Raw genomic sequence first — 72,089 nt, 5'->3', positions numbered from 1 at the left:
ATTCATTTCCTAGCATTCCTCAGCGCGCTGATCATTTTCGCTGTTATGGTAATAAGCACTTGGTCCACTCTGATTGCACACTTTTATCGATTTTTATTGATCATCCAAAGTAAATTTATTACATATCTCTCGCAATTTACAGCATTCATCAAATCTGATCAAAGTGAAATGGAGGTAAGGTAATTTCGCATCTAATGAAAAAATAATCAAATTTTCCCAGATTTTGTACTTGGTCCCCTCTGACTTAACGCCGACCATATGGTCGGCGTTAAGTCAGAGGGGACCAAGTGCAAAACTTGAGAAAATTGGATTATTCTATTATTAGATCCGAACTTACCTTATTTCCGTTTCACTTTGATCAGATTTGATGAATGATGTATACTGCGAGAGATATGTATTAAATTTACTTTGGTCGATCAATAAAAATCGATAAAAGTATGCAGTCAGAGTGGACCAAGTGCTTATTACCATAACAGCGAAAATGATCAGCGCGCTGAGGAATGCGAGGAAATTAAAAACATTTTAAGAGGTTTGTCAGATTTTTCGACATCGGATGATTCTTCTACTTATGTATCAATAGAAATTTATAAACATCAATTAATTCGATGCTTTTGAATTTGATTTTTGACTATTTACCATATTTGGATGGGTGATCAGAAATTGCAACAATATCTGTGCAGACAGAGCGGACCAAGTGTTAAAAATCAATAAACTGATTGATTTTCGCAAATTTTTCTATTAAATTTCAGAGTCCGATAGAAGTTTATAATAGTTCTATGGTATATATATATGGAATCTCCTAGAACCCGCTTATTGGACCAGTGTATTTTGGTCGGTACTCAAGATTTTCACTTTGTCCACTCTGACTGAACACCTATTTGAATATTTCTGGTCTTCAATGCCCGACCCTGCAAAATCTTAATTTTCAAGCAATCATAATCCCACTGATTTCGGTGTTGAACATATGGATTATTGAAGAGTTTACGATACTGGTGTCGAAGGGTCTTGATAGTCTGTTTATCTTAGAGATTTGCACCCAATTTGACCATGCAAGCATCATATGATTGTTATTTTCCTAGAAATTGTTCAGTCAGAGTGAACCAACTCACTGAACGGTGGTATTTAGTTCAATCAGAGTAAACCAAGTACACATAGTCCATCAAAAAAATCGTTCTATCAGAGGTTTCTATTATGATTTTTCATGATTGTCACTTCACATTATATTGTTTAAAAGTAACACAAATATGTGTAGAAATATTGTACCAAAATTTAAACGAGTTTAAAAATTACAGAGCGTTAGACTTTAAACCCATTTTTCTCAAAATATGAAAAATGTCACTTGGTCCACTCTGACTTAACGCCGACCATATAATAGACAGAATGTGTGCGGATGCCGAGTGCTGGAATTGGTAACTACGGCTGTCACTCACATTGTGTTAGAATTGCAGCGCCTATGGTGCGCTAATTAAAAGTTGGCTGCAAAGGATTAATGGATTAGCCCTGCCGAAGCTTGACCCTTGGAACATTGTTTAAGTCGGCTAGGAGAAACAGTTTACCGTTTTGATTCATATTACGGACACTTAAGGCCTCCGGGAAGTATAACCCAGCTTGGACCATACAAAATAAATCATTCTGTATGATTGTTTAGCTTTATCGAGCGTCGGAAGCCCTTAACTTTCGGATGGTGGGTAAAGAATACGCGTCCGCAACTTGAATAATTTTAAATAAATCAAAACGTGTGGCCTTTTCATGATTCTTATTCCGGACGCTTCCTCACTTTTGCCTCATATTCCGGACGCTTTGATTCGAATTACGGGCAGCTCATGATAATCATTAATGGAACAGTCAAATCATCAATGGAAATCGTTCAACCACTTAAGAGACGTCTAAGGTAGTTGGGCATTATAAATTTGCAATGATATTTATGGAAAAAACCTAATAAAACGAGCCTCGAAAATGAGAACTTTTGGACGGCGAAAATTGAAACATTTCGTGTGAAATGTTTCCCATACAAACGAGAGTGTCCGGAATTTGAAGCTGTCCGTAATATGAATCAAAACGGTACCTAGGCTACTTCTGCTACATGTGTTGTGCTGTATGTACTGACCACCCCCCATTTTTTTTTGCCCTAATCGCTCATATTTTGACAAATTATCGGAGATTTCGACGTGAGAGGCATGTGTTCTTATCACTACACCTTGTCCATCCCAGTTTTAGTTCTACAAGGAAGTCAATAAAAGCATGTGAAGAATCTGAAGCCAGAGGAAAGTTCATGTTTTTTCGTTATGTGCTTATAATGTAAAGCGCTAAAAAATAAAATTGGGTCGTCGTCCAATATTCTTTGACGTGAAATTGGTCCACAATTCAATTGAATTTGGTTCATGGCTGTATGCCTTTTCAGACCACATATGCCGTAAAAAATGTAGGCTATTTCCGACTGATAGTATTAACAGGTGTAATTACTCTCGATCCTATCTTTATTAGCCATCTAATATCCCTTGTGGCATGTAACCCGCTTTGCGTGTATAATTGACCTAATATTTGCAGATTACGATAATTACAGATCTTGCGCGGCAGACATATCCGACACCATCCTACCGATTGGTTACAGCACAACCAGCCACTATGACATAATCTCGCGTGGCCCAATCAATCAAAACAGCGCCGCCATCGCAACGTCACGGCCCAGAGGGGCCAAGCATACCGCGCTGACAGATTAACAGGCGACGAACCTGTTCCTATCCAATCTGGTCCAGACTTGTGGAGCAGCCGTTGCGTTGGAGCGTTTATCTTGGCGGCGGGCGATGGCCGATTGCCGCTGGCGACGGCATCCGAATAAGATCCACTTTTACCACCGCTACATGTAATGAGGCTGCTACGAGATCAGAAATTACATAAAGCACTTCCTAATTCGATGTACCAAAACAACAACTCCGACCAGGAGTAATAACACGCGGGTAATAAAACATAACTTTGAGACCCCCTCTGGGCATCGAGGGGGCATTTAAACGATGACGGACGGGTGCCAGAGTCACCCAAATAGAAAGCATAGGCTCATGCTGCGATGGATTGCAGTGGTAATTTCCTCTTATCGGCGTGCAATTTCAATCGTGGTGGGAGGTTACCTTGGTTCAAAGCTTGTTAGGTCATATCGGTGCTTATAAGGGACCACATCGTTTAACCCATGGATCATCAATCAGCGGACACTTAAACAATCGATGATTGCATAAGGGCAGCTCGTTTTTTCAGGTGAAACCGGTTTCAGATTATTTCGGGTGAAGGGAGAGTAAAAGTTTTATTTTTGGGCTTTGTGCTCCATTTCACCTTCGTCAAGGCTTTTTGGACAGGTCGTTGCCTGTGAAGGCGATACTAGCCCAATTATAGGCGTCGGCAGGATGTCCATTAAGAAGGGGCAAGTCACCTTGAAAGCTGTTTCGCCAATTTCATGCAAAACCAAGCCTATGCACTATTTTTGGAAGAAAAGATAAACCATGAAGGATACTACCCATTTTTTCACATTGACATTCACAAAGCAAAACCCAGGACAGGGCTTGGCGTAACACACTTAAATTATTTCACCAACCTTAAAAAAAAACAATCCAATCCAACCAAATGGAGCAAAAATAGGGCAAATGGATTGATTTTACGGAAAATCACTGAAACTCTTTAATATGCAAAGATTGGTTCGATGGAGAGTGCCAGAGAGTGACAGATATTGGCAGAAGCCGTATGCTTGTGGCAGGAACCCGACAAAATAGAGAGCAGTACAGGGCAGCTAGAGCTAAAGAAAAGCGAACCCACCGCATAAATAATAGACCGCACGAAAGGGTTCATTCACAAATTTCATAACGCTAAAAATTACTATTTTTACACCCACCCATCCCCTCGTAACACACTTTGTATGGATATTTTTCAAATTGCATATGAACTGAAACATCTTAAGGACACCCACCCACCCCCTTCAGGGTTATGAAATTTGTGAATGGACTCAAAAAACTGTGGTGGCTGAAACTCAAGATAGCGTGAACCAGAACAATATGCGAAGATTTTATGCGGTCAACGCCACGTGGCACAATATCGTATCAATGTCCACCATGTGCAATGATCGAGAGGGAAATCCGCTGACCGATAAAACGGCGGTGGCAGCCAGGTGGAAGGAGCACTTTCAACAGTTGTTGAACAGCATTCAATTTTAACGGGAGTAGTGATGATTCTCTAGTTCGAGGTCAGTATGACTACCCGAGCAGAAGAAAATTGTTACTCAATACCAAATTAGAGTATTCCAAATCAGATACTTTCCAATACTTACAACTTGAATGAGGTATCAATGATCCCTAGATAAGAGGTAAAAAAACCTCACACCAAACTTGTAATTAGATCAGGTATTGTAATACCTAAATAATGATGGATTTTGATATAAAAGTGAAATTTTTCAATCGTCGTTCAATACCTCCAGCAGACCTTAATAGCTATCGAAAACCAAAAAGAAATATTATTAATTGTTTCAAACATTCTTTTCAATGCCATTATAATACCAAACTGAGGTATTAACTGCAAAATATGGTATGTATAGATTATTGCGAGTTATTTGTTCCTTCTCGGGTATTTCGGGAATTCATTTGCGATATTATTCATTTGAATACGATTAATTCGTGCCGTTCGGAATTTGAATAAAGGTATTCGGAATGTGAGACAGAATGAACACGGTGTTCGGCATTTGAATCAAAATTTTGTTCCATACTTTTACGTAAAAACAATGCTTCGTCGGTGAATATTATAATGATTCACGTGAGGGCCGATCGACAACGGACCTGATGCTTACCTTGTGAATGATCTCAGATAAAATCCGAGAGTATAACTTCTAGACCCACTAAGTATTTGTTAATTGATTTCAAGAAAGCTTATGTCTGAACATGGTTTTCCAGCAAAACTAATAAGACTGATACGTGTAACGCTGGATGGTTCGAAATCTAGTGTAAGTAAAATGGCGCAGACAAATTAATCACGAGTTGTATCAAGTGTACAAAGATGCGAATTTTACTAAGCGTGTGAAATACGGCAGACTTCTGTGGTCTGGTCACTTAGAGCAAATGTTGGAACAAAGAATTGCGAAAATAGTATTTAGAAAGGAACCAACGAACAAAAATAAGATTAATCAAAAACGCAGTGGAAGAGGACGTGGCGACCCTAAACGTTCGGGCAACTGGAGAAGTAGGGGAAGACGGGATTCAGTTTGGCATGAAAATGGCAATTTTCTTAAAAGTTCACCAATCACTCTCCATAAACACAAGATTTTTGACATTCCGGAGCATTTAGTGTGATATATACATCAAACTTTTCATAACAAATGTCGAAAAAAAAGTTTCTGTTCGTTGATATTGAATTTGATCTGAATTTAACATATGCACACTTAAGGATTTCGGAAGGGATTTTTTTTTGAAAAACATAACAAATTACCCGTCCATGCTTTAACAGAAATGTGAAATATGCTTCGGCGATGTGAAATATGAATTGTAAATATTAAGCTTTGAAATAAGGCCATAGTTGTGAAAATTGCGCAAGCAGGGTAAAACCGACCACTGTTGATGGGGTAAGACCGCCACCCCTAATTTATACCAAATAACTGTATATACCATTTTAAAAGTTTAAGACAGATAGTTACACGTAAATTCTTCCAGTGGACGATTGTGTCCTTTGAAGGAAGCACCACACTATACAACGGACTAGCATGCAACGCCCAGTGGCACAGTCGAAATACGTTCTTGACGAAAAGTTTTCCGGACTGAAGCGGGAATCGAACCCACACTCCTTGACTCGATGCGGCTAAAATGCTTGGTAACACTAACCGCACGGCCACGAAGCCCACAGTTGTAGCTACGTTGTGCATTACTGTTCAAGTAAAATGCAATCAATTTTGTGAAAAATACAAGTCAAATCCACATATTGTTTTCCAAAATGTGAGTGTTTCATGGTAATAATAAGTATATATTTAAGTGTTTTGAAATAATTAACCCTAAAAATTATTCAATATCCACGTTAATCAATGTACAATTCATAAAACATTATACTTTTTGAAATCACAGGGAACTAATATATTTTATCGCAAAATTGTGTACGAAAATCGTGGTGGTCGCTCTTACCCCGTGGGTGGGCGGTTTTACCCCGTCGCTAAAAATAATCGTGATAAGACATCACTTTTTAAAGCTCCAAAAAATAAATATTTTCTATAAATACAACACCTGTGATATTGTTCGTTCATGCTGCGTCGAAAAGGGATTTATTGATTCTTGATTTTGATGTATGAATTAAATTGCTGAGGTGGGCGGTCTTACCCCGTCTTCTCCTGTAGCCCAAGACCGACGTAGATAGAGCTCTACAATACGCCCAGCAATGTCGTAACTAATTATTTGCAATTTCTAACCGTAATATGCTGTTTTTCATCACGCCAATCTGTCATGGAACGGCATACTTTCCTGCACTGAAGTATGTTTTACGCGAATAGTCATTACGCAACTGAAACCAGTGCTGTAATGATTCATTACGTAACGCTTTCTCATCACGCAACTGTTTTGAGTTGTGTAATGAATCATTTTTCAGAAAATGTAAAATGATGGGGAATGCATTCCGATATAAATTTTTATACCCTCAAGTGGTCTTCTACGAAATTACAAAAAATGTTATACGCAACTCGTTGCAGAACTCTATTTTAACACTACTAACGACTATTTTTAAACTAATTTAAACCGAAAGTTAGCTAACAAATTGTCCGGTTGTTTAGTAACGAAGTACGATTTGCCGATACTCGGATTTTATTTACTGAGATCCCTGGAAATCTGTTTTCCGACTACTCGACTGTGCGAATCTTGGTTTGAATTAGCCGAGATTCGGCATTCTAAATTAAGTGTGTACTCTATGCCGAGGAATGTAGAGAAAATTCCCATTACGAAAAGATCTTCGACCAGTTGGACTCAAACCAATGACCCTACGAGTTTACAACTACTGCTATATGAGGGTCATGCGTATTTTTCTTGCAAATTTACTGGCAGAATTTCAAACAATGTTCCTAAAAACACTTATTGATAAATTTCTGGTGGATGTTTTGGTAATAAGAATTGAAAGTAGGATATATTTGAACTAAATGACTGACCTTTACTAACGTAATCCCAACGTCATTTCTGGCTTAATTAATTAAAGTATTTTTGTAAGAGGTGTGGAAACGAATGAATTATAATTATAATTATTGGTGTAAATAGTGGACAACTTGCTGCTAAAATTATTATTTAGTTATTTATTGAGTTTCTGAGAAAACCGTTAGATCTTTTTCACGAATTTTCGAAAAAAATGCATGCTAAATTTATAAGGCATATACTGCCCATATTCGCAATATTGGACCATCTTCTATGGGATTTCTTATATGCATGGGACAGTTATGCGTATAGGGGTAGTATATGTCTTAAATCTTTCACTGAGAATTTTTAGTTGTTTTCTAATATTAAATTGAAGTTTGCTAATTTTTCTCAGGAATGGCTTGCTTTTAGTAAAATTACCAGCGGCTAAAGTATAAACAAAACCTCTGGCCGTACTTCTGCGATTTTTTTTATAATATTTCTAAAAATATATTTCATCAATTGTTTTATAAAATCTTTTATGAGCTAGCCTATTGATTGGAAAACATTTTCAGACATCAAAAAGAAGTCCCACAATCCGACTGATATCTTTTAAAATTATTAGAGCACAACAATCTTAAAAACAATCGTAATCATTACACTATAGCGAATTATTATAATGATGCTCTTATTATATTTGCTTTTATTGCCCATCGCCATCCTAATCCATTTTAAAACTACGTACTTATAGCTGTGCTGTCTGAAATAATTCAATTACACTTCCACATTACTTCCTCACAAATACCATTGGATTTGATATCCAATATTCGTTTCTGTGTTCCATTGAACGCGATAAACAGCATAAGAAAAGTGTATTCACGTCGGCTGGTTGTGAAATTTACTGGATTATATGTCAAAATATTGTTTAAAATGGTTAAATATCTGCGTCCGGAATACGATGCACCATATTCTCAGCTGCTTCAAAAGCTGTACACCATTGGATATGGAATCAAATGTGCCCTTACATTCAATCAACAATTGATTGAAAATGAGTCAACGGGCTGGTGATCTCAGAAGTATTTATAAAATTCTCAGTTAAATACATGTGTGTTTTTTTTTGTACTGGGGAAATAATTCTCTAACAATGTGACAAGTTTTAATTCTGAATGCTGTATGTTGCTGAATCAGAGGTAGCAATAGGAGAGATTTGTTCAAATTTTTAGCAACGTTCATCTAATTTTTGAATACTTATTAAAAAGTGGAACTCCATAATTCTTTCAAGTTTTTTGTTGAATGTTTTTTTTTACCATTTCTATTATCTTACAAACTTTTAAAATGGCTTTCCATTGGTTAAACACTGACTCACTGAAGATTTTTTTCCTTTATTTCTGTAAATTTCAACTTGCTAGTCACTTCACTGCTAGAACTAGTCGCTTCACTAATTACTATGAAAGTGTCTTGAAAAAATATAACGTAGAGGGTTTGAGAAAAAAAAAACTCTTGTATGTTTGTTTGGTTTAAAATTATATTCGTAAAGAGTAAGGTAAGTAAGTCATTTGAAGTACTTTCTGACTTTATTATGCAAAAGTGTATCATTTTGTAAGCGAAAACCACCTAACACTCGTGTTTTTTGATAAATTAAATTACGCTTCAAACACGACGGTGCATCTTGCCTCAATGTTGTGGTGCATATTACTTTAAAAGCAGTGCATCGTGCCCTACATCAATAATTATTCACGTAAAATAGTGTTGGAAAAAAGTTAATTTTTCTAACAATCTATTATAATTAGGATAAAATCTCACTCAACTCCATGCAGAGTAGACAAAAACCCACTAGATACGTATATTAAAACATTGCATACATGTTGTTTGATCCTCATGTCAGCACATCTTTCTAATGTTATGCATTTTACCCTAGGTCCCTCAATTGAACGAAAAAATATTCAGGAGAAATTTGAGGTATTCAACAAACGTATTTTAAAAAGACTTGTAAGCAATCGAAGGGAAATTCCTAGGATGTCATATAAAAAAGAAACTTAAGATGAACTATTGGGAGAATCCTTGGAGTAATTTTTGATAGAATTCAAGCATGTAGAGTAAGGTGGGGCAAAAGTTCGACCTTAGTGGTATAATCAAAGTTTCCAGGAAAACAATAGCAGTTGAAACAAAACAAATACCATACAACAAACCTTCAACATATTGGCTACAATTTTGCTGAACAAACTTGTGTCAAAATATTTACCCATTTTTAGTTATAACAGTTTCAAAATTGATTGTCTTATTCGAACTTTTGCCCCACCGGTGGGGCAAGAGTTCGAATCTAGTGTGGGGCAAAAGTTCGCTGGCTAAAACACAAAATATCGATCCTTTTATGACAGGCATACTTTACACCAGCCGTAAACTTAAGTTTGACGAAAAATACACACTAAATTTCCATCAAAAAATTGCCCAAAACCGGGTTAATTGTAATATATTCAAAAATAGCAGTTTTTCGCAAAACTTAGTGGAAATGTAAAATTTTGGTGACAATTTTCACACGATCAGACAAATTTAACTAAATTTGAAGATAAAATGTGGATTTCAGGCAATTTGTAAATTTTTCCGTGATTTTACACATGGGTCGAACTTTTGTCCCGCTGATTCGAACTTTTGCCCCACTATGGGCCAAAAATTGTTTCCAAGCATTTATGCAAAAACTAATATACCTCAAAGCAACCTTATGATATGTCTAGAAACGCCCTTACATAAAATATTGAAAAAGTTTTTATCTTCAATTGGTTCAATGTAACGAAAGTTTGACCAAAAATTACAATATTCACGTCGAAAAACAATAAATAGTCATAACTTTTCCAAATTTCAATCGATTTTTATGATATTTGGATTGAAAGTCTCTTACTTGAATAGCATTCGAACCACCATGACATTTATAAGATTTGTTTTAAATTGAGCTAGAAATCTTAAAAAGAAACTCTTACCCCACTCGAACTTTTGCCCCACTTTACTCTATGGTTGTTGCTGCCTGTACTGCTCAGTTGTGTCACCTCAATCGGTTGACACTGAACTGTCACGGAATCTCTAGATAAATTTCAATGAAAATGTGGAAGCGAGATGAAAGTTGTTGTTTGTAGAAGGAGAACGTGTAATGTGTTTTGTTCATGCAAATATCAGGACTATATTATTAATTATCACTTATAATATTTACACTTGAAGTTGATATGGAACTTAATCTCAACCTAACTGTATCACAGTTAGTTGTTTTTTAAATCTGTTCAAACTAAATTTAACCTACCTGTAATTATAAAACAGATTGTAAAGCATAGAGGCTAAAAGTATATTATTAGTTTGAATTGTAATCTAGAAAAAATAATAAAAATAAATATTTACAGCTTTAAGCTGAGCCACACCTGAAACGATGAGTTGGCGAGCGGCTTACTAGAATTTGATCCGAGACAGCTCTTTGTTTGCGTAACAAAAATAATACTTCAATAGATTCTAAGCGAAATTTCTAGTCGCATTTTAGAAAACTCGTGAGATGATTCCTATAATTATATAATCTTAGCACTTTTGTAAGAATTCCTCAGGAAAATTACAAGAATTTTTGGAGGAATATCTTGAAGAGCATTTTTTGCCTCTGGCTACGCCCATAAGCCCAATGCAGTTTTTGTGACTAAGCGTAGCTCGTTAGCGTTTTTGCTAAGGTCCCCATCGTTTCGTACCAGCAAAAGCATAACATCTAGCAAACGAGCTCCACCATCCTTCATCGTATCGCGACCGGAGGTCTTTAATTATGCAAATTTCAGTTTTGTTCCCTAGAGTAGGTCATAAAATACCTTATCCCAAAACAGCCCGAACGACATTTATTAATGTTGACGTCTCTTTTGATGGCGTTGCTGTTGTGGTAGTTCTTGTTGTTGCTGTTGTGTTCCGTAATTGCCATCGTTGATTAAGGTGTGGGACAAACCAGCATCCATCCAAATAGGTCCATCGCCGCGCCGTCTTTTGATGGTCCATCTGTTTGTGGACAGGTGACAATGAGGAAGTGGAAGAAAGTTTTGTAAGATTGGGTAAAGGGTTCAGCAAAATACCGGTCACACTCTGTCAGTCCATATTTTTCCGAAAGACTTGCTCTGCTTCACTGGTTGTAGATTTGCTACGGTGTCGACTGGCGGTAGAAAAGTAGTTTTACCTTTCTCATTGCAGACATTAGTTTGATCGATCGCCATGTATGAATTTGGAATTGGAAAACAAAAAAGTTACTTAATCGGATTAATATTGCGTTAGGCAACGCACAACCGAGTTGATATTGAGGCAGATCAGGATCTGTCCACTGACGAATGTATGACAGGTGAAAACTGTTTCACGTTTATTCAAATGCAAGCACTGATTTTTTTGTCCTTGAAGTCTGCCAGGAGAAAGTATTGGCGGTTGATTTACTTTGTTACAAATTTGAAAGTCTTAAATGATTCGAAGGTAGGTCACTTCAGTAACATCGCATCGCATTTTTAATTCATTCATCCATGCATATTTTCTTTCGTTTTGAATCGAAGGTATTGTTTCATAACATATCTTCAGAAATTCTGACGCTAATGCTAGCATATATTTTATCCACTTATCTCTTTAAAATTCTCTAGAGAAATACAACCGAAACTACTATTGTAATTGCTCCAGAAATTAATGTATAGATTTTTTCAAGATGCTCAGGATGTTCCATGTATTATAATATATTTTCAGTGTGTTTATCTAATGACACTTTTAGAAACACTTCACGGATTTCTTTTGAATTTTCTTCATTTTGTAATGATTGAAATTAACGACTTCCAACTCAATCCAAATTGTTCGCTCACACCCCTACTTGGAATTCCAGCACACTTTTAATGAGTATCTTCAACTACGTTCATTACCACATCCCGGACGACCGGATTAGCGACCACCCTGAAATCTCGTGAACCTCATCCACCGATCGGCAATCCACCGAAGCGGCGGCAGTAAAAAGTCGAAACACCTCCGTTTAATATTTACCCAAGTTGTGGCGTACCACCACGGAAAAGTTTATTGATATTTCTGATGTAAAGTTTTAGCGCGAGGTAACTTTCAATTTCCAAAATCATTTAGCCGTGTGGCGGATGCTGCCTTCCGTGCCTGGCTTGGCGCGAGAGCACTGAAAGAAGAAAAACTGGTAATTACATACTGGCATCTGGGTACAAACAGTCCCAGTCCGGGGGACCAACAACTGAAACGGACTGTCTGTCTTATGGGAGTTGAATCGGCATGATCGGGTTTTCGGTGGGGCATGTGTGCGCACCCTCGTCATGTCAGCGCGCAGCGGCGAGCCTTCCGACGGGACTGCGTAATCGCGATCGTCGCTTCAGCTGCGCTTCTTATACTGTAGAAAACTATTAACATCTAAACAGATAACACTAATCCGAAACAGAAATCCGAAATCCGAAATCCGAAATCCGAAATCCGAAATCCGAAATCCGAAATCCGAAATCCGAAATCCGAAATCCGAAATCCGAAATCCGAAATCCGAAATCCGAAATCCGAAATCCGAAATCCGAAATCCGAAATCCGAAATCCGAAATCCGAAATCGAAATCCGAAATCCGAAATCCAAATTGCAAAATACGAAATAAGAAATCCAAAATCCAAAATCCAAAATCCAAAATCCAAAATCCAAAATCCAAAATCCAAAATCCAAAATCCAAAATCCAAAATCCAAAATCCAAAATCCAAAATCCAAAATCCAAAATCCAAAATCCAAAATCCAAAATCCAAAATCCAAAATCCAAAATCCAAAATCCAAAATCCAAAATCCAAAATCCAAAATCCAAAATCCAAAATCCAAAATCCAAAATCCAAAATCCAAAATCCAAAATCCAAAATCCAAAATCCAAAATCCAAAATCCAAAATCCAAAATCCAAAATCCAAAATCCAAAATCCAAAATCCAAAATCCAAAATCCAAAATCCAAAATCCAAAATCCAAAATCCAAAATCCAAAATCCAAAATCCAAAATCCAAAATCCAAAATCCAAAATCCAAAATCCAAAATCCAAAATCCAAAATCCAAAATCCAAAATCCAAAATCCAAAATCCAAAATCCAAAATCCAAAATCCAAAATCCAAAATCCAAAATCCAAAATCCAATCCAAAATCCAAAATCCAAAATCCAAAATCCAAAATCCAAAATCCAAAATCCAAAATCCAAAATCCAAAATCCAAAATCCAAAATCCAAAATCCAAAATCCAAAATCCAAAATCCAAAATCCAAAATCCAAAATCCAAAATCCAAAATCCAAAATCCAAAATCCAAAATCCAAAATCCAAATCCAAAATCCAAAATCCAAAATCCAAAATCCAAAATCCAAAATCCAAAATCCAAAATCCAAAATCCAAAATCCAAAATCCAAAATCCAAAATCCAAAATCCAAAATCCAAAATCCAAAATCCAAAATCCAAAATCCAAAATCCAAAATCCAAAATCCAAAATCCAAAATCCAAAATCCAAAATCCAAAATCCAAAATCCAAAATCCAAAATCCAAAATCCAAAATCCAAAATCCAAAATCCAAAATCCAAAATCCAAAATCCAAAATCCAAAATCCAAAATCCAAAATCCAAAATTCAAAATTCAAAATCCAAAATCCAAAATCCAAAATCTGGAATCCGAAACCCGAAATCCGAAATCCAAAATCAAAAATTCAAATTACAAAATTTGATATCCGAAATTCAAGATCCGATATTCGAAATCCAAAATCCGAAATCCGAAACTCGAAATCCGACATCCATTATCCGAAATTCAAAATCCGAAATCTGGAATCCTAAACTCGAAATCCGAAATCCGAAATCCGAAATCAAAATTGCAAAATTCAAAATCCGAAATCCGAAATCCGGAATCCAAAACGGCTTATCATGGATTGAAACGGCTTGGAATGGCTTGAAATGGCTCAAAATTACTTAAAATGGCTTTAGACGGCATAATATGGCTTAAAACGGCTCTAAATGGCTTCATATGGCTTAAAATGGCCTAAAATGGCTTAAAATGGCCTAAAATGGCCTAAAATGATTTAAAATGGCTTAAAATTGCTTAAACGGTTTAAATGGCTTTAATGACATAAAATGCCTCGAAATGGCTTAGAATGGCTTCAAATGGCTTTAAACGGCTCAAAATGGCAATAATGAAAAAATGTAAAAGAGTTCCGATTGATAACTGAAAATTTTGACTTTATGCTAAAAACGGAATCCCACTGTGTCTTGTTTCACAGAAGTCTTTCCTAAATCATGCATTAAACATCCATGCGACAATATTTGGTATAATATCCCAACGATACTGAGAGTGCCTCTGGAAATCTGCCCCTATCTGGGCTATCTAGGCCCAGTTTTGAAGTTGTAAGTGAAAAAAATGTGCTTCTTTTCTTCAAGATTGTTTAAGAAGTAATTCAGAACTGAACCAATGTTCAAGAAAACATATCTCTGCCCAAAACTTTCTGTATGAGACGCCTTGAAATAATGTTCATACCTAAAACGTTTGTTATCGTTTAAACGGTAAAAACTGATTATTATTTCTTGATGAAAGCTGATAACTGAATGATGGATCCCTGGGCCCTAATGGTTTCCAGCAAAACATGATAGTCTCCTTTCTTTGCAACTTGAATGGAAACCTTCATTCTCCTAATGGAGTTCAAGATCAAGGTGACACGGGATACCATGTTATTTCCCCTACCTTTTGCCTCACTCTAACAATTATCATCAAAACTTTGCAGAAGCAAATCTCGAGTTTTAGTTTTAGCTTCATCGGTTAGAAGCTGAAAATTTTATGGGTTGTACACTACATGTATAGAATATGATGATAAATTTTTCGATGTATGGAATATATGGAGTAGTACTTGAGATTTACTTTAAGCGATTTTTTTTTTCATCCTTGCAGAGGCTGCTTCTGCAAGAGAGTACGATGCAGACTGTAGCATTTCATTGATGCTCAAAAATTTTTGAGCTTATCTGGTTTTCATGAACTCAATGAAAAGAATAGCCCAACATTTCTTCGTAACTCACCACTATTTAAGCTTTTATGGCAGTCAAATTGTACACTCAGGTGGATTCATCCCGCTATTTTTTTATTTTAGGAAAAATAGTTCAAAACCTGATCTGCACCAATCCACAAACCTGCGCAGCAGCTCGCTCGCGCAGCTCACCCGACAAGACAAATTGAGATGGAACTCGATTCCGGTAACCGCTGTTGTCTGTCTCCGTTTGTAATTGCATTAATGAAAGACATGTGAATGTGGGTTTTGCCCATATCGGATAAGTACTAGGTTGGAGCTTCTGGATCCCGCCGAAAGTCGTAATCCTCTTTGCCCCTCCGATGAAAGTGACATTTGACGTTTGAATGGGAATCGGAATGGGATTTTTGGCAAGGATCAATGCACGCTGCTTTCGCTCGCTGATTGGGCATATATGTGAACAGCTTGATCTTGCGTCACGAGTTCTTATGCATAGCTTCGTTAGCTGCCCGAGACGCAGAAGCGAACAACAGAAAGGCCTTGATTGAGATTTGCAAAATACGGATCTCCTACCGTCATCGTTGTTCGGACCTCCGACTGCGCTGCGCAGTTTGAATGATGACTTTTCCTATTCAGCCCCGTACAGCTATGACTGACTAAAGCAGAGCGGTTCTCAACCTGAAGGAAATTGTCATAGAAAATTAAAACTTGTAGGTCCCTTGTCTACTATCATTATTTACCACAACATATTTTTTTATCACAAAATGTATATAAATCCCAATAACTTTCTTGATTTTCTTTTTGCACAATTGGTTTCACAAGTTCTACAAAATCTTCCGCAACTTGAATAATTTTAAATAAATCAAAATGTATGGCCTACTCATGATTCTTACTCCGGACGCTTAATCACTTTTGCCTCATATTCTGGACATTTTGATTCGAATTCCGGACAGCTCATGAAAATCAATAAATCATCAATGGAAATCGTTAAACCACTTAAAAGAAGTCTAAAGCAGTTGAACATTATAAATAGGCATAGATATTTTTGGAAAAAGCTCATTAAAACGAGTCTCGAAAGTGTAAACTTTTGAACTACAAAAATTGAAACATTTCTTGTGAAATGTTTCCCATACAAAGTAGAGTGTCTGGAATTTAAAGCTGTCCGTAATATGAATCAGAACGGTAATTGAACAAACCTAAAACACAAGTGTCAATTCGGACAAATTTAGATGCAAAATTAGTTATAATTATGGGCTTTCGATTCGGTCGCATGTCCCTCACTTAACGTCCCTTTCTAGCGTACTGGGAAGTTGTAGGATCAAAGCTTATCAGAAAGATTCCTTTATTTATTATAATTTTGCTTCCTAGTTTGTACAAATTGAATCTGTGAACTTCAGTTTTTCATCAAAATGACGTTTTCAAAAGTTTTAAGATCTTTGTGCAGCTAGAATAGTATCAGCAACATCATTGCTTATTACTCTAAAACAGTTGCACTAATTTGCTCATCTTTTTCGCAACAGACGTTTATCAAAGTATTGTTCTAAAATGAGCATGATGCAGTCGAAAGGAGGGTTGATGATCTATTACCTTCACTGTTATCCAGAATTGCCTACAGAGATCTAGGTCCATGTGCGTAGACAGGTTTTTCATCATGAGGTGCGGGGAGTTGTGGTTGTGGGAACCTCAAATAGTTATCCACGGATTTTGTGGAAAAACGATCATATAAATACATCCAAGATTTCTTCCGAAACTTGCCCAGGATTTTTTCTGGAATTTGTCCGGAAAGTTCTTCAGGAATTCCCTCAATTTTTCGATCAAAATTAACTTGCAGTGTGGAATCCGAGAGGAGATATCTTGACAAATTTGCATTGATCTACTTAGATGCATTTTTGTGGATTTTTCATTGACATATAACAGTAAATCTTGGAGAAGCATTGGATGAAAGTCTTTCAAAATAATTGCCAATGTTTGCTTGGTAGAAGTTCTGTTAGAATAAAGAAATAGAATAGAAATATAGAACTCACAGGATTAGCACTAGGAGAAATCTTTGCGACATATTTCAGATTAATATTGATATTATTATAGATAAAATCATAGTAACACTTGCAGGAATACCTGGAGTGGTAGTTTTTGTTGAATTTCTAGATTATTTTGCAAAGGAAACGAGTATTTCTAAATTACATTCTTGCAAAAACAATCTACAAATTTGAGTCATCATAACATTCCTAAAACAATCCGAAATAAACAAACAAAGCAAGTCCTGGAAACACAATTCAAACTATCTGAGAAATTCTGCTACCATCCAGGAAGCATATTTGAAAAATAAATCCTTGTAAAATAGCTAAAAACTACCATAGGCAAATTACTGGAACAAACTCTGAAATAACTTCTCGTGGAAATCAAGAAGGAATTTTTGGAATATAAAGCCATGCTTGGAAATATTTTTTTTTTTTTTGTGAAATTTCTGGTCAAATACTTAAAAAAATGTGATAATTCTTGTAGGTATCTTTCGATCCTATTGGCAATTTTTGATGAAATTTCTTAGAAGAATCTGAAAAAAAATCATTCTAGAGTTAAATTATGAGGAATTGCAGAAGGAAAATGCAAGGAATTTTTGAAAGATACCCTAAGAATTTTTGGAGGCTCTTCTTCTTCTTTCTGGCGTTTCGTCCCCACTGGGACAGAGCCTGCTTTTCAGCTTAGTGTTCTTATGAGCACTTCCACAGTTATTAACTGAGAGCTTTCTGTGCCGATTGACCATTTTTGCATGTGTATATTCCGTGTGGCAGGTACGAAGATACTCTATGCCCTGGGAAGTTGAGAAAAATTCCTTAACGAAAAGATCCTCGACCGGTGGGATTCGAACCCACGACCCTCAGCTTGATCTTGCTGAATAGCTGCGCGTTTACCGCTACGGCTATCTGGGCCCCAATTTTTGGAGGTATTTTATGTTTAAACAATTTGATAAGTTTAAGGCTATTTTTATTCAATAATTAAAAAAAACATTTGAAAAGAGATGATTTTTGTAAGCATTCTTGAAAAGAAGAGCTTTCGTAAAAATATACTAATGAATATTTTGAGGTATTACAAATATATCTGCAGAAAAAAAGCTGGGAAATCTTAATGTGATTTCTAATAAACATCACATTCTGAAGAAGAATTCCAAGTCTTATTGCTGATTGGCTCCTCGTTTTCGGAATGCATGAAGAATTTCTTTTATTCATGTTGAAAATCCTTATGACCTCAAAAAATACTGTTAGGGTGCCATAGATGAATTTCCTGCATTTTTATAAAATGTTTGTGGAAATTTCATTAAAATTATCGGAGAAATCATGGAAGAAATTTTGGAAGAATGTATTAGAAACATAACTTCAAATACAAAGCTAATACAAAATGTTGAGTATTTGATGAAGTGGTTATGACAAATTGTTTTAAATTGTCAACTGTGGTTTTTACCCACAGTTGACAGTATCCTGGAGATAAAATTGAAGGATTATAACGAAAAATGGCGAAAGTAAGCTTACGATTGCCTGAGGAAGTACTCATTTTTTCAGGATTATTAAATTTTGAATGATAGAGGAATAAATTTTCTATAATCGTGGAGGTATTCTGTCTATTCTGGCCCATGGGATTATTCAATTTGCCATGAGCTTAACCTCTCTACCATAAGCATCATATTTTTACCACACAAAAACATTTAAATCATCATCACGTTTTTTCAAGATACAGTCGACTCTCCACAACTCAATGTTTTATAACACGATATATTGTATAACTCGATGAACTTTGCCCTTCAAATTCCCATACATCATGCTCCCCATAAGCCGATATTTCTATAACTCGAAATCTTCACCAGTCGATGCCACGTGGGAGGAAAATTTCCCTCCATAACTCGATATCCATCTAAAATCCCTTTTTTATGAAAGGAGACATGAACCATTTTTAGTTTGGCAGTGAATAAAGGACTTTCAAGTTGTAATAAAACTTTAAACATTTTAAAAAAAGTCTCCAAAGGTATTTTTTTCAAAATTTTATTGATAAATGATATTGTTTGCTGCTTGCAGAAGTGATCATAAAAGTATTGTAAATATAGAAATTTGAATCTGTGATTTTAAAAATGTTGGTATCGGTATGTTCTATTACTCGATAATTCTATAAGTCGATGGTCCCTTGAATATCGAGTTATGGAGATTCGACTGTATTATTGATTGTTATTTGGACGCATTTGGAGAAATGTCCAATTTTTGCAAGTATGAAGAAAAAACATCCCAACTTTTTTTGCAATCTACTACAGATGATACGCAGGCTTCGTCCTTTGGCGGAGAGACCTGTGTCATCCACGAACAAAGATTTTTGACATCCCTGAGGTAACTCAAGTAAGTCAGTTGTGAAAATATTTTATGGTATTGGTCCCAAAATGCTGCCTAGAGGAACATCATCTCGTACATGAAGTCTTTCAGACTGAAAACATTTGTTAAATACATCTACTCAGAATAATAAGCTACTTTCTGGAAGTTTCTTGATGAGAATGTAAAAAAAATCATCATCACCACTGTCATTATTTCATTAGTAAGTAATAAATTGTTTTCCTCTTTCAATGTTGGAATTGGCTTCTGAGGTTTTTTTTTTCAAAAAGGCTTAGAGCCAGGGTCCAATTGAGAAATTTTATTTCCAAAATTTTTGTTCTCTAATTGAGAAAATCGGGTTTTAACCTTTCAGTCGTCGCGCGGTACGACACCGTCAGAACCACCGCGCTGATGTGAAGGAAAAGCGAGGGGTTTTCGACAGTGTTGTACAAAAAATAACAGCGCAACGACTGAAGTGTTAAGTTCTTTCTGCAGATCTTGCCATATCATTTTCATAGCAGGATTGCGAGTGCGTTGAAATTGCCTTCTTCTCACGTTTTTAAGACGGATGGATCAAGAGTTTAAGATCAATTCGGATACGAATTTTGCGTCAATTTTGGTATTGCATTGCCTTTTGCTTCAACAATGGGATTAGTTATAATTTCGAGTGTTTCACGCACACTAACCACATGGCTGAGTAAAGCCTCCAGTTTTGATATTTGCTCCAATTTTGCTAGAGGGCCTCAAGAGCATACTGAAATCTTATATATCTCTGAAATCGGTGTCCAATATTCGATAGCAATGCAACATGATTATCTTTGACTAGGTCTAATCGTAAATTGAGTAACACTGTTCCATTGTCGCAAATTTCGTTCCAATTGCATTTCCTCCGAGTAATGCCCCCATCAACTATTGGAAATCAAATACGAAAGACAAATCACACTGAGTGGGATGACGACTTGGAGTTCATTGTTTCTGACATGGTTCAAACGTGCCATGCTTATAGGCCCTACTACATTGATTGGCATATGTCCGATTCGATCGGCGTTATTAGCTTGTCCTATTCCGCGACTGAAAATGTAACAAACTAATGGGGTTGAAAGTTGATTTTGCGCAACTAATGATGGAGGCCGTTGACATGGTTGTCATTCTTGATAAATGGAATCATTACGATAACAAAGCCAGTGTACCCGCGGAGCTATGAATGACCAGTTATTCAGTAAATATTGTTGTACATTGCTCTGAAAATGTGAAGGATGCTTTCTACACTGCACTAGTTCGGTTCCGTATCAATTTAGTTATCGTAATGCAAAACATCCATTATTTATCATTAGACGGTTGGACGCATTTGCTACCGCTGTACAATCCGCAACAAGAGGGCGTCAACCAGCAAAAGGAATAACCCAGCCGGATCATGGACTGCAACAGCATCAGCAGCCAGTTTTTTCCTCTTTTGCTGCATCACTGCTTCATCCATTCATTCATATCTCCCATCGGTAGGTGGTACCACACTTTTGCAGCTTTGCGCAAGATACCCACTTTATGTTAATGGCAAAATTCCATTCGAAATGGAGTTATATTTCTGTCAACGTCAGAGACCTGCTCTGCCGATAGATAATTCAGAATTAGCCGTCGCGACCACGGTAGATGATATACTGGAATGTCTTTTCCTCGAGCAACATAGAAAAGTTGCAATGTACAACAGTGGCTGCTGAAAATGGGCATTCGAAACAATCTTTTTAACATTAGTCGAAACATGTTCCGTTTATATTCCTTTTTCATTTCCTGGTATAGTTTATCATCACTTAATAGTTCATCATTGCTAAGGATAACGTAGGAAACGTAACTCTTTGTTTACGACTAGACTTTGATTCATCTTAATTTCTTTGCGCATCGTACCTTTGTGCTGTGCGTCTCTGCTCTTGGAGGTTTTTCTTCAAAAACTACCTAAAGCAATAAAACAGTACTTTTCAGTGCTACAAAAACAGTACTTTTCAGTGCTAAAATTGAAAATAGTAGTTTTTGCAATTTCTGATCGTAATAGGCTAATTTTCATCACGCCAATCTATCATGAAACGGCCTACTTTCCTGCACTGAAGTAAGCAGTGCGGAAATAGTCATAACGCAACTTAAACCAGTGCTGTAATGATTCATTCCGCAACGCTTTCTCACTGCCGTTATACGCATAATTGTCCCATGTTGCTTTTTGTGCATTTAGACTTTTTGTCATCAAACAGTTTATTTTTACCTTTAGTTTTAGAAAACACTTACCAAAAATTAACTTTGTTCAGAAACTCAATGAAAAGCAAGCCAAGTCAAATTGTCCCATTGTTGAATTTCCACGCATAACTGTCCCACTACTGTATTTCTACGCATAACTGTCACACTATACAATTCGCTGCGCTGAACTCGAGCAAAATATTAAGTAGGGTAGGTGTACCAGTTATGGACATAGTGGTTCCCTATTTCGCCATACGTGATTACTTTAATGTCTCCAAATTTTGAAAATTTTTGTGTGTTGTAGCAGTTAGATTTAAGATATATCTTGATGTTAAAACATTCAAAAAGATTTAAAATGTGAAAGTTATCAAAATTTCACATATGGCCAAATAGGGAACCACTATGGTACACTTTCCCTAGGCAGTTTTTTATTAGCTGGTGTTTGGGAAAGTCGTTTTGAACATCTTCTTATGTTGGCTTTACATCCCATGTGGAACACAACCTGTTTTATGTGTGTGTGCCTAACGACAAATTTGATTGAAATTTTCAATATCAAAATTGTATTTCCTATCCGTTTCCAATGCATTTCAGTTGAATTTTCAGAGTCGATCACCAAATCTAATCGGTTAATTAGAACTTTACCGTAATTTTGGATTCATCACAGGGAGTACTGAAGTAATCCCACTTGAAGAATCAGTAACCGCTTTAATTTCGAGTCCATGGCTTGCGACAAATCAACTTCATGATTTAGCAAACCAAGTCTAAACAAAAATAGTTCGACCGTTTTTGGTCCAAAAATTTTGGATGACTTGGCGGTTCACTGGTGGAAGTGGCCATTATATTGGTGAATCTGAAACCTGACTTTCGATATATAAATTTTCATGAATTTTCAAATCAAGTCAAAAGGTGATTCATTTGTATTTGAATGATTTGACCACATGTCGGATTGTTCCGAATTCTCGGTTCCCTAGGGAAAATAGCCACTAAACTTTCGGTTCTAAGACCTAGCTGGCAAAATCAAGCTTCATAAATTCCCTAATCAAGGCTAAAGAAGGTAATTCAAACGTTCTTGGATGACTTGATAACATGCCAGATTGTTTTGGAGACCCTGTTCTCCAGATCAAGTGGCCATTATATTGACGGTGCTGAGGCCTATCTAGCGACACATCAAACGAATCAACTTGAATTTGCAAATCAAGTCAAAAGAAGAATTGTTCAAGAGGTTTTTGATGACCTGGTCACATACTGGGTTATTCCGGATAACTGGTTCTTTGGTGCAAATATTTAAATGTAAATATTTACTCCGCATAACAACCTTGAGTTCGCAGATGAGTTTCTGTCAAGCCTGCAGCTGGAAGAGTCGATATAGGAATTTATTACATCTTATAAACTCTCTAACTTACTCATCCACTCTTTTTTTTTCACTAAACTCATACATTTTCTCATTATCACACATACAGAAAACATTGCTTTCCATCCCAAGCTATAAAGTCGTATTTCTTCACTTCTTCATACGTGGCTCTCACTGGCTCCGTTTGGCACATGTCACTTGAGCCTCCATTAGGTGCCTTAACATAGTCTTGAGGATAAACATCCTCTACATTTGGTACAATCTATACGTAAGAACGGTCATCTACAGCAGTATGCTTAGCACATAATTGATCACTGATCAGTGGGACTGTTATGCGTAGAAATTCACCAAAAACCCCATATTTCTAGGCATAACAGTCCCACTTTGAATTTCGTAGCTAAATTTACTTTATTCCCATAATACAAACTCTTGACTCAAATGAACACGCTACTCTTTATACTATTGTAAAGATTTTAATTTAATTTACCACACACCTGGTCAATACGAGGCCTGATTGTGTTAAAATCTTTAAACGCGTTTTTCTCGATTAAATGTTTTGGAACATGGGACAATTATGCGTATAACGGCAGCTCACTACGCAAGTGTTTTGCGTTGCGTAATGAATTATTACACAACAATTTTTCAGAAATTGTAAAATGAGGGTGAATGCATACCGATATCAGTTCTGATACCCTTAAGTGGTCTTCTACGAAATTGCAAAAAATGTTGTACGTAACTCGTTGCAGAACCCAATTTTTACAGCACTCATCGTAATTATCCTACTCGGCAAGCCTCGTAGGATAAATTTCCGACTCGTGCTGTAAAAATCATCATTCTGCAACTTGTTCCGTAAACTACTATTACGGAACAAGTTGCAGAATGATGTTTTCACAGCACGAGTCGTAAATTTATCCTACGATGCTTGCCTTCTTGTACTGAATTATGTTTATTTATGTTGCATACACTGTCAACGGGTAGTTAAGGCGTGCGATACCAAATAGATTATGTTGAATTTTTATATGATATGATTTGAGATAAGCAGTGGTTTGGATGAGAGAACCTGTGCGAGAGAGAATTCAGGTTCTCTAAACTTGATCATTTTAATGAATCAAGTGGCTGAACATTGATAGAATGAGTAAGAGGTTAGGGAAGGAGCAAAATATAACTCTTTCTGTGTCGAACGAGAAAATGCTCAATGAGTATTTTGTTGCTCGAAAGCAAAAGAGCCCAGGTCGGTGAATAAGCGAATAAGTGAATGATGGTTTTTTAAACGATTCCGGATCATATCTCCGAATTGCAAGATCAAGTCCAATGGCTTTGAAATGTCATGAACTGATCAGGTTTATCTATTGATCATCAACTCTTATCCCATTTTTTAAACGGTAACTAAAAAAAAAAGAATTTTAATTTGCAAGCAGTGTCTCACGAGAAGGAGTTGTTTCAATTAAACTATGAACCTATGCACGGGTTCACCATTTGACGTTTAAGCGGTGCCGTGTTATTTATGTCACCATGAAAACTAGTGAATTCGTTACCGCTCAAACGTCAAATTATTGAACTCGTGCATTGGTCCATTGAATGCTGTCATTGAATATCTATGGACCAATGCACGAGTTCACTATTTGACGTTTGAGCGGTGCCGTGTTATTTACGTGACCATGGCAACGAGTGAATTCGGCACCGCTCAAACGTCAAATTAGTGAACTCGTGCATTGATCCATTCTCCTACTACTGAGTTGCAGTGCTTGCTGTGGTAAATTTGTTCTATGTGGGGATTGCTCGCTGCGCGTTATTTCTGCGAAGCAATCCAATTCCCCGCAATATCTACCCAAGGCAAATCTTTTGCCGATTTGGTAGCAGGTAATTTGAACTACTCCCCTATTCGTACTATGAGTACCGATTCTACTTGTTTCAAATCAAATGAAAAAAAAACCCTGCCGCCACAGGTACTCCGTCTCTTCGTCTGCCGAAAATTCTAACGGAAAATCATCAAATGTACCCACTTCAAGTGATATGTCTGCCTTCGATTTTAATATTCTAATTGAACAATTGAATCTAATGATTGATGCAATGTTCAAAGCCACCACTATGACTGAAGCAGTCCAAGTTGGTGTAAAATTTACGAATAAAATTGTTATTGGATTACGTTATTCTAATGAATCCAATAAATAATAATTTAAATATTTTCAATTGGAATGCTCGTTACTTGCTGTTTAATTTTCTTACAGCTAATAAAGTGCATATAGCAGTTATTACTGAAACATATTTAAAACCTGGATCCAAACATAAAATAGATCCTAACTTTTTTGTTTATCGTAATGATTGTTTTGATGGGGCATGTGGGGGAGTTGCAATCATCATTCATCGGCGTATAAAACATCAACTGTTTTCGTCATTTGAAACAAAATTTTTTGAAACTTTAGGTGTTTCTGTTGAAACACAGCTTGGTAAATATACTTTCATAGCTGCCTATTTACCTTTTCAATGCTCTGGACAGCAAGTTAATTTGCTCTAAACTGACTTGCGAAAATTGACTGGCAATAAGTCAAAATTTTTTGTCATTGGTGACTTTAATGCCAAACATCGGTCATGGAATAATTCTCATAGTAATTCCAACAACAGAATTTTAGCTCAAAAACTAGCTATGCAGTTAAAAAGCGCGCACAATTCTAATTTAGGACTTACTAGTCCAATTCAAAATCAAGTTACTCAGGACTTCCAAAATATTCTCAATCAAGAGAACGTTTTCGGAAATGCCTGTGAGACTGATTTGGAAGAAGTGAGAACTACTATTAAAAAATTTAAAAACATTGAAGTTTCTGGCGATGATGGAATTTTCTACATCCTCATCAAGAAACTTCCAGAAAATAGCTTATCATTTTTAGTTGATATATTCAATAAATGTTTTCAATAAGCATATTTTCCTGACAAATGTAAAAATGTTAAGTTTGTTTCAATTTTAAAACCAGACAAAAATCCTGCAGAAGCTTCTAGTTATCGTCCAATCAGTTTGCTTTCCTCCATCAGTAAACTTTTTGAAAAGGTTATTTTGAACAGAATGATGGCCCACATCAACGAAAATTCAATTTTTGCCAATGAACAGTTCGGATTTCGCCATGGACATTCGACCACTCATCAACTTTGACGGGTAACATCCATTCCAACAAATCTGAAGGCTATTCTACTGGTCTTGCTCTTCTAGACATAGAAAAAGCATTCGACAGTGTTTGGCATGAAGGTTTGGTCGTAAAATCAAAAAACTTTAATTTTCCAACATACATTGTTAGAATAATTCAAAGTTATCTGTCAAATCGTACACTTTAGGTAAATTATCAGAACTCCAGATCTAAAAGACTTCCTGTAACAGCCGGTGTTCCTCAAGGCAGCATTTTGGGACCAACAGTATACAATAATTTCACATCTGAGTTACCTGAGTTACCTCAGAGATGTCAAAAATCCTTGATTGCGGATTACACAGGCCTCTCCGCCAAGGGACAAAATCTGCGTGTCATCTGTACTGCCCATAACTGCATATTTGTAACATTCGACAAAAGTAGACATTGAGCAAATGGAATACCAAGTGTGCATTTTATGGCAGTATGGGAGGAAACTAAAGTTCTAAAAATTACCAGGAACTCAAAAGTGCTTATTTGATGCTGATATTTTGTACAACTCATATCGCATACTAGATGAATAGTCAGAAAATAATTCAGATAGAAATTTCATTGCTATTATATTACGAGGCTCATTTATAATCTCAATGTGACTGTTATGCGGTTATAATTACCAATGTGACAAAACAACTTGGTATTTTTTTCGAATTTTGTAGAACAATCTCACAGATTTCAGTAAGTTGATCGAAAGTATTTACCATTTGATGACTCTCCATGGTATTAACTCCAATTTGTCAAAAATGTCGAATGTGACTGTTATGCAGTTATGGTCAGTGTAGTCGATTGCAAAAAAGTTTAGATTTTTTTTTCTTCATACTTGCAAAAATTGAAGATTTCTCCTAATGCTTCCAAAACTCGACTAACAATATTCCCACATAAACCAAAAGCTCTTTATTTGAACCCTTCAAGTAGACATGTTGTCACGATGAGAGGGGTTCCAATAAATTGGTCAGATGAAGTTAAGTATCTAGGGCTTATGCTAGATAAGAATTAAACTTTCAAAAATCACATTAGGGGCATTCAAGCCATATATAACAAATATGTAAAATGTCGCTATCACCTTATGAACAGAAAATCAAAACTTTTGATATTCAAACAAATTTTCAGGCCAGCCATGTTGTATGCTGTACCAGTATGGTCAGCTGTTGTAATACCAGAAAGTAATCTCTGCAGAGAATTCAAAATGAAATTTTGAAAATGATTCTGAAGCTTCCTCTCTGGTATAGTACCAATGAATTACATAAAATATCCAATATTGAAACATTGGAACGGATGTCAATTAAAATAATTAATAATTTCAGGCAAAAATCGTTACAATCTTCCATTGTCACGATCAATGCGTTATATAGGTTAAGTTAGGTTAAGTAAATTGAAAACGTGTTTTTTTTTCTCTTATAAGCAGGTGAAATTAACTCACTTGTGAAAAATCTGAACTGCTGCGGCAAATGAAATGTAATATGTTGTTAACAAAATGTTTAAATAATCTTAAATTTGTTTTACCAAATAACGATGATAGTGTTGTCTAATAACACAGAACAAAAAAAACTTCCAAAATTCATCAAATGCAATATTCACATTCCGTTTTTTTTCCTATTTTCCATTCCATTTGTTTTCTCAATTTATGAACAAAAACTACGTCATGGGTCAGTAGCAGATCGAAAAAAGACATCGACGGTCCTCGACTCCATACCCAAAATCATAACTCAAATGTTTCTTTCCGGTGCATAATTTAATCAGTGTTTAAGTTGGACTTCAGCTTTCGTTAGGCTCAGCCCAAAATACTCCTAGCGTGACATAACCAGCGTTCCAGTGCCGCCGACCAGCAAAGTCGCAGTCAATGCCATTTTGCGAGACCACTTCTTGCCACCTAGCAGCCCATTTCATTCACCCATCTACGTTAAATATCTCGAATTACTTCTGACAAAGCCGCTTTCAGTCCTAAACTCGCGCCGTGATGTAACCGGATCACTTTCCTGGCACAGAAGGTCCGTAGCCCTCTGCTCTGGACGGGGTCGGGACACAAATCGATTCAAGACCTTGTAGCACACCGACCGATCCAAGACGAAAGGATTAACTTTCTCAATTCTCGCACATTCGATTCGGAGATTTTGACCAGAAGCCTGATCGTGTAAGGGAAGACGGGGTAATATGTGCCCCCTAAGGAAAAACTCAATGTGAAGTCGTATAAATAAGCTCGAAATTAAAAAAAAAGTCATTAGATTCATATGATCTCATGAATCTAATGATCATATTTCAAATAAACCTATAGCGGTGGCGTTGTTTTCCTCGACGGCGCGTTTTACACCTTATCCCCCTATATTATGTTTCAGTTGGAGGGCTGGTTTGCTTTCAACGATCGACGTAAGGAGTCCCAAAAACAGATCGTGCCGACAGCTGCAACTTGGTGAAGGAGTTATCGGTTACGTTTATGCCCTCCCATTTTAAGAGATGCACTTGTTGTTTCAACGCCGGAGGCCATCAACCGTGACGCCCAATTATCACCTCGGGTAGATTTGTGAACGTTTTGCCCGGCCCCAACTAAATGCAGCGTTAATGGGATTTAATGCAAGACTAATTGAACCACGACCAGATTGATGATAAGGCGCTACTTGGGCCGTTGAGGTGCTACGAATGTGGCTTTTGAGTTGTGTGAAGCAGAATTATATGCCCAATTGTAAGCTATTAACTGAATGCGATTGATCGTAACAAAGTGCTTGGTTTTGGTTTGCTTCGGTTGTTACTACTATTTAAGAGCAGTTATTCAATTTGTTATTAACTCTCAATCGTACTAAGTAAGTTTGTTCAAACCTTAACTACAAATAATTTAAAATATTACGTCGATTTTGGAAATATCTTATTCTAGTTCTTATCAATCAACCATTGATCAGCATCCAAATTTGAAATTTTAGTGGCACTAACCCAAAAAAAAAAACACTGTGAGATAAGCATGCTTCAACACAAAAGGAGCAAATTGCTCTAGCTCGTGCCTACAACAGCCGAAGCAGAGATCGAATCATATCAGTGCAATCAAAACTCAGCTCAAATCTTCGTGATGAAGTAAGACACAAGCGCGCGAAGTTTATAGTGAACAGTCGTCGATAACGGAACATTCCACCAAAACTGAACCGCAATAAGACTTTATCATAAAATACGCAAAGTACATGACTGTAACAAATATATAAATCTGAGCCTCTGAAAAGTGGTCAAGCAATCATGCTTATTAACGGGAGAAGATAAATTTAGACCTTTCAAATGAAACTTTAAACAAAAACTGTTTTCTGCAAAAGTGTTTCCATTTTTCTAAATCCTTAATAAGTATCATTACATTAATTCATTATATCTAGGTGTTCTGTGTTAGGCACTCTCATCCAAATTTGATACAACTAAATTTAGCTGTTATTAAAATTTTGTTACACACATTATTCATCTTATTTGCAGCAGCAGCCCTGAAGTTTCACAGGTGAGTTGAATTTAGATATTTATGGGACAAAATAACGCTTTCAACAAACTTAGCCTAACTTGACCTAAATATATTACCTATTTATTGTGGCATGGAAAATTAAAACGAAACGAGATGTAAAAATATTGTATAAAACTGGCTTCAGAATGCTGCCTTGAATATCACCAGCTTTTAGAGGAAGTCTTTCAGAGTTCGGACAATTAACCTGAAGTGTACGATTTGACAAGAACTTTTGACTATTCCAACAATATATAATTGAAAATTAAAGGTTTTTTTTTATTTTACAATCAAGTGTTCATGCCAAATATTCTTGAATGCTTCTCCCATGTCTAGAAGATCAAACCTGTTGAGTAACCTACATATTTGTTGGAACGAATCTATTTTTTTTTTCATGTAAAGTGGATAAGTCGTCGAATGTCAATGTCGGAAACGTATGTTCAAATTCATTAAAATTGTGCGTGCCAGTGCGCATCGAAGCTTCGTACTGTGCGTACACAATTTTTTTCTGCTCTAGGAAGTTCTTAAAACTACCTAAAGCAATAAAGGATTGCATATTGAGGAAGTCCCTGAGCCACTCGACCCAGTCGCGTATGCCGTTTCCCGCCTTCACAGTCGTTCTGGCCCTGTGGTCGAGTTTGGTGACGGGATCTTCCGCCCACTCTCATCAGGCAAGTACAAACTTTCGCAGAGCAATACTCGTCCTGATAAGATATCACTTTCCAGCTCAACAAGCTTACGCCCTCGTTTACTCGACGAGCTACAAGTTCTGAAGCCTGATATCGTTGCAACTCTTCAACCAGAACGCACAGCCCGCAGCACTGAGGAATCCCTCGTGCCGCTCGACTCAGTCGCGATCGCAGGCTCCAGTCATCTCAGTCGTTCTGGTCCTGTTGTCGAGTTAGGTGACGAGGGCTTCCACACTTCAACTCCAGGCAAATTTCTACTCGTTAATCACAGTTCATCCAATGATGCTCGGCAATGTTTCAGCAAACAGGCAACGACTGGAAATACCTCCACGATGAATGAACTGAGGATATTCTACCAAAATGTTCGCGGTCTGCGAACTAAAATCGACGATTTCTTCTTAGCTGTTAGTGAAAACGAATACGACGTGATTATCCTGACTGAAACTTGGCTGGACAACGTCATTTTCTCTTCGCAACTTTTCGGAAACCAATATTCAGTATATAGAACCGACCGCAACGCCACGAATAGTGTCAAATCCAGGGGTGGTGGAGTACTTATTGCCGTCTTATCGAAATACAGCAGCTACCGTGATCCTGCTACAGTATGCAATTCTCTTGAGCAGTTGTGGGTACGTATCGACATGCGAAGTCATAATATCAGCGTTGGAGTTATTTATTTGCCTCCTGACCGTAAAGACAATCTAAACGATATTCAGCATCACATAGACTCTATAGGGTCGGTAATATCTCTGCTTGGACCCAATGATCTCGCCTTGCAATTCGGAGATTATAATTAATCAACAATTTCGTGGACCGCCATCTGTGGACATGGATCAGTTGCTAGCTGTGCACTATTGGATGGCTTTGATCTTCACGGAGTGACGCAAATTAATACAATTAAAAACTCGAGGGGGCGTCTTCTCGATGTCATACTTGCGAATGATTTTGCTTTACCTAGCTGTGTTTTGAGAACTCCCGTAGAAGCACTCTTAGCTATCGACGAAAACCATCCACCGCTCGAAGTTGGAATTTGCCATACAATGCCACTTACGTTCGAAAGCTCTTTTGATGGCACCAGATATGATTTTGGTAAAGCTAACTATTCTGAGCTGAATTCTGCGTTACAGGCTTTAGATTGGAACTTTCTTAATCTGACTGCCGACGTTGATGAGGCAGTTGAGTATTTCACTAATGCCGTCAACACAATCTTTGCATCACATGTTCCTTTGGCTAGACCTCCACTAAAGCCAATTTGGTCAAACAGTAGATTACGTTCACTTAGGCGCCGCCGTTCAGCAACCCTTCGCAAGTATTGTAACAACCGATCGCAGTATTTTAAGCAGCAGTTGAATATTGCTAGTAGAGAGCTGAGACGAGACTCGCGAAGACGGTCTTCTTTTTCTGTGTTTGCTGAGTTTTTTCTTATTCCACTTTGTGTTTATACCAATTATGCGCAAGCCGTTCAACCCTCACATGAACCTCGCAGCAAAAAAATGATTGAGTTTGCATCACATCGAATCATAAATAGACGTTTGAATGAAATTTCATGCCAGCAAACGTAGCAGTCATTAGCAATAATTGATCTTCTGCTTAGATTTATCAGCAACTTTGGAAAAAACTGCTCCGCCGACCGAGGTTTTTAATAACAGTTTACTTTGAACACAATACTTTTCACTTTTTCAGCCATAAAAACGGTTGGCTGCATTTGACGTTTCGTGAGAGGGGAATCTGGGCTGCATATGACGTTGATAATTTTCCTCTTCGCGAGTCTCTCTCAGGTAGAGAGTATCGTACTTACAACAAACTCCTGTATGCTCGTTATGTCAGCCGTATCCAACGCAACCTACGCTCAAATCCCAAACAATTCTGGGCATTCGTCAAAACGAAGCGGAACGAAAATGGTCTTCCTACTTCAATGCACCTAGGGTCCCAACAGGCAAACTCAGCTGCAGAGAAGTGCGAATTGTTTGCAGCACAATTCAAAACGGCCTTCATTAGTTTCTCCACACCTTCCTCCCAAGTTGAGTTAGCTGTATGTGACACTCCACATGATGTGCTGGACTTGAACACTATCCAGATCGACGAGGATGTTGTTTTGCAAGCGATAAGAAAACTGAAATCTTCAAACTCTGCCGGGCCCGATGGTATCCCTCCAGTTATACTAAAGCGCTGCTCATCTGCACTAGCAGAACCGCTGACTAAGATATTCAGATTGTCTCTCCAACGTCAACGTTTTCCGCTAAATTGGAAGAAATCGCTCCTGTTTCCTGTATACAAAAAAGGGGACAAACGTGACATCAGTAACTACCGAGGAATTACATCACTCTCTGCGTGCTCAAAAGATTTCGAAATTATAGTGAACGAAGCACTCTTCATCTGTTGCCGTCAGTACATTTCTTGCGACCAACATGGATTTTTTCCAAAACGGTCCGTTCGTTACTACGAATTTAACCAATTTCACGTCAGCGTGCATACAAGCAATGGATGCAGGAAAACAGGTACACAGTTAAAAATAAGGAAGATTACACGTCATGTAAACTTCATTTATGCGATGTAAACATGACGTCATGTAAATTTATGTTTGAAATCATGTAAAAATGTGTTGTATGTCATGTAATCATCCAGGATCCTGCTAGATTACATGACATATAATTGAAGTTCACATGACATATCATGTAAAAATCCATAATATTCCACGCTCCAATTATGTGCATTATATGTCTCAGAAATTTACACGTTCGTTCGAACTGTGTAGATGTTGTTTATCTTGATCTGAAGGCCGCTTTTGACCGTGTGGACCATCCCATACTGCTAAAGAAATTGGAGAAACTTGGTGTTGCTATGAACTTTGTAGAGTGGTTCAGGTTGTATCTCATCGGCAGATCTCTACGTGTGAAAATTGGGTCATCACTCTCTGTGCCCTTCAATAACGAGTCCGGGGTTCCACAAGGTAGTAACCTCGGACCCCTGCTGTTTTCGTTGTTTATTAACGATGTTTCGCTCATTTTACCACCTGGAGTAAGACTTTTTTATGCTGATGATGCCAAAATATACATTGTTGTAGGCTGCATCAACGACTGCGTAGAACTTTAAACTCTTTTGTGCCGATTCGAGAGATGGTGCTCAAATAACAGCCTTACGCTTAGTATCAAAAAAATGTCAAGTCATCACATTCAGCAGAAAGCGCAAACCTATTACATTCCAATACTAGTTGTGTGGCCAGTCTCTGGAGCGAGTGAATCAAGTTCGCGATCTAGGTGTTCTACTGGATCAAGGCCTCACCTTCCGTCATCATTATAACGACATTATAACGAGAGCGAATAGGCAGCTTGGATTTATAATGAAAGTTACCAACGAATTTCAAGACCCTCTGTGCCTAAAGTCGCTGTACTGCTCACTGGTGCGTTCAATTATTGAATTTGCAGTCGTCGTTTAGTGCCCCTACCATGGTACTTGGAAAGCCCGTATGGAAACTGTGCAAAACTGTGCGCTTCGCTCTGAGGAATCTGCCTTGGCGTGATGATCAACATGTGACTCCATACTTCGATCGCTGCCAGTTACTAGGGATCGAAACTCTAGAGACCAGACGACAAACGATGCAGGCAATGTTTATTGCGAAGATTCTCAACGGTGATATAGATTCTCCATCGCTTTTGACCCAGGTAAACGTTAACGCTCCAGAAAGAGTATTGCGTAGGCGACATTTCTTGAGATTGGATGGCCGGAATAGTCGCTATGGACAGCATGATCCTATTCGGTTTGCATCCAATACATTCAATGGTGTCGCTCATTTGTTCGATTTTGATGTGCCATTGGCCTCTATTCAGCAACGTTTCACGACATGTATCCGAAACATGAGTCGAAATCAGGGTTGGGAAATAGTAGTTTACGGAACAAGTTGCAGAATGATGATTTTTACAGCACGAGTCGTAAATTTATCCTACGAGGCTTGCCGAGTAGGATAATTACGACAAGTGCTGTAAAAATCGAGTTCTGCAACGAGTTACGTACAACATTTTTTGCAATTTCGTAGAAGACCACTTGAGGGAATCAAAAATTATATAGGAATGCATACACTAACATTTTACAATTTTGAGGAATTGTTGTGTTATGATTCATTACGCAACTCAAAACAGTTGCGTAATGAGAAAGCGTTGCGTAATAAATCATTACAGCACTGTTTTCAGTTAGGTAATGACTATTCCCGCACTGCATACTTCAGTGCAGGAAAGTAGGCGGTTTCATGACAGATTGGCGTGATGAAAAACAGCCTATTACGATGAGAAATTGCAAAAAAATCTGAAACTCACTCTACAGTAGCCAAACAAAGCCAATCACAGTCAGCGAAGCCAGTGAAACTCACGCCCATCGCTGCTGTAGGCAAATGCCTTGAAAATTGCAAAACACCCGTTGCTAAGGGCAACCCGAAATTACTGTAGAAAAATGTTCTATTTCCCGCTGCATTTCCCGCATTTAGAGCCTTCAATGACACTCATGATTTAGAAAATTCGTGCACCCAACAGAGGCTACTTGATGAGATTCACGTTTTTGAACTACTGTACTGGGAGAGCCACGTGATTTTCGCGAAAAGTCAAGCCTACTACTATTACCATTCCCAGCACTGGTCGAAATAATCCATAGTTTAGGGTTACTATACTAATTTGACAACATTTTAGATTCTAGTACTGAGTTAGTTAAGTAATTGTGACTGTCGTTATTGTAACCGTTTTGTTTTCTTTCTTCATTAAGACACTCAGTCAGATGAAGGTAAACTGTAATAAACAATAAACAATAAACAATAAACAATAAAAACAGTACTTTTCTGTACTATTTTTTCTACTATTAATCCCATTTTGATTCTTGTTTAGACCAACTCCCTTAAGAAAGTGATAGTTCATGAAACCACTCACCATCTGCGTTGCGCTCATTAACCTTGCGGGAAAGCAACAAATATCGCATGAGAAAAAAATAATATAAAATAATATTAATAGATTATTGATCATTGTGCTTAAGTAAATGTGGCTAAATTATCTTGCAATTACAGAAAATGGAAAAAGCTATACGCACTTAACACCAGAATGATAAGCAGAATATGAATGTCGCATTCGAAAAACAAGTGTGTTTCGAGCTTAAGGGGGCAGGATCCGTAATTGATTTTGGAATTATCAAGAGCAGTTTTTCGAAAATTTACACGAAAATGTTTCACAGTATTCTATTCTGCAACCGAAATACAGTGAACACATTTCCATAGCAAAATTTTTAGTTTTGAACAGATAAACTGCTATTGAAGTTTCGATGATGACGATGACGGATCGTTGAACGTTAAATCGGTATTTTTGAACGAGCTGTCAAATCAGCACCAAACTTTTGGCTTCACTCCAGTTGTTCGTGGATTACTAAAGTTTCAGTCCTGTGGTTTGTACCCATGCCTTCGATTTTTCGTTGGACCCGTTAGTGAAAGTTATCGGAGGTAATCCTTCTTGGACACCGTTTTCAATTGCCCATTGGGGGGAAAATTCGATTTGGACGAACAATGTGTTTCATAATGCCTTTTTTCACTCTAGATTATAAAATATGTATAAAAATGCTTCTATTAATATATTATACGTTTTTCGCAAGAAAATCGTGAAAACGTATAAAAACGTTTTTCACTGTTATCGTTGCCATTTTGCGCTTTTTCCAAGGTCATTTTTAAGGTCGATATTTCTGAAGCTTCCGCCGAGAGTCAACTTGTTCTTCTTCTTCTTCTTGACATTAACGTCCCCACTGGGACAGAACCGGCTACTCAGCGTAGTGTTCTAATGAGCACCTCCACAGTTATTAACTGAGAGCTCTAACCACTAGGCTAAGGTAGGCCCCAAACGCGTCAAAAGAGCCAACGTGTGCACTGTCGTAATTTGTATTACATGCAAAAAATATGTTAAATTTGTCCTTAACCATAAATTTAATCACAATTTATGATTAAAAATTGAAATTAATTTGCTGTAAAGATGTCCACAAGCTTTTCTTGTAGGATTTTTCGTTAATCATGAGTAATATTCATCATATTCTAGTCTATAACCTATTCGTTGTATACTTCAAGGCGTTGATGACTTTGGAGATGCCCTGAACGCCTTGAAGTATACAACGAATGTCTCATACAGTTGAAAATAATTAGCTTTACCAATGAAGAAAAAATCCAAATGGAAAAGCTTTTTGCATGATTTACCGTTTAATCATCAAATTATTAATCATGATTAACTTAACGCTCTGGATTGAATCCAAATTGTACCAAACGTAATGCCACGTTGTAGCTACGGCCAAATTGGAGCCTTACAAATGTACATTTTTCACATCAGCATGTTAATGAACAATTCGCGACTACGAAGCAAAAAGAGATTCCACAAGGCACTCGCACCAACGGAAAACCTCACAAGGAACTGTCATCGTGTGCGTGAAAAAAAAAAGCAAAAAATATCTCTCTCCTTGTTTTTCTTACAGAAAACCGAAGAAAACATCAGCAGCTTCGTAGTCGCGAATAACATCTGAAGAAACACCCGGATGTATGCAACATATAGGGGCTCCTGGGTAATATGCACTGTCGGGACAAAACGCACCTTGCAAATTTCTCTGAAATAAACGAGTTTTGAGAGAAAAACACTATGCGGATTGATGAAACGTTGCAAATTGTTGACGCCCTGAGAATTTGATATATTTTGAAAAACTTAACAGGCAGATAGAACAATAAATTCAAAAATCACGATTCTGATGTAACTTTCCCGATCATTTCACTTGTTGTTTTGATAGCGATGAATTGAGAATTTTTACAATCGTACACCATAAAACAGATGATCAGAGACTGGGTAAGTTGTTGATGACATGATTTGGCGAAATAACACAACGTTTTCTATTTTCCATAACATTTTCCGTTAAGCGCCCGGTTGGGGCAACATGCACTCCATTGGTCGGGGCAGTGGATCGTGGAACATAAACTACAATCATAAAAATTAAGGTCTTTACAAACGTTTTTATGCACAACTGTATCATCTTGTAGACGAAAATCATTCAAAACTCGTGTTTTTACGATAAATAAAATTACGTTCAAAAAAGGATGGTGCATCTTGCCTCGTTGTTGTGGTGCGTTCTGCCCCAAATAGCGGTGCATCGTGCCCCGCATCAATCTTAATTCACGCAAAAGTAGTGTTTGAAAAAAGTTCAATTTTCCAACAATCTAATGTAATTATGATGAAAATTCGCTCAACACCATGTAGCGTGAACCCAATCCAACTAGATTCGTGTGTTGAAACACTGCATACATGTTGTTTAGTGTTCATTTTGGCAGATTTTCCTTAAGTGGTGCATATTACCCCAGGAACCCCTAAGCAAGCATGATTATGTGCATACGTTTACAGTACGGCTAACTCAAGCGAGACGTTTTACCCTTCAAGACAATACATTTACAGTTAACAATTCTGTCGTTGCGCTGTTGTATTTTTTACAACAGTGGTGAACCACCTCGCTTATCGTACACAGCTTCAGTGTGGTGGTTCTAATGGTAGCAAACCGCGCGACGACTGAAGGGTTAAGCAAACATTTTTGTAAAAATAATTTATATACCCCAGAAAAGCTCAAAAAAGCTGTTTCTATTCTTTGATAGAAAATTTGTTTTTTTATCCGACCATAATTAGGAAAGAGCATAAAATAATGTTTTTCACATCTAAAATCGATGTTTTCCTTAACGTGGGCAAACTACCCCGAGTGGAGAATAAAAGTATTAATTCAAATGAAAAATCTGGCGGCCATCTTGGTTTTGACGCCATCTTGATTTAAAGTAGTAGAATGAGTTTTTCACTTTGTTAGCACTCAACATGTTGAATTTCAAGGCTACCTATAAAAACAGGTGACGCGAACTCTCCTTCTTATTCTTCTTTACCCTGAAGTTACGTCTTTACTGGTACCGAACCTGCTATTAAGCTAAATTATTTATGTAAACAGGATATTGAATAGGATTTTTCTTTCAAAATGCGTTTTTGATAACAGAATGATTCTTCGACATATCTTTAAATCCAAGAATAATGAACGAATGAATTCAATAAATGAAAACCGCCCAAAACCATTAATTGAAAAAGTTTTTCATCGTATGCATTGTTGTTCATTTAATAAAGTGTATGTAGATATTATGTAAGATATATTTGGTTTTAATATAACACATTGCGAAAAGTATATTTATTTATAGAGAAAATCTGAAGTCTTTGAGCTAAAAAATTCCTTGCTTTTATGAGCCTTAAAGTATCGTTTCAACTGCCGCCCAACATACATGTGAGAAAATAGTGAAATTAAACCGCTGAGAAGCAGGCTTTGTTCCAATATGAACGTAATGCCGATACCCAAGAGTAAAATTTTGAGGTTGAAAAATCAGCCGGCCATCTTGAAATTCTACACCATCTTGGTTTTAAACAGTTGAATGATTTTGTTACCATTTTAGCGCTAATCATGTTGAATTATGAGGCCTCCAATCAGATTATTTCATTCTTATCTTATCCCTGAGATTTAATTGACTGTGCATTTCAATCAACGGGTTAAGATCAAATAAATGAAAGAATGAATGCTGTTCCTGTACTCGAAAATATGCTAAAGATTCATTCTGGTACCACATAAGAACTACAATAGACAATTTATATGTAATTACCTGTTTTAATAATGTACTAAAACTAAGTAAATGAAAAACCGAATTAAGTACTAAACCATTTAACTCCACTATAGTTTGTATCCTTTGACAGATATGCGTATTTCGACCTCAACTGTAAGGCCGTCTTCAGTGTCGTGTACTAGACTCGAAAATCAAGATGGCATCAAAATCCATAATAGCAACCAGGTTTTTTCACCTGAATTAAAACCCTTATTCTATACTCGACTTGAATAAAACACCATCGAATGAAAACTTGTTTCTTTGTCGTACAACATTTTTTATGTTTCTCATGAAAGCTATATCCCTCCTCTGGACGATTTCACTAAGTTTGCGTTGTGTTCCTTGGAAAATATGAGACATATGAGACGCGAAGAAATACCTAAGATTTATATAAAATTGAGCTTTTTCGCAAATTGTTTAGCTAGCTGGCAGGGGTCCACCAATTTGAGAAAACCAACCTTACTAGTTGTTCGAAAATTTAAGTTTTTCTTTTTTACAATCATCTGAATCTCTCGCTTGAAAAATAACCTGGGTTATATACCCCAGCATCAATATAATATGCCCTACAAGAAACTGTCAGCTTCTTATGTACGCTAAAAAAAACTGCTAACGAGCTTGGTCGAAAATATATGGCATCAAAAGTGGGGCATATCGTCCAGTCCGTGATGGGGTATATTGCCCAGAAATGAAAAGTTGTTAAAATTGAATATTTCTGTGAATTTCCGCTCTTTTTGATCATTCTAACTAAATATAATCGTTCATTAGTTCCAGCATCGATGTTTCACTATTGATTGCTTTGATGTTGTTGCTTTCTGTTTAAAAAAATGCTTAAATAAACTACGTGAAAATTTCCATCGAAATTCGACTTTTGATCTCTTTGCATTATCTTTGCTTTGTTGTGCGTTACAAACTGTCAAATTTCCATAGGGAGACGGTCGTGGAGGGGCGTAATGCCCATATGAGGCGTATAACACCGAGTTACCCATAATTGTAAAACAAACAAGAAATAATTGGAATCGTCCTTCTAGCAAATGTCCACTGATTACATGTAATTCTTTTGATGAAATTCAAGAATTCCTTTTCGTGGAACAGGTAGATTTCAGGTTAGGGAATTGCAGATTGATGAGTGTGTCAAAGAGGTAAGACAACTTTCCCATGACTAATACTTAATTACAGAAGTGACGAGAAGGTAATTTCATCAAATATACAACTTAATTGTTGAGTTTTAAAATTTACTCATTTTTTATCGATCACAAACAATTGAATCGATTTTTTGATTAGCTTGTCGGAAACAGATATTCTCCATCAGGATATGTCTTCCATACATTAATTTTTGTGTGTAGATTATTTATTGGTAGTTGAATAGTTGAAACGCCAACTAGTGGGCCCAACACAAGCATCAAATAATGACAGAATTAATAACCTAAATACGTACGAATCTGTTGTTAAACATACGTCCACTAAATGAACAGTGTTCCTATTATTGGTGCAAGAATTCTTACAGGAAAATTTCAATGAATTGACATTCGACGTTTTGTCCTTTCGACATTTTGTCCTTTCGACGCTTTGGCATTCGACATTTTGTCTTTAGACGGTTTGTCCCCCAACCCAACAAATAAAATCGGCTAATAATTCCACAATCGGGGTCTTTTTGCACATTTTTTTGAAAAATTTTAAGATGCATCTTCAACGGAGCCAAAATCCAAATTTTCAAAGAGCACAAATCTATTTAAGTACATCTATTTAAGCTGAAAGCATGATCGATCAGTCACCACCAGCGAGTGATCGAAGTTAGGATATTAAAATAATTAAATTAGGAAATTTTCGAATAGTTTCAAAATAGTTAAGATTCTTTGAGTGAAACATCAAAGTATTAATTCAAATTGCTCCCTGTTATACTTGGAATCATTCTGAAAAATTCACAATATTAAACACAGTATATTAAATATTAAATTCACAGTATTTTTAAACACTCAATGCAGAGCTTTCTTTAAGAGTTAATCCTGCGATAATTCTAAAAAAAATGTTATATTTTTCGGATTTTCACAAAAAAGGTCAATTCCTCTAACATCCAACAGAGAATGAAATTTCTTAATATATTGGTTCTTAGGTTAGATTAAATGTTACTTCAGATATTACAGATAAGAATTTTAGAAGAAAGTTGTTGTTGGGTTCTCGGGAAAGCCATGTAGATTCTGTAATTTCTGACTGAGTTTCAGATGGAATTTCTGGAAGTGCGCTAGAGAACATTTTATAGAAAAGCAATATGATGAGGATTTCATGAACGAATCCTAAAATAGGTATCAAAAGTAATGCTTTAAGAAATTTTATGAGGATATCTTAAGACAAGTATGAATCAATTTTGAAAGATATATCTGAAAAATACCAGGAAAATAATTAGATAGTGAACCTCAAAACAACCTGTAGAGTGTAATATCTGTAGGAATACAAGAGGAAATACATAAAACAATATTTGAAATTTTGTGGATGCGTCATTAGTCGAATTTTTAGAAAAAAATACTTTGTGCAATCCTTAAAAAATATGAAAAACCTTGAACTATTTTATTGAGGAATCTTTGCTTTTGTTTCTGGAAGAATTTATGAAGTAATTCCTCATGCAAAACCTCTTATAAGGGGCTGTCGAAGATTCACGTGGTCTTATATAGGAGAAGGGTAAAAATACGTGATTTATGGACAGAGGAAAGCCAATACTTCTTTACTGATATTACTCACTGCCTCAATCTTGACCACTTCCCCTACATTTGAAAGCTCGCTAACTATACACTGCCTCGGAGCCAATCGAACGGCGCGTGGCGGCAATGGATCACTCACGACAGCCCATAATCGATTTCGTTTTCGGCAATAAACATTCATTAATAATTCAAACGCACAAAACAATTCGAACATGACAGCGATCAATCGGTGGTGTTCGCCTCGCCGGGCACATTATGGAGCACGTTCTTCACACAAACGCACACTCACATAGGTATACCGGACTACAAACCGCACTGCACATTAGTGAATAGGTGTTGACTGAACCTCGCCCGCTGCGCTAACTGGAAGAAAGGCATTACGTAATATTTGTTTTAGTTTTAAGAGCGACATGACAAGATACATAGATGAGATTTTGTAACCAAATTGGGATATTTGTCGAACATGCGATGTTTATTGAGAGACGAAATTAATCAGTTACAACATAAACGTGAGGTAATTTGATTCACTATCTGCTGGTTCTTGATTTGTAATCATCTGAGCGTAATCATAAATCGTAAAATAAAACATTTATATAAAGAGAATGTACCTAAAAATTTCCATAGTTTGTTTCTATATATGAACTTTTGAACAATTTTTATAGACGTATTTTTTCTCTTATATATTGAATGGAGATAATCTGCTCATTATCAATGTTTGGGCTTGAAATATCTCGCAAAAGTTTAAGTGAGCATTTGGTATATGTATTATTCAAAATTCTGTCTGTTTTTGTCAGAATTACATACGTCTATGTCCATTATGTTAAAACGGAGCCTGTGATATATCTATTTAATAACAAAAACCCCTGGCTTTCAGTTCAACAATTTAATCATCTCAACACTCAAGCTCCCCCGCAGACCATCCAGCCCTACTGCTACCACCGAAAATAGCTGTCCCCGTCGGTGCACTCCCTCGCCGATCCGCACCACTGCGTCTCCATCAGCCGGGGACAATCCTGGCCTTGATCCTTGGAGTGTTTCACCACGACCCGGGTGCGAGTGCGTTTGCCCAGCCCACACGACTGACTGCAGGCGCTCCACTCGGACCACTTGCTCACCTCGCAATCGTTTATCTGCTTGATGGTTTCGTTTTCCTGCTTCCGATTAACGAGTGCCAACTTCTTCAGCAACCGTTTACGTTGTTTGTTCTTGAGCTTCTTCATCTTCTTTTGGACGTTATTTGTTCCGTGGTACTCGTGCAGCTGAAATTTGTGGATAGAGAGGATAATTACCGTTTAATTGTTTGTACAAAAATGGCGAGAAATTACCTTCGTGAATGTCACTTTCGCAATCGCTGGAAGGTGTTTGATTTCCGGATAGAAAAAGCTGCTGGCGAAGTGGTTTGGATAACGAGCAGTAATCTTTTCAATGACGCCCGGAGGATTGGTTGGCCACTTTGGTGAGGTGAAGGTTAGACCATTGCTCGTGCCAGCATCCACGGGGTGCAAATCTAAGGTTATGTCATCGACCCATTGTCCGTCGGAACACAGCTGAAAAAAGGTACGATATAAATTTCTTCTATGGAGGTAATTTCAACCCATCCTCACAGTGGGCAAAGACGGACCAAAACCAGCAAAGAATTCTATACCGCGTGTCGCTGTTGATTCGCAGGGCTTGTAGCAGGTCTCGTTTTAGAGACAAGATCTGGACACTGATTATAGATGCAAGTCTCTAAAAAGTATCTATGTAAGTATCGAGTTTAGTACACGACACTCAAGACGGCCTTACAGTCGAGGTCGAAATACGCGTATCTGTCAAAGGATACAAACTCTAGTGGAATTAAATGGTATAGTACTAAGTTTGGTTTTCCATTTACTTATTATCTTATGGGTGCATTCATGAATTTGTTCACGGTTAATCTCATGAAAGGCTCCTATAATTCATTCGAGGCATATTCGAGGGAATTGAGTTCTTAATAAATCCCTTAATAATAAATCCCGTTAATAAATTAGATCTGGGTATCCTTAAAATGTTCCTGCATTAATTTCTCCAACATTTCATCCAGGGATCATCCTTGTAATACTTCCAAACTTTTTTCGAGTAATTTCTCATGTAAAATCTTCAAAGATGCTTCTAAAGTTCGTTAAAGGTTAACACCAGTTAATCTTAGAATTTATCTTCCTCGAGAGTAAAGAATTCTTACAAATATCGTGTAGTAATTGATCCTTTGGTCGTGTTACTTGCTCCTGTGGGGGCGAGTGATGCGAGCTGGATCAATCGTGTTGCGTGTCGCTCGCGTAGCACGGTGAAATCGATTCATGGATTGCGGATTGCGTTAGTAGTGTTTGATCTTTTGATCGTATTGCTTGCTCTTGTGAGGGTGAGCGATGAACACTGTTCGGCGTACAATGCGTTCATCTAAAAATATCGCGATTCCGGCAAGGCGTGAGTATACCATGGATCTTATCACCAGCAATAGGTGACTACCAGATCTTTACCTTATCCCACTAACCCAAGATCCTTCCGATGCCAACTGTGGAGATGCAGAGGTATATTCGGTCTCTAGTAACAATGGTTGTGGCAGGTACGATTATACTATATGCCCTGGGAATCGAGAAAATTTTCTTTACGAAAAGATCCCCGACCAGCGGGATTCGAACCCACGACCCTCAGCATGGTCATGCTGAATAGCTGCACGTTTACCGCTACGGCTATCTGGGCCCGTATCACTTTTAAAACTTCTCCACTAGCTGCCTGGTCACGTACTTTTTGTTATGTTTTTTACAGAAAACTGTTGCCGATTTTAAGTAAAAAACGATAACTTGACATGTTTACTATAGAAGGGCCGGATATCAATGTTCGGGACATCAATGTTTTTATTTTTTAAGACACCTCCAGGTTGATGCTTCCAAAGGACATTTTTCCCTTTTAAGGAAGCACTACACTAGACAAAAGATCAGTGTGAAACTATAAGCGGCACAGTCGGAAAACATTCGTCACGAAAAACTTACCGGTCTTAAGCGTGAATCGAACACACCCTTCTTGAAACAATGCGACTAAATTTCTGGCTTTACTAATCGCACAAGCATGAAGCCCACGTTGCGAATTTAATATTTTGTAGGATGCAAAGGAAATGGTTTTGGTTTGGCTTACTTGTGCCAAAATTACAGACATGCCGATTTATTTGTTTTAAAACTGCTCTTCGAAACGCATCGTGATTCTTAATGGATCCCGGGAATTCATCATTGAACTCGATCTAGGTTTGCTCATGAAGTTCCTCCATAAATTTCCTTGGGAACTTCTCCAACATTTCATCCAAGGATTATCCCTGCAGTACTTTCAAACATTTTTCGAGTAAATTAATTAACTCATTATGCGTGGTAAAGATGGATAAATTATGAAAAAAATCCACATGCTCAGGTGGGATTCGAACCCACGGCTCTTGCATGCTATTAAAGTAGCCAGTCAGTAGCTAGTTGGTAAAAAGCTCGTCTAGGATACAAGAGTCGTGGGTTCAAATCCAACCTGAAAAAATGCTCCTGTATACGAAAAACTGTGGGTGGTCATATCATTATGAAAAGCAGTATAGTATTACACCAATTCCTCAGATCATTCCCATAAAAATTTCATCAAGGATTCTATCCGATGTTTTACAAGGAATTCCTTCAGTCCAAGAGTTCTTACAGAGTTCCATCTAGAAGTTCATAAAGCTGTACTTTCAAACAGGGCTGCCCAATCTTCGGCCCACGAAGACTTTGAAGATTCATCTCATATCTGGCCCGTTGAATGTTCGACCATCTTGAAGTTAAAGCATAACAAGTTCAATTATTTCCCTATTTTATTTAGTTTTATTCTTAAACCGAAATTAACCTAATATTTAAAATTTATAATATGAGTGAATACTTAGTAGCTCGATTCAATGCACTTTTATCAGAATTTGAATATCCACTAAGACTGTTCTTCTTCACAAATAAGCTTGAAGTTTAAATTTTGAAGTTCGTAATGAGACGTTATTTTTTTTTAATATTAGAAAAATAAACTAAATCCCCATCGAACTTTAAAAGTTGTAGGTCAAACTAGCTCAACAAATTCTCCCAAAATCATTGACATGAATTTTATGGATCTATTATCTAGAGCTTATACAGAATCTTTAGCAGTGTCCTCGATGGAACGAACATTGAATCGGGGCAGTGGATTCACATAATCAAAGGTGGGATTCTAACTAAGCTCTGAGCATGATTCATATAAAATTCTACACAGCAATTTCATAGATTCCTGAACAGGATTACAAAACAAATCTCGCACTCGACAAGATTCTGACATGATTATTTTCACCATTTCGAAAATCCACATGATCTTCATTTAAATCTAGGCAATCTTTTGCAATGTATTGGGCAGCTTCTGAACCAGTCCAGGGCATGATTCTGGAATAAAATGGCATCTGAAAAATTCTGCGTAGTTTTCTCATAGGAACTCCATTCTCATCAAATTCAGATCAAGATGTTAAAAAAAATTCAGTCCACAAATACTTAGCACCTCAAGCAGCAACTATCTTGTTTAATTTTTGTGTAAAAAAAAACTTTTTATTATCTGTCTTTTGTTCGATTTACCACCAAATCTTGTTGCTGAGATTTGAACATACACATTTTTATCAGAGGTTACGTCAGGATTCTCTCTAGAATAACTAACCGGGTGTTTTCAAAAAATTCTCCAATAGTATCTATAGAATTTACTTGACATTTTCTTGAAGACATCTTTGGAATATTACTTGAACACTTCCTTGGAAAATCTTTGAAAAATCTCTAGAGTAATTTTCGAACAAGAATCCTAAAATAAATTTTTGATTTAAGTTCCAAAGAAATCCTGATCGACAGTTTTGTAAGAATACCCAAGAAATCTCTTGATGCATATCTGGAGAAATTGAAATAACTGTTTGAGTACTGTAAGTCGTTCTAAAATCCTATATAAATCGACAAATTACTGGATAAACTCATAGAAAGTAAGAGTTTCTGGAAAAAAAAATCTAATAAAATATTTGCAGGAATACTTGATTAAATCTCTGAAGTAATATATGTGGTTCTCCTGGTTGAATTCTAGAAGGTAACCCCGTAAAATCACTAAATGAACCCCGGTAACACAAAATCTTCTATGATCGAATTCCATGAGCTTGAGCTTGATAGGCCGCCCGTGGTTGCTACTTCAGTATCGCCAGATCAGCTGCACTTACACAAAGAACCAACCAGATGACTGCTTGGGGTTGACAGGCACCCTCAGTGTATAATTGCTGGTGTTCTTCTAGTTTTAAGCAACAATGGTGCCTGCCACGTCAGAATACAGACCAATGAGGGGAAGGGGGAGAAATTGATGATGCATTTCAACTGGCTCCCACGGTAGACCGTATATACCACTGCGTCTACGTCAGTTCATGTGGGAAGGGTGAAGGGGTATTTTTTATCGCAGAGAGGCTTGCTGGTTTGGGCAGCAGACTGCCTATGTATCAGGCGTAAGGAAAGGCGTGCTATAATGGTGAAAGAATGGAAGCGTAGGGAAACGGTTTATTTCTGTCCGTCTCGGGTTCTAGCAAATGCTATAAACTGTGATATATCAACTATATTAAGAGATATATTAAGAGTGGTAGATAGAAGCAAGCGAAAGATACAACTACAAAGTACAAGGAAAGGGACGGGCCTGGGATTGAACCCATGACCTTCTGCTTATGAAGCAGAAGCGGTAGCCATTAGACCACCAATCCCGTCTTTTTCTGATCGAATTCCATGAGAAATTCAGAAAATACAGACAGTAATATGAGCAGTGACAATATTCGTAATGTAATCCAAAAATATTTTTTGGGATATTTTTAGAGGACTGGTCATATTGAAGAATCAAACTTTTATCGTCTTATAACTGTTACGTTTCTTTTTCGTGTTTGCTCTCTTTTTAAACTCTTTTCAGATCTGTTTGTTGTTTTTGTCTCTTTTTTTCTGGTCAGAGGTCTTTCAAATTCCTACTAGAACCCTGGGATAGCTAAAGAGCTATTCAAGAAGAAAACTCTGTGAAATCGAATAATAATGGTCTCAGCCACCACACGCGACTTCTAATTGATATACGTGGCTCATTTAGCCACAATTCCCCTATATTTCAAAAGTTTTATCTAAATTGGTCAATTGATCTAGTGAGTCCTCACATTATTTGTAATTTGACCCCAATTAGTTTTTTCATCCTTCAAAAAAACGTCACGCGATATTTTAGGGGATTATGAAGTGGAATGTTATTGTAACATAAAAACATACACATAAGTCCTCTCTCCTCTCCACCTGAGACAGACGATACGTGTCTCATTTTGAGACTGTCCACCAACATTATATTCGTGATGTCCATTTAACCCAGATTCTTTAATTTTAATATGAAATCAACAGTATTTCTTCGTAGTTGTCATTTTTATGTTTTAAAAATGTGAACAATTCTCGATTACTTATTCAAATCGACGTAAGTAACTTTCATACGGTTTTGAGAAAATTAATTAGGAAAAATCACAATCTATCTTCTAAAACTGTTTTAAAATGAATCATTTTTTAAACATTTTTTAACGTGTACTTCGCTCAAATTTTGCATACACTCAGCTCACGTTCAAAAACTAGGTAGTTTCTATTATTTCCCACAAAAATAATTATAAAAAAATGATAAGCCGTTTCATTCAGTTACTTTCGACGTTTTTCTACCAATGTAAAATCGGCTCAAGTAGTGTTTTGTTTTGATTCGTGGTTAAGTCACTTTGTCTCTCCATACAGCGGGGCAGCGAAAGTAGTGGTTAGGTTGCGAAAGTTGAAAATGTTACTTTCGTCGTTTTGTAAATCCGGAAATCAAACGTTCTAAAAGTGAAAAGTTGAGTTGGTACAGAGCGGTACGTGTAGAATTCCGCCTGCTTAACACGTAGGATCGATAAAGTAAGTTTGTATAGTTTTTTGACTTGAGTCTGTATGAATAAGTTTTTGAGAATTGATCGATAAGAAGATTTGGATACACGTACCCAGTGAACATACGATCGTTTATGGTAGCGTAGAGTACGATAGTGGAGGCGATATACGTACATTTTGCATGCAGCCTTATGGCACATGTACGTGTGATATACACTTTCGTACTTTTGTGCACTATCGTATACGATTTTATGTTTACTAGGTAGTTAACCGCAATTTTCGGAGTTCTTTTTGATCCTTTGACCTTGACGCTTGCTGCTGGGCAGTGCGTCAAGAAAGCCAAGTTTTTTTTCCTTTTCGGGTCGCGCGCCTATTTTTTTTCTAAGTGCTTTTATATAGCCGAGCAAACGAGTGAGGCTGAGAGTGGATTGTGGCTGCACAGTGAAGGATAAAGGATCAATTGGTGAGCTCGTTTCATGCTACTATTTCTAATCTATAAAATATGTATGACTGCACATTTAATCGTTACAATTGTGGGACGTAAATATGAATTTTCAACAAACAATGAATTGTTCGTCACTGTGAGTGTCGACACAAACTCTGATTCATGAATTATTTATGTTTCACATTTTTTTTTATTTTCAGAACACCCTTTTTACCTTTATTTTTGTAATTAAAAAAAAAAACTTTGAATGGTTCGACACTACAAGTGTAGACTTGCGAAAGGTTCACTTTATTCAACAAACTTTGGATGGTTCGCCACTGTAAGTGTCGGCATAAGAATAAGAGTGTTCTATGATGTTCCAACCAATCGAGTTTTTTGTTTCTTTTCAAATAAGTAAAATATAATAACACATGCTTTCGTCCTGACAGCTGTAGGAATGTTACATTCAGGTATTTGTTCAACAAACTTTGAATGGTTCGTCACCTCAAGTGTCGGCATAATTTTCCACTACATAGAAATTGTTCATATCAAATGAAAATATTATATTTACAAATAAGCATGTATATATCTCACAAATCATTATTTATCATGGTCTAATCGCTTATCAAAGTGAATCCTGTGACCCAACGATCCTTCCCATTAACAAACATCCCTCCCAGTAACCTTTGTGGAGATGCAGAGGCAAACACGGTCTCCAAATAGCAAAGGTTACACACTAACATTCCTTCCCCCAATCCCACCTGACTGCAAGGACGTGGCCGGCGCCGTTATTGACCATGTATAAATAGAGGCACTGAATTATGCACATTGAAGAAGATTATGGCCAATCCCAGCCGAACTTCTAGTTGATTCTTTGTGCATTTTCACTGACTTCGGTCAATCACGGAATAGCAACCATTGATATGTGTAGTCAGTCTAAGCTAAGCTAAGCTAAGCTAACTAGGTAGTTAACCGCAATTTTCGATTCTCAGTTTTCACCAAATCTCTAATTCTTAAATGTGATTAATAACTTTCACACTTCTTAACAAGGTTTTAATATGATTTTTTTTTATTTAAAATATGTTTCTCTTAGAAATGCTAAAATAGATTTGGGTAGTGGACAGTCCCAAACATAATTGGGGCTCAAAATGAGTCCTACGCATATATTTGCTTCTCGATCAATTCTTCGAATTTTAATATCCTAAAAATATGGATAGAAAAACTTGATAAAATATAAAAAATAAAATCAAGCTTCCTTGACCTTGTAAAAAGTTTAAAACTAATAGGTTATCGTCACAAATAAATAAACATACATCAATGTAATAATAAAATAAAGGAATTCGAGTTAAATAGCCATCGCTAGTAAAACTGTGGTAGCCAGAAGCCTTATGTATCTATACCTATGTTTGTAAGTATGCATAACATTCTGCTTCATAGTTAAAACTTAAAATTTTAATAGGATAATCTTCTTTAATAGTGACCAAACTAGTCATTGCTACGAAAAAAAAGTAGGTTTGGGGTCAAATGAGTATCTCACATCTATCAGCATACGGTTTGAAATCATTTTAAACCCAAAATTAGCCCCGTAAATCAGTTTGTAGTCACGTGCGGTAGCTAAACCCAGTTCCATTCGTTTTTCCAGGGTTTTTCGTTTCGTGAATGGGTAAAGATGTAGAATGGTTCTGGTTAATTTTTTGCCCACTATCCAATCAATTATCTTACATCATACGAATCCAGTCCGATGAACCAGTCCGGCGAGGGGATGATCTTGGTGATGAAGGAGACCTTGTGATGACGGCCGTCGACGAAGAACGTTCCCTGCGTTGATCCAGCACCTTTCGGGATTTTCGCCATATGAAACTCATCGTAGATAATGGAGTTTTGACGAGCCAGCTCCTCCTGCAGAGTGCGCGAATGGGCTGATTCAGCAAAGGCTTGAATGGCCGGTGACGCATAATCCTTCATTCGGAACAAATGGTATGAGTTGTTGTGGCTTTGCCCTACGCGAGAAAAGGTGAAATGCAAACAAAAGAAAACAATTAACTCCAATGAGTTCCACTTTTCAAAATCAAACGTAATCCACTCGTAAACGCCCTGACCTTCCCCAAGAAATCTTTCGTTGAATGCAAATCGCCCGAGCCCATCGACGGATGGTTGATCACGTGCAGATACAACTTCCATAAATCCATCCGTTTTGGTTCGAATGGTCTCCGTCGTCGTTGATCCGGTCGGTCCACTCTTGGTGAGTGGGCAAATGTAATACCCACGCCTAATGGACTCTCGTTCATGGGTTTTCTCGCTCGAAAGGTAGCAGAATAAGTGCGTCCAATTCCTAACTTTATGCAGTTATATTCACTCGAGCGACGACAAACGGCGCGCAACATTGAATTAGCTAACGAATGGCCCATAAATCACGGGGGTCCGGTTGCAGTGACGGCAGTGATGAAAGGGTGATCATAAAATGATGTTTGTGGCATGACATGATTATTCAGCGTGAAGGAGCGCACGCGCCAGACGTGATGGCATCGTAGAATGAAAAAGTGTAGGAATTGAACAAAAGAGTACAATCAGTTTTTACTATAACTGTTGTGAACTAAATCATTAGATGATAATAATGTTCATTAGGAATAAATTTGTTATATCTTGTTTAATGTATGACCTCGTCCTATAAGCCATTGTTAACCAAATGTGTACCTTATTATCTTTAATCAAATTCAAATTTCTAAACTTCAAACCTGGAGATCAATAACTATTTTATTTTTAATGAAAAATTGAAATATCATTGCTTTGTTAAGAAACAGAAGTAAACATTTTTCTTAACCTTAAGTTATCATCTAAGCTACACTCAAAATAATCCAAACGTCATTGTTACGTGAAAACATACGTGGTTTTTTTCCATCGCACTTTTCACGTAGCTCTTACGTTAATCATAGGTAGCCCAGAATGAACGCATGAACTTTTGAACTTCGTCCATTCCTCCGGCGCTACAAGTAAGAACTACGTGGATTTCCCGGTAGCCTTTACGAAGCGTTTAAATAGGACCTAGATGGTTTTGCATTAAATTAACTAGAATATAGACCAACCTTATCTCTAATAGGCTTTGGAAGAAAACTAATTCCCAATTGGAAAATGTAAACAAATTTAAAAGATTGTGATATTTTTATATTCAATCTGAGCATTGTGAATCTTGTTTCCCAAATGTTGTGAGTATGTTCTGTTTTGTTGCAGCCTTCGCGTGCTAAAATTGATAGAGGTTATAAATTAGGTGTAAAATATGAAGTAATGCAGAGATTCTTTGATTTTCAAAGCATATTTACCTTGCAATCAATCTAACACAGGGTTTAAAGTTCAACAGCTTTTGAAGTTCTTCAAAAATCAAGCGGGCGCCATCTTAGGATTTGCGCTCAATACCGAATGTACGTATACAATATGCAGATGTCAAAATGAACTTAGGCACTTACGTGAATTGTACGTAAGTGCGATAGGTAACCTCAGTAACAATTACCGATTCACTATTTGATGGTTATGAATGGCTTAGTTATCTTCATCTTAGTCAGGTGAAGTGGAGGCAAAATGAATTTGAATGATCTACATGATTTTTCACGTAGCAATGACGTTTGGTTTTTTTTAGGTGTATTGGATATCCAACCGATCACTAAAACTAGCCGTACACTGTGTCGAATATTTGACTGCGATCTGACAGCTGACCAAACAATCGTTTGACATTATCCTCTATTAGAATTTCTTGAGTGTCAAGCATAATAACAAAAAATAAACAAGGCGTACGTGGCGGGCTTTATTGAAACCAGAATGTAAACACGGCGCAAAAGTAATAGGCGACACTGAAAATAATATCGATTACGGGCTCATAACATTGGGCGATACTGGCATTCTCGAGTACGTTTTAGGCGAAACCTTTAAAGATTTTTTGAGTACGAAATAACTAGGGAATTGTACGAGATGTGTGTGGTATTGATGAGGATTTTAAAACTAGGTTTATGAAATATGTTTTAAAGTGAAAAGGTTAAAGATTGAGTATATTTTCTCCAATGGGGATTTAAAATTGCACATAAGAATTTCATTGATTATTTTCTCATTGTTATTGATTTGTCAGATAGGCCCTAATCGCGAATTCCTCTAGATATGGTTGGACTACTGTCAGATCCCAGTCGAATGTTTGACACCGTGTACTACTTATTTAGGGTTCGCCCGGGCAAAACATTGTCATGTCATAGAAAAATAATAATCGTCACTAAACTAAAACAAAACTAAGTATAAATTAGCAACTAAAACTTCTAAAATAACATCGAAGATTTGTTTTGCCATAAAAATCACAAATAAATTTGAATCAACATATAAATATCAAATATCATCTAAGAAAACTCTGAGAATAAGCTCTACAGTATTAGAAATTTTCTAAGGAAAAATCGAAAATAGCACTTAAAGACTTTTAAATAGTAATTTATATTTTTATTCACGTTTTTCGAAATTTTGAGTGCTTAGTTTCAAATTTTTATGAGAATTTTTCGTTTGATTTAATTGACCATTTTCACCATTCCGAAACCAGTTTCAGCAGACATGCTCCAGAGATTCCTTCATGATTTCCTTCAGGAGCTCATCCAGTGATTCTGCATCAGAAATTCCTCCAAAAATTGCATAAGGAAATCTTTCTAAGACTTTTTTTTTGCTTTCCAGGATACACTCACGAATCCAAGGCCTCCAAGGGTTTCTACGGGAATTTACAGAAATAAAAACCCTGATATTTTTTCTGGTATTCCTCTAGGGATAGCTTCATGAATTCCTCCCCGACTACCTTCAGCAACTAATCAAGAATGTTTTGTCTATAGAATCCACCAGCGTTACGTCCAGAGATTGTTCCGCGGAATCCTTCAAGGATTCTCCACTCTCTACCTTTAAAAACTTGATAAATTCCACCAGAAATTATTACAGCAAATCTTCTTGATATCCCACAAAAGATACTACAGGACTTTTCTCAAATATTTTTTAGGGAATTTTGAATTAACTTCGGAAATTTCGGTCCTAAAAAATTGTTCCGGGATATTTTTTTAAGCTTTTTAGAAATTCCTAAAATTATTCAGAAATTATTTACATAGATTTCAGCAGAATTTTCTCCGAGAATTTCTTTGTAAAATGCTTCCAGAACTCTTCCATGGAAACTTCCAGGATATCATTCAAAGATCCCTCCAGAGATTTCTAATGGAATTGCTCCAGAATGTCCTTCAGCGATTCCTTCAGGAAATTTCGATGTGTTCCTCCATTTATTCTCCCGGATATTTCTTTAGGATATTGCCCAAGGTTTCCTTCAAGGATATACTCCAAGGATTTATATATATTCCCCACCGATACTTTCTGGATATCCCCAAGGGATTCCTACAGGATATCCCTCTTAGACTCCATCAGAATCCCCCATGGATGCCTTCTAGATATACCTCATGGATTCCTTCAAGACATCTACTATAGATTCCTTTCAGGACATCCCCCATGAATTTCTTCGGGACATTACCCATGGGTTCCTTCAGGACAAACCTCTTAGATTCCTTCAAGACATGCCCCATGGATTCCTCCAGTAAATCACCCATGGATTCCTTCAGAATATACCTCATAGATTCCTTCAGGACATACCTCATGGATTCCTTCAGGGAATGTCATGGATATCTACAGGACATCACCCATGGGTTCCTTCAAAACATCCCCCAAGGATTTATTCAGGACATCCCCCATGGGTTCATTTCAGGACACCCCCCATGGATTCCTTCAGGACATCCCCCATGAATTCGTTTCAGGACATTCCCCATAGATTCCTTCAGGACATTCTTCATGTATTCCTTTAAGACATCCCCTTTAGATTCCTCCAGGACATACCTCATAGATTCCTTCAGAACATCGCCCATGGATTTGGTTCAGAACATTCTCCATGGATTCCTTCAAGAAATACTCCTTGGATTGCTTCTGGATATCCCCCATGAAATTCTTCTGGACAAGCCTCCTTCAGAACATCCCCCATGGATTTTTTCAGGATATACCTCATAGATTCCTTCAGGACATCCTAATGGATTCCATCAGCAATTCCTCCAGGGTTTCTTTCATTACTTCTCCCAAGATTCCTTCAGAACAGCGCTAAGATTTTTACCGAAAGCAAAGTTTTATATACAGTTCTGTTCTGAAAAAGAGCAACGCATGTCGATTTTCATACAAAATGGTCAACTTTGGTATGCTCTATTTTTGTTTCCTTTCGAGCAATCGAGCTGAAAGTTTATCAACAAAACTACAAATATGATCAATTTTGCAACCAGATTTTGCAAATGAATAGCATTTTTTCATTTTATTTTTTTTCCGCAAATATTTTAAACATTTTTGGTTAGCGCGTACGTTTGATAAGTACTGATGGTTATTCAAATGATAATTCTATATAAATAAAAATTGAATTGTGTTTGTATGTCACGATATGGCTTACGGACGGGTCAACTAATTTGGATGATTCTTTCTCCGTTCTATTCGTTAAGGGATCCGACGTGTTTGTGTGTATAAAAATCGGGATATATTCACCGGGAAAGTTGGAAAAACAAGACTAAACGAAACTGTCATTTTGTATGGGACGATCCATAACGTTTTTCAACAGCCTACTTGATGGCAAGACGAAGTATGCCGGGACCACTAGTGAGATATAAATTAAAAACTCAATGCCAAATTAGAAATTATATATTTTGAAACTGCTATAATTTTTAACAATTTTTCCTAATATCTCACTTTCCGGCAGGAGCTCAAAGTAATCTGAAAGTTTTTGAAAAGAAAAAAAGAATATATTTGGAGTTCTGTGGAACAAATTTCAGCTAGATTGCTCGAAAGGGAACAAAACTAAAGCATACCAAAGTTGAGAATTTCGTATGAAAATTGACATGCGCTGCTATTATTGAGAACAGCACTCTATGTGTTGCTGGGTTATTTTTTAAATCCAATATTTTGCCAAAAGTATTCAAAAGCAACTAAAGTTTGAAAACCTTTTTTCCAACTCTCGATGACAAACTAAGGTCATTTTATAAGAATACCTTCATTACTGATCATCTTGAACACCTTTCATAAAAATATTTTTACAATCATCCCCCAAAATTCACCCCATCCATCTTACCGTAGGTGATGCTCCACTGCGGCGGAGGCCGAAACTCGGGATAGTGCTTCGGAAAGAGCTTCTTGCTCCAGTTGGTCGCCAGCTTGATCCGGTAGAAGACGAGCGCTTCCGAGTCCGAGCAGCTTTCACTTTGGAAAACCGCCCCATCGGTGATCGGCGTCGAATCCATTAACAGCACCACCAGCCCTAGGAGCAACGGCACTAGGAAGGCAGGCTTTTGCTGCCGCCACAGCACAACTAGTTTCATTTTCATCATTTCAGAGCGTAATCTATTTTACGATTTTTTCCTCCCCGGTTTCTGTCACGGGCCTATGAATGCAGCGGACATGCAACACTTTTCACACGACAGTTGGAATTTCTTCTTCGAGAGACGAACGAGGGTACCGTAAAATGGGGGGAAAATGATCACTTTTGAACGATTATGTTCTACAATATCTGGTGGGATTCATGTATTATCATCCAAATATTTTTTTAAAACCATAACCATAATGATGTTTGTCGAATTGTGTAGACGAAATTTTGACAAAATGTTATAACAATATCAGGAAGAATTTATACAAATCAAAAAATGAAGTTTTTTATTTCAGGGGTGAAGTTGATTACTGAGATAGGTTTCTAAAATGAGGAGATATTCTACTTACTAAATTTGGGATCATTGAATCTAATTAAGTGTCAAAAGTCTTAAAACCCAATCAGTAAATTTTGGAATTAAATTTTGTGAATTGCAGATTAAACTACATAATACGCCTAAATGTAAGCATCTTTGTGGTTCCACTGGATACCAAGGTCAACTTTCATCAATAATTTCAACTGATAATAGCGTTGTATGAAGGGCCAAAACACGGTGGCGGACCCCTAAGCAGAGACACTGATCAACTGCACCCCGAATTACGGTACGACCGAACGCCTTGCTGGAATAGATGACTATCGTCGATACAGCATGGGTTTGCTGAAAGGGTGTGTCCTCGAAACAATTTCCAACCTGCCAATCAAATCGTCTAGACGAATCAATCACTCGCGGCTTAATCGGAGAAAGGCACCTTCTTCGATTGCAATTGAAATTAACCACAGATCAGATCACAACCAACAAATCGCTTGCACTTGAGGGAAAAAATCCCAGATCACACAAAACCACGTCGCGACATTTGTTAACCGAGAGAGCGAGGATTCAAAGTTCTACCGCGCCGGGCGAAATCACACCAAAGACTGAGTCATCTGCTGCCGACGGTTTGTTCAGGAGGCGTGAAGAAACAGAAATGTAGGTTTAATATTCCGCGAATATGACCGACGACTATCAGCGAGTCCAAGCGCGATCGCGGAAATCTTTTTTAGTTTTACCAATAGGTATGCGTCTGAACGCCCCGCGAACAATGCGAGAAGATCGTCATCGACTCGCGATATACAGTCGAATCTCTCTAGCTCGATATTGAAGGGACCATCGAGACACAGAACACATATATTGGAATTTTTGAACTTTTAATTATTTCGACAAATCGGATCCTATTCTTGGCACTTTTGATTCACTTCGGCAGTGTTTTTTTAAAGCTCCTGAGCTCATATTTGGCCACAACATGCGTCGTACTAAAGTGCTTCTTATTGCAAAGTTTCAAACAATTCGGCCGAGGAAAACACCCCATGCCAAAGTGAATCATGGAAGTGCCCAAGTAGCTCTGCACCCTATTTACGTACGTGTCACTTTTTGAACGGTCTTAGAAAATTTATCACCTCCAAAATTTGTGAAATTTGTTAAAAGTTTGATAATATCGTTTAGGGAACATCGAATTACAGAATATCGAGTAAGAAATAGTTGACTGTAGTGTGCTTGTTAGCGGTAGGTCTCTACACACTCAGAGGGCAAGCAGCAGTTTCCATCTGTGCAAAACATAGAAAAACCATCTGGTGTAGTGCTTAGATTAGCTGCCGACATGACAAGCAATTCAACGATGACGACAGTGAGAGGCGGGCCCGCCTTATAGTGGATCCTACCAAATTTGCTAAATCAAGTGCAGATGGATGCGGCTAACCGAGGGGGCTTTCGATGTTGGCAGATTGAGTGACTGAATGCGGATCGGATTTGTTATTACGGAATTTGCATGAGTACTTTAGATAGGTACACTAGACCCATTCTATATAAATAGAATTTTCGCACTTCTAGCTAAACTAGAAACTTTCACCTAATGGGGTTTAGGCTCTGTAATTCTCATTGAACGGTCTAATGGTATTCAGGGGGCTTTTTCGTCCCCTCTTGCTTTAATAGCTCTGGCTGCGATTTGTCTCTGCCACGACTATGTGAGATTTTTTAGGACAGATGCTCCTGTGCTTATAGGTTCTCTGGACTCTAACAGGCTGCTAGTCATGCTCTTCGGGCGGACGGGTTGGATGCCAAGGTCGGTCTTGCGATTCCAGTTGACGGGTGACCTCCGTTACGCAAGCGCCCCGACGACCCAAAGCCGGCGATTTGTCGTGGTCGATACTACTCGGCGTAGTTCCCGACAGTGAAGCATGCCTACTCCGATGGAGAGTTCCCCGACGGAGGAATATCTCCCGGAACCGGTAGGGTTACGCGTTGTTCTTAGTCCGCTGTTGGCCGGTAGAGTGCCGAAATCGGCCCAGCGATTCCGATTGGACGATGGCTTCCGGCACATTGGCGCTCCGACGATTCATGCCGTTGATACGCTACGTAATACTCGCAATAGTCCCCGGTGGTGGATCTATCCAACTCCAACGATTTCAGATTCCGAGGTAGGTCTTGCGATTGCAGCTGAGGAAACTCAACTACGGCGGCGGACCTGATCTACTCCGACCGTTAACTCGATGCTGGTTGACTTTGTGCCTAGGTCAGTCCCGAGATTAAGATAGAGGAAGACTCCGGTTCACATGTGCCCCAACTACCCATCACCGATACTACGTGACGCTCGAACTACTCGGCCTAGTCCCCGAAGGAGGATCTAGCCAACTCAGATCGTAGCTCGACGCCCTCTGGTCTTCATCAATTCTGTTGCTGCGACGACATGATTTGCGTTGTCGCTATGCTCACCACGTGCCACGTACTTACGTATTGACACACTACCGCGAATCTTAGGCAGTAAAAACCAAGATGTTGCAGTCTCCTCCATGTTTGGGAAATTTGGGCAGTGTGGCGACTCTGCTTGCTCGAATCTATGGAGATATTTTCTGAAACATTCATGATCTGATAGGACCAGTGTCAGGTAGAAGTTTACCTGTCCATGATTCCTATTCATCAACGTCACAGGATTGTGATGAGCCGGTGGGACCATCTTCCTTTCTTTGCGCAGTTTCGTGCTGCTATCGCGCCATAGATCAGATTCTGATTATTATTTATTTGGTTTTACATCAATTAGCTTGATGAAACTTCGCCAACAATATGTCACCAATTCATTCAGTTCATGCACGCTTCTCTCCATCCTCGACTTTGTCCCACGCTCTGCAGGTCCTGTTGCACCTGGTCAATCTACCTAGCTCGCTGCGCCCCACGCCTTCTTGTTCCGACCGGATTCGTGGCGAATACCGTCTGCCCTGCCAAGCGTTTCCTTTCAGCTTTTGCCAACTTCAGGATACTGGGTTCACCATAGAGTTGGGCGAGCTCGTGGTTCATTCTTCGCCGCCACACGCCATTCTCCGGCAAGCCGCCGAAGATCGTCCTTATCATTCGACGTTCGAAAACCCCAAGAGCTTGCAAGTCCTCCTCGAGCATAGTCCACGTCTCATGCCCATAGAGGACTACCGGTCTTATGAGCGTTTTGTACATCGTGCATTTGGTGCGGGAGCGAATCTTTTTTGACCGCAATTTCTTCTGGAGCCCATAGAAGGCACTTTCACTGATGGTGCGCCGTCGTATTTCCCGACTAACATTATTGTCAGCCGTCAACAAGGATCCGAGGTAGACGAACTCGTCCATCACCTCGAAGGTATCGCCGTCTATCGTGACACTGCTTCCTAGACGGACTCTGTCGCGCTCAGTTCCACCTACCAGCATGTACTTTGTTTTCGACGCATTCACCATTAGCCCGACTCTTGTTGCTTCGCGTTTAAGGCGAGAGAAAAAATCTGCCACCGTTTCAATGTTTTTCCCAATAATATGCATGTCGTCCGCGAAGCAAACAAACCGTCCGGATCTCGTGCAAATCGTGCCTCGGCTAATAAGTCCAGCTCTCCGCTGACACCTTCAAGCGCAATATTCAACAGACACGGAAGTCCATCATCTTGTCGTAGTCCCCGCCGAGACTCGAACGAACTGGAGTGTTCGCCCGAGATCGTCACGTAGTGTTGCAAACAGTCCTTCGTTGCTCTAATCAATCTTGTGAGCTTCCCGGGACAGCTGTTCTCGTCCATGATCTTCGATAGCTCTACACGGTCAAAACTGTCGTACGCCGCCTCGAAAGCGCTGAACAGATGGTGCGTAGGGACCTGGTACTCACGGTATTTCTAGAGGATTTTCCGCACGGAGAAGATCTGATCCGTTGTCGAGCGGGCGTCGATAAAACCTTCTTGATAACTTCTCTCGAACTCGTTTGCTATAGGTGGTAGACGACGAAAAAGAATCTAAGATAGCACTTTGTAGGCGGCGTTTAGGATAGTGATTGCGCGATAATTTTCACACTCCAGTTTGTCGCCCTTCTTGTAGATAGGACATATAACGCCTTGCTTCCAATCCTCCTGTAGCTGCTCCGTTTCCCAGACTAACTATCAGCCGATACAGACAAGCGGCCAATTGTCCGGGCCCATCTTGATGAGTTCGGCTCCGATACCATCCTTGCCAGCGGCCTTGTTGTTTTAACCTATTGAATGGCATCCTTAACTTCCCCTATCGTGGGAGCTGGTTGGTTTCCACTGTCCGCTGCGCTGACGTAGCCAACGACTTCGCTGTCCTGACCTTCTGTGCCTTTGTTCTCTGCGCCATTCTGGTGTTCATCGTAGTGCTGCTTCCACCTTTCAATTACCTCGCGTCCGTCGGTCAAGATGCTCTCATCCTGATCCCGGCACATTTCAGCTCGCGACACGAAGCCTTTGCGGGATGTGTTGAGCTTCTGATAGAACATCCACATTTCTTGAGAACGGTACAGCAACTCCATCTCTTGGCATTCCACCTCTTCCAGGCGGCGCTTTATGTCCAGGAATAGGCGGGTTTGCTATGCCGCTTCAGTCTGTATCGCTTCACGTTTTGTCGCGTACCATGCTGCAGCATTGCAGCCGCGCAGCATTCTTCTCCTCCAAAACCTCCTGGCACTCCTCGTCGAACCAATCGTTTCTTGATCTCCGTTCCACAAATCCGACAAGGCTTTCGGCATCGTCGTTAATAGCTGGTTTGACAGTTCTTAAGCCGTCCCCAAGAGGGGCCTTATCAAACTCGCCCACATTCGGCAATGTTGCCTCAAGGTTATTTCAGCCGCTCGAGATTGTACTGAGGCGGGCGTCGGTACCGTACATCGTTGATGACAGATAGTTTTGGGTGCAGTTTCACCACCACCAAATAAGGTCGGAGTCAATGTTAGCGCCACGATAGGTTCTGACGTAGATTATATCGGACAAGTGCCGTGATCGATTTGTGAGTCCGTCTGCTGTGGTGATCTCCATGTGTATCGATACGGGAGGCTGTGCTGGAAGTAGGAGCTACGAATGAGCATGTTCTTGGAAGCGGCGAAATCTATCCGTCGTAGGCCGTTTTCGTTCGTCAGCCGGTGGGCGCTGAACTTTCCAATCGTCGGTCTGAACTCCTCCTCCTGGCCAACCTGAGCGTTCAAATCTCTTATGATGATCTTGACTTCGTGGCTTGGGCAGCGGTCGTACTCGCATTCGAGCTGCGCGTAAAATGCGTCCTTGTCATCATCAGTGTGTGGGCTATGCACGTTAATGAATCGGCGTATGATTCTTAATTTGCACATTCATTCATTGATCGGCCACCACCCGATCGCGGGCTTTTGCATATCACCCATCACTATAAAAGCTGTTCCCAGCTCACGTGTGTTGCCGCAGCTCTGGTATGATTACCTTTAAACATTCGCACCATCGAACCTGTCCAGCACACCTGCATCGCTACGATGCCGAAACCACGAAACTTCAGTACATCAGAGAGTATGCGTGTGCTTCCGATGAAGTTGAGAGATTTGCAGTTCCTCGTACCGAGTTTCCAATCGCTAGTCCATTTCTGTCGCTGTGATCTTTGCCGATTGTTCCGGTCCGTATTCTCTCGTAAACGCTCTTGTGCTGATATGTTTTTACGGTTAGCTTGCAGGGCCTGACATCAACCCCCTAGATTTCCAGAGGACCATTCCCCCTAAATGTTCAGAGGATCATAGTGCGCAGTTTAGCTTAGAGTCCATCTCTGGCCCTCGGATGATGATCAGCCGCCCCTGACATGGGGAACAGACGCTGTTTTGAGCCGCCTTCAACATGGATTACAGACGCTCCAGGTTTGCAGAAACAAAAGCTAAAGCAAACCTCCACTTCTCAGTCAGCATACGACCAAAGTTTCCACCGAGGTTGGTTACCCGATCTTCCCTGAGGTTACTCGTACCCCGACCAGTACCACGAGGAGGTAGGGATTGGAGTTGCTGGGCAAGAGGCTAAGGACCGTGCCTTTGATCATCGTCCGTACGTTTCTGATGTCTCTTTGTTGGTTGCACTCGATATTCGTCACTTGTTTCCATCACCGGCATCACCACTTCTTCCAGCTTCTTGCCCATCCCCGTAAGTGATACATCATCCGCAAAACCAACAATCTTCACCTTCCTGGGCAGCCACAGTGTCAAGACTCCATCAAACATCCCATTCCAAAGAGTTGGAAGCTTAAAGAACGTCCGCTGTCACTTGCATTGACTTCTGCCCTTTATTTGTTTCGTACACTAAGATTCTGCTGTGGAAGTAGCTTTTCAGGATCTTGCACAGATATTCGGGGACCTGCATTCTGTGCAAAGCTGCGGCGATGTCCTCCCAGTTGGCGACTTTTTCACATCTATTGTAACCACGGCGTTTTATCGATCTCCTCTTCGTTTCTGCTTCGACGCTTTCTCTGCACATTCCAGTACTGTTCGGATTGCGTCTACCGTCGATACTCCTTTGCGGAATCCAAACTGCATTTTCGACAACCCGTGCTTACTCTCCGTACACTTCATAAGCCTGTTCAAGATGATTCTTTTCCAGGAGTTTTCCGAGTATATCCAGCAGACAAATGGGCCTAAATTAGTTTTCTTGGTCAAACCATCACATAATCCGTTGACATTGTGTATGTCCAGATGAAACAATGACATATTCGGATGTACCTGGGCAGTGTTGCTCAGACTCATTTCCCCGAAAATAACATTTTCCGAACTACGAAGCCACGAACTATTACAACCTTGCTCTATCCTCCTAATATAGAAAAGCAGATGGTTAAGCTTGAGTACTTAGCTTAGCTTAGACTGACCGCACATATCAATGGTTGCTATTCCGTGGTTGACCGAAGTCAGTGAAAATGCACAAAGAATCAACTAGAAGTTCGGCTGGGATTGGCCAAAATCTTCTTCAGTGTGCATAATTCAGTGCCTCTATTTATACATGGTCAATAACGGCGCCGGCCACGTCCTTACAGTCAGGTGGGATTGGGGGAAGGACTGTTAGTGTGTAATCTTTGCTATTTGGAGACCGTGTTTGCCTCTGCATCTCCACAAAGGTTACTGGGAGGGATGTTTGTTAATGGGAAGGATCGTTGGGTCACAGGATTCACTTTGATAAGCGATTAGACCATGATAAATAATTATTTGAGAGATATAAACATGCTTATATATAAATATAATATTTTCATTTGATATGAACAATATCTATGTAGAGAAAAAATATGCCGACACTTGAGGTGACGAACCTTTCAAAGTTTGTTGAATAAAGTGAACCTTTTGGAAGTCTACACTTGAAGTGTCGAACCATTCAAAGTTTTTTTTTTAATTACAAAAATAAAGGTAAAAAGAAGAAGGTGTTTTTAATAAAAACAAATTTAGGCAGAAATAATTTGTGAATCAGAGTTTATGTCGACACTCACAGTGACGAACCATTCATATTTTTTTGAAAAATCATATTTACGTCTCACCGTTTTAACGATTAAAGGTGCAGTCATACATATTTTATAGATTAGAAACAATAGCATGAAACGAGCTCACCAATTGATCCGTCATCCTTGAGCAGCAACAATCCACTTTCAGCTTCACTCGTTTGCTCAGCTATATAAAAGCACTCAGAGAAAATAGGCGCGCAACCCGTGAGGGGAAACAACTGACGACTGCTGGGGCTTTCTTGACGCACTCCCCAAGAGCAAGCGTCAATGTCGGAAGATCAAAAAGAACTAATCGAAAGCGGCACTTTTTCACTTTACTCGATCGACGCGCGACATGTTTGGTCCAGTCCTCATCGCCGGCCACGGCAGGAGCAAGCGTCAAGGTCGAAGGATGAAACACAACTCGCAGATGGTTAAGCTTGAGTACTGCACACAAAATCGATCAATTTTGATCCCAGAGAGCCACAATTCAAGTTTCGGTGAAATGGAATGAGTGAGTGAGTGAGTGCGAATCATTTCACCGAAACTTGAATTGCGGCCCACCGAGATCGAAACTGTCGGATCCCATGTGCAACACTCAAGCCCAACCACCTCCCCCTCCATCTCAGGAATACAACGCACAGTTATAACAGTCCATGGCTTCACAATTCGAATTTCGGGGAAATGAGTCTGGTCAACACTGTACCTGGGGATGATTGAATAGAGAATTTCAACTTGAATTTCTTTTGGTATAACCAAAGACACATAACTTTATAGCTTTTGAACGTAAATGCTTTAGCATAAAATCAGTGCAATAGGTATGAGTATTCATGAAAAATATTCTTTCGTTGATCGTGCAACTCGATACTTTTGATTCGATACCAAACAAAATTGGAATCCATAGTTTTCAATGTGATACCAAGTAGGTATCGAATGAAGCTACTTTAATCGAACGAGTTCTTTCACATGTACATTTTTGTAAAATCTGGTGCAAAAGTAAGTAAAAAAATGCTGTTACATTCACGGAAATTTATTGAGAATATTGGTTCAAAACCATTATTATTTATTATATTATTATATAATTATATTATTATTATTATCACGTTCGCTATATGTTTCCTTTGTAATAAAAAGCATCTCATTTTATTTTAACTACCATTCACTATCCCCTTGGTCAAGTGAAAACTTTCATGACCTCAACGGTATCCTTTTGAGTCATTCAAATAAGCTATCGACCGATGCACAGCCACTTAGTCTCTGACCGATCAGACAGCTAAATATCGTGCCAGCAAAGTAGCTATCTACGTATGACGCAGGTACCCCAACCGAAATATCATTTCGGTGGAAATGAACCTACTGAACAGCCGACGTAGCGTCTGGCTATGATTGATTTATCGAGAGCAAGGTGGGCTTGGCTCTACTACCGTAGAAAGATTCGTGCTCATATCTAGATCTCCGAGATCTCCGTATCAATATTAGCATCATCGTCTAAGTCGTCATTGGCAAGATCATCTTTGACCACACCAGAAGCACAGCCAAACGCTACGAACGCTTCGCCAGTGTGTGAATGGGTGAATTTACGGCCTCATTGAAATGTTTAAAATTCACCCATCTCTTGTGGGAAGTGGTTTCGATGGAAGCGTGGACGTCAAAAACTGACAGTGGTTATTTATTTTATTGCAAATCACCGGTTCGTGTTTAGGACGACAACATGCTGTCAAAATAACGATCAAATTCTAATCAAAATTCAACGTCGTTTGCTAAATTTATAGATTTTTAAACGATGTTTGGACAAGATCAGTGTGTTTCCTCTCTCAAGACGTAGATTTCGCTGACAAATTGCGCAAGCCTCGTCTGAAACATTGTGTAACTAAACAACCCGTTACAACGCATCCTGTATTAAATCACAAAACCCGGAACAGAGAAAGCTTCCTGTCTTGATCCATGCTGCATCTAGATCAACCCGCACACTACACTACCAATGATTGATCTCCGATCGGGGCAACTCCTTTAACACATTAGACCATGCGTTCGAACAACGTACAATCAGCCGCATATTAGATTACCTACACCGCCGTGCAAAATTTTGGGGTCACCCCCAAAAATGTTTTTCGAATCAATACTGAGAAAATAAACCATGTTTTTAATGTAATTTAAGGCCATACTCTAAACATTTCCGTATGTTTTTAGGGGGTGACAGTAGCGTAGCTAGGGGGGCGCGGTCCGCACCGGGCCCCGAGTTCGTAGGGGCCCCCAAATCGTGGTTAAAATGTCATTTAATATAATGAATTTGATTTCAAGAAAACTAAAACGTTAGCAAGCACATACAAATTCAGTTTGAAGGTGACCTTGAAAAAAAAATCAGTTACCATCTTCGGGAAGTGGTTTGCACATATTCAAGGTTGGTAGCAGATCTCTCTTAAGAGACTTAGTCTCTTTTTTTTTTTAAATTAGTAGTAAATCCTGCTTCATGAGGTTTCCGAGAGACCTTAAGAGATTATTACACGATTTTTTCACAGGGTCTTTAAGAATATTTTTTAGATTCCTCAAGGAAAAACCTCTGGAATTCTTATAGTTATTTCTACAAAGCTCCCTTCAGATATACTTGTGGAATCTCCTTCAGAAATTTCTCTATTGATTCCACCACTAAGTCTCCAAAAAAATCCTCTAGCGTTGTTTCGTTTCATGGAATGGTTAAAGGGATTTCTTCATAATTTGCTCTAAAAAATCTATGCGCAGTACAACGCTTTTCTTGGCTATTTTAATTGCCCAAGTTGAAACTTTAGGAGATCTTAAAAAATTTCCTACACGAGTACTTTCAAGGAAAAAAAAATTCTACAGGGGATTTTCTAGGAAGATATACGAGAATTCCTATGCCAGTTTCTTTAGGTATCCTCTCAGGATTTTTATGTATTTTCCTTCAAAGAATTATCCAAATTTACCTTATGAATTGCTCCTAAAATTTCTCCAGGGATTATCCGAGGAAATGAATTTAATACTCTTCCAGAAATTCCTCTTCAAATTTGATCTGGGTTCCGCATGAAGCTCCTTCAGAAATTTATCTAAAACATTAAAAAACATTTCAGGCGAAATTACTCCTGCAGTTCATTAAAATAATGTCTCGTATATTTTTTCAATGCTTCTACAAAAGTTCATCAGAGGTTCCACACCTTCTAATGCTACAGTAAATATTCTAGTAATTCAAATTACTAAGCAATTTCTCTACGAAAACCTTCAAGACTTCCTCCCAGGAGTTCGTTCAGAGAATATTGTGGGAGTTCATAAAGGGTTACATTCAAACTTTAATCAAGCTTCATCAGATGTTATTTTGTGGTTCCCTTCTGAAGTATCTCCCAGATTTTTGAATTTTTTCCAAAAATGTCTGAAAATGGTTCTTGATCTTTTTTGGAGATATTCCTGGGGGAATGTGTGAGGAAATTCTTTGAAGACGTCTTTGGAAAATATCTCTTAGAACTTCTTAAAAAGTTCCTAAAGGAATCTTAGGAACAATTTCTGGAGTAATTCCTGAAGGATTTTTCTGAAGGAAATCTGAACGATAATTTTGAAGGAAATTTCATGGAGAAAATACTAGGTGAAATCTTGAAAATGTTATAATCGGTATCTTGATAGAAGTTTTTAGAAAACAATAGTAAAATCATTGGAAATAATCCTGGAGTACTTATGATTTACTTGAAAAATATTTGAAATAATTCATAACGGAATCTCTGACGAACTTCTATGATTATCTTTAGGTAATTTCTACGTTTAATTTTTGAAGGTAAATAAAACGAAATTCTCATGAAATTCGTATAAATTACAAAATGAGCTAAAGAAATCTTAAAAGTTCATTTTGTAATTAAGACTTTTCCATGTCAAAATTTTCCAGAATACCCAATAAAAGCTGTATATCATTGCTTTCTAGAGCTACTTCGCTAGCTAATATTTCAATTTCCATGTCAGTCCTCCAGTTCATGAAGTCCTCCCCATAATTCTTAGTAAACTAATAATTCTAATAACTAATAATCTGAACAAGAATTTAGAAAAGAAAAAATGTAGGCTAATTAATAGGGTCCTAAAGCCCTGGCCCAATTTTAGTACCGAACGCTCAAGTTTAGGCCAAAAACACATGTTTACTCAATTTTAAATGATTTTCATTGCTTTAAATGATTTCAAAAAATATTTTTTTACGATTTTTTGAGATTTTGTCACACCTCTTTGGTCTCATATTTTGGGTATATTTTGTTTACCGTGTGCCTTTCGAAATGTTAGCTGTGATGGTAAATCCACCAAAATGGCTTTGGTGAGTGATTTTGACGGATAGCGCCGACAATTTTTGTCGCATAGGATTCATCGAATGTAGCGCGGTTGTTGCACCATGGCCAGATTCATTTCCCGAGCGGGTGCAGGGAAAGAAATAACAATTGTGATTTAAAAAAAAACAGTAGCGGAAAATCAACTGATGATCATTGTCGTTCTACTATTATCAAACGTTTTAATAAAAATAAAATGCTTTTAGAAGTGCGCAGCAATGGTAAATCGGTCTGATGTATTCTGCGCAGTTCATATTTATTTTCCACACGTTCTCCTATAATTGTTTTTAATCCACTTCGATACCGTCAATCCGCCCCCAAACTGGATGACGCAATTTATAATTAAGTATTGAGTTGTATATATTAGTATATATTAGTTGTGGTGCTAGAGGACATCTTGAAAATCCACTGAGATTCTTTCAGAAACCCTTCTGAAATTATTATATGTAGTTATTTCTTTGATCGCTCTGATTTTTCCAATAACCTCCTTGGGACTTCCTATTGGATTATCCCAGAAACCCATCTTGGGCTATTATGGAAATCCTTTCAGGATTCTGCTGTAAAATTCTGGAATTCTGCCGTAAAATTTTGGAATCTATTTTAAAAATATGGGGTCGGGGATTCTCACAAAATTTCTCGGGATTTCTTCTGGAAATCCAATCGAAACTATTATTTAAATTCTGTTATTTTCCTCGTAATCCTTTAGTATTTCTTCCGTGAAACTCTTTGAAAGTTCTTCAAAAATCCTTCTGAGATTCTTTCCGAAAAATGTCTTAGATTATACCTATTATTCTGGAATACTCTCGGACAGACGCCTGAGACTATAATAAAAAAATCTATTATTTCACTTCACTTTCTTCCGTGCAAATTCTTGGGATTCTTTCGAAAATTCCTCTGGAATTCTTTTGTAAATCCCAATGGAATTCTCCCAGAAATCCCTGTTGAATACTTCCGAAAATCCTGCTAAGAAGCTTCCAGATGTCGGGGATTTTTTTAAATCTTTATTTATGGAAATCATTTGGAAATTCTTCTGTAATTGTTTGGAAATCCTCCTTATATTCTTACAGAAATCCTCTTATATTCTTACAGATTTATTGCTATTGATTTTATTGTTTTTTGCCTGAGATAATTTTGTATATCCAGAAATTTTCCGAAAATTCCTTCGTGATTCTTTAGAACTTTTTTTCTAAGATTCTTTGAGAAAAAAAAACTCTGATTCTTCTGGAAATTCATAAGGAAGTGTTTTTGATTTTTTTCGTGATTTATCAGTGATTTTTCTTGGAAATTTTCTTAAATCCTTGGCGGAATTTTCTGAAAATCCCTCTTGAGTTCAAATGGAAATCCTCCAAGAAAACTACCGGACAGCCACTGGGACTTTAAAAAAAATACCTATGAGATTTTTTGATTACTGATTTCTTTTTCTGAGCATCTTTTGAAAGTGACTTTTAAATGGTTCTGGAAATTCCATTTGAAATTATTTCGTAAATCTTTCTGGAGCTCTTCTGGACATCGGAATTATTCTGGAAAATATTCATGAAATCTTCTGGATGTCTGTGAATTTCCTTCAAATCTTTCAGGGATTCTTGAGAAATAACTTCTGGGATTCTTTTGAATATCGCTGTAATTTACGAAAATCCTTCATGCAGAAGTGATTCTTCTGTAAATCGACCTGGAGTTCTTCCGGAAATTCTTCTATAATCCCAAAGCAATTCCCAAAAAAAAAATCAGAAGGATATTTTTAAGAATCCAAAGGATCTCAATGGAATCTCTGAAAAAATACCAGAACGATTTACGGTTGAATCTCACGAAAACTTCCGGTAGAATTCTTGAATGATATCCGGAAAAATGACAGTCCCAGCAAAATTTAATGAAAAATTCCTGCAAAATTTCTGGAAGATATTTTGAAGTCTTCCAGCAGTATAACAGAAAGTAATCTGGGGGTATCTCAGAAAAGAAAATCCGAAAGAATGCTAGGGAGATACTCGAAAGAATAGAGTTTTATGAAAAATTCAGGATGCTCCTGGATCCTAGAGGTAATCCGGGAAGAATTTCTGCATGAATCTTCAAAAAATCTAGCAGGAAGGATTTGAAGGATCCTCAGAAAAATTTTCGAAAGAATGCCAGAAGGTTTTCCGAAAGAATAGAAAGATATCCGAAAAAAATCCAACAGTATTTTTGGAAGAGTCCCAGAAGTATTTCAAAGATATTGACGTAAAAATCTCAGTGGAATTTCTAGAAGAATTTCAGAAGCATCTCATATGATTTTCGGAAGAATACCATAGGCATTCTCATAAGAAAACCAGAAGTATTGATGTTTGCGTTTGACGTGCAAACCTTGGCTGAGCATCAAATGCGGTAACACAAAGCAATCAAAGGATACTTAGCAACCATGATCCAAATCACCGCCAACCTAGCAAAGAAAATCAAATTTTGACTTCGCCTTCCTTGTGAAAAATCTTACCGCATTTGTTGTTCCCGCATTTGAAGTTTGCGTTTCAAACGCACACAGTAATATTTCCGAAAAAAATCTAGAGTTATTTTCGGAGGAATTTTTGAAGAATTTCTAGTAGAGTAGTACATTTTTTTTATAAAACCCTCTCAAAATATCCAAAAGAATTGCATTAGGTTTTTTGATAAAATCTTCCATAGTATTTCCAAAACAATTTTCAAGAATTTCAAAAAAAATAATTTCCTGGATTCCAAAAGTAATCCTTAAAGAGATACACGCAAAATCACATACAGAGTTCTGCAAAAAACAAAAAAATCCAAAAATATGTCCAGAAGAATCGCAATCTCAGAAATAATACCGGAATGGTAACTTTTTTTTTGGTTGAATCCCAAAGCGATATCTGGAAGAAAATTCAGAAATAATCTCAAGATTTTCAGAACAATCCCAGCGAGGATTTGAAGGATTCATGAGTGATTTAAGGAAGAATCCCGGGAGAAGCTCCCAAAGATTTCTAGAGTAGTTTCTGGAACAATTTTTTTTCTCGTATGATTTATATATAAAAATACTATGATTCAAATATATTTCTTGTGTAGCATTAAGTTTCGCTGCAGACACAGCTCGTAACATCAATAATAAATTTAATTTATAAATCTTTTAAGCACATCCAAATTAAACAACAGTTCAAATAGTAAAATACTATTCTCATGAGTTTTCGAGGATCATATGGTCGGTATTTAGACAGACCACACTAGATGAATTTTGGAGCCATAAGGATACGTAAAGAACTCCATCAATTTTAAATCTTCCATGTCATTTTGATACAAATGTACAATCAAATAGATAAGTTCCATTATTACAGAAAACATATATAATATTTTGATGTTTCACATGTTTGGGGTACATTTTTCTTACTCGATTGAAAAAAACACTTCGTTCAGCCTGTCTGATCACCGACCATATCTATGTTTGCTATTTGATATTTAAATACTTGAATTGTGCTGTATCAATATTTACAGGTAATTATAATAAATAAGTATGTATAGAACAATAACAATTTTAATTTATCCCCATAATTGAACGACAATATTAATTAGAATGAGTCTCCACCACATCATCCTCTCCTCT

The 72,089-nt window shown here is 37.9% G+C and overlaps 1 protein-coding gene across 5 annotated transcripts; it reads right to left on the bottom strand.

Moving 5' to 3' along the window:
- Positions 1–42,568: 42,568 nt before the first annotated feature.
- On the bottom strand, positions 42,569–57,480 carry LOC110678815 (spondin-2). 5 transcript variants are annotated; one of them, XM_021852232.1, is made up of 5 exons: positions 57,165–57,480; positions 56,183–56,543; positions 50,758–51,035; positions 43,026–43,247; positions 42,569–42,959 (listed from the first exon to the last, which is right to left on the bottom strand). In XM_021852232.1, exons 2-5 carry the CDS (start codon positions 56,436–56,438, stop codon positions 42,633–42,635), a joined length of 1,083 nt encoding a protein of 360 aa, XP_021707924.1. In that variant the 5' UTR covers positions 56,439–56,543; positions 57,165–57,480; the 3' UTR covers positions 42,569–42,632. The 5 variants fall into 5 exon arrangements, with proteins under 5 accessions (XP_021707924.1, XP_021707926.1, XP_021707925.1 ...); XM_021852234.1 differs by having other exon boundaries at positions 56,183–56,540; XM_021852233.1 differs by having other exon boundaries at positions 56,183–56,516.
- Between the last annotated feature and the right edge of the window lie 14,609 nt (positions 57,481–72,089).

Source organism: Aedes aegypti, chromosome 3 (genome assembly GCF_002204515.2).
Source record: "Aedes aegypti strain LVP_AGWG chromosome 3, AaegL5.0 Primary Assembly, whole genome shotgun sequence".
NCBI classification, from domain to species: domain Eukaryota; kingdom Metazoa; phylum Arthropoda; class Insecta; order Diptera; family Culicidae; genus Aedes; species Aedes aegypti.
The sequence above is the reverse complement of the archived record's forward strand: the minus strand, read 5'-3'. Positions and strand labels throughout refer to the sequence as shown.

Excerpts from the sequence above, each read along its gene's own strand:
- LOC110678815 (XM_021852232.1), bottom strand. The coding sequence starts at position 56,438 with ATGATGAAAATGAAACTAGTTGTGCTGTGGCGGCAGCAAAAGCCTGCC. Across the intron at positions 51,036-56,182 it reads GCAGTGGAGCATCACCTACG|GGCAAAGCCACAACAACTCA; the intron begins GTAAGATGGATG and ends TTTCTCGCGTAG. Across the intron at positions 43,248-50,757 it reads TCGGACTGGATTCGTATGAT|CTGTGTTCCGACGGACAATG; the intron begins GTAAGATAATTG and ends ACCTTTTTTCAG.